This window comes from Moschus berezovskii, chromosome 26 (assembly GCF_049115385.1).
Source record: "Moschus berezovskii isolate FMDL1 chromosome 26, NW_MosBer_1.0, whole genome shotgun sequence".
Classification (NCBI taxonomy): Eukaryota; Metazoa; Chordata; class Mammalia; order Artiodactyla; family Moschidae; genus Moschus; species Moschus berezovskii.
In genome coordinates, this window is record NC_142485.1 from 26,105,309 (window position 1) to 26,177,397 (window position 72,089).

The following is a 72,089-nucleotide window of genomic DNA, read 5'->3' on the forward strand; positions in this document are numbered from 1 at the left end:
AGAGAAAATGACATCGTCTTAAGACAGGCTGAGGTAAACTGCAGGGGACATGGGACTTCATGAAAAATTCATGACATTTTCTATTAAAAAATTATAAAATGTGTAAATTACAGAGGATTTTTAAAAATCAAATCCTGTTTTTAACACACAACCTCTTGTAATTCTCCTTGCTTCACTAAGGTAATGCTAGCATCACTGCAGTTTGGTGGAAGCACCTCCTGTGTCGGGGGAGAAGCTGCCTTTGGACACCTACACGCTAGCCTGATAACCAATGAATTACAATGAGTCATGTAAGACTGTGATCACTTAGTCATAAGTTCAATAACCCACTTACATAACCCTATAATGTTAATTCAAATATACTCAGCTTGGATTTCTCCATAGCCGCCACCCTCAAACCAACACATACATACACACTCAATCAGCATACATGACTGCTGACTGACACTTCTTGCAGTGACTACTGAATGTCACGAAGATAGCTGACATACAGAAATGAAGTGGCTACAGTCTTGCCCAGCTGGCATACATTTCAAAATTGATTGTGAAAATATGAAAGGTTAACAAGCTCTTAAAAAAAAAAAAAAAGCTCTGTTAGCACTTATAAATAGATTTCTGTAAAACATTTTTAGTAATTTACATTTAAAAATATACATACTGAGCACAAGGACAAACTAAAACATGGGTTCAGTGATACTTACAAAGAGTTAAGTAACAGTTCATCTCCTATTTTCCATCTGTCTTTGACCTGCTTATTTACTATTGATTCACAGAACCTGGAACTGTTTTTGAAATTTAGTAACTTTCTGGGGTTAGCTGGAGGCTAATTATGAAAAGGGAAGCATCTCAGTTCTGAGTATGAAAGCCTGCCTTGCATACTGGTTACTTTAAGAACCCCAAAAGGTACGACTTGTGCGTGCCAAATAAGTCTGTTCAGTTGTGAATGGCTCTGTGACCCTATGGACCATAACCCTCCAGGCTCCTCTGTCCATGGGATTCTCCAGGCAGGAATACTGGAATGGGTTGCCATGCCCTCCTTCAGGGGACCTTCCCGACCCAGTGATTGAACCCGCATCTCAATGTCTCCTGCATTGGCAGGTGGGTTCTTTACTACTAGTGCCACCTTCTATTCAGAATCACTGTGATGTTCTTGAAGAGAAACACAGCTGAATGCCTTTCTCATCCCCATCCCATCAAAATTAGTGAAATACAGCTGTCACAACAGAGACAATAGGTGTATTGACTTTAATAGTGAGAGCCAGGAGGAAAAGACAAAAACATACAACAAATATGTAGATAAAAGTGAAAAACTGAGTAATGGGGGCTATTTAACTTACATGGAGGTACAGGATTCAGTGCTCACAGAGAATCTTGGCTTTATTCCATGGAGGAGGCTCCCACCACAGTTTTAGTTGCCTATCCCCGCCCCCAAATGTCAGACCAAAATGAATCACAGTAAACTCTGGATGACTGCTGTACTTCATCTGTTACACAGCATCACCTACATTATGGCAAAAACAGCCTGTGAACTATAAACATACTCAGCAGGACAAGCTCACGCCTCAAAGAGAAACTGCCCTGAGTCTCTGGAAGGAGATCGGACGGCCACTCCACTCAGTCCCACGTGAGCTCCTGTCCTGACGTCATAGAGGGCGCGTCCGGTAGGCCAGGTGTGTGCTCACCACCCTATGCAGGGGTCTGGGCAGTCCCGTAGGTACGTCTCAAATTGACCTTTGGTAACATCTATCAAGACTGTGTATACCGTCAGCTGAAAGAAAAGTCAACTTTTACTTTAAGGATGTTTTAAGTTCTAAGATGACCCTAACTTGTATTAGCATTTTTTATGGAACTGCTTATGAAGTTTCTTAACATTAAATTTGTTGTTGCCCAATCGCTGAGTTGTGTCCGACTCTGCAACCCCATGGACTGCAGCACGCCAGGCTTCTCATAGTGGATTATATATATGTGTGTGTATGTAAAGACACAAAACAAAAGATCCACATAATAAGTCAATAATAATGAAAACAACTGGCTTCAATAGAACCATTACCACATCATAAACAGGTGTGGGAGAGAATGTCCAGTTCTTTACAAGGTCTTAATTCTGTGCAGTATACTGCTTCACAAACAATGCCTTAAAAGGCTCACTTAATGCTCCTTAATGCATACTTTGCAAAGACCAGTGGTGTACTGTGGAGAATAAAAAGCATAGCTTTGGCTTTCCTTATCCTGGAAGCATTTCTCATGCAGTGAGGGAAACTATGTAGACATGCAGGTTAGAAGGTACACACCCAACTCACACAAGAATCTGTAAGAAACCCAACTGTGAACTCAACCAAAGATGGCATGGGCAAAATGAGATGTTAGGGTCAGTGGGCAGAGGGAAAGCTTCCCTCAGAAGCCAGGTTCTCATTAAAATGCTAATGGGCAGAACACATGTAGGCACACTGATCTTAGGGTTAAGCAAAAGAAGGCAAGGAACAAATCGGAAAAATCAGAGAAATCAGAAGCACACAAGAGGGGGGCCATTAGCAAAGTGGATGATCAGAAGACTTTTGCATATTTTAGCTAAAGAGTAGGGAAAAGGCTATAATAACATTTAAGAAAAAAACCGAATCCACTAAGACAGAAAGCTGTCTGAAAATATAGACTTCAGGCTTCGTTTTGTCTAGTATTAGGTGTTAGTTGCAGCATATAGCATTCAATTCCTCATGGACGGAGAAGTCACTAATAACATGCTAAATTCAATCCAAATGCCATGTAAGTAAAGCTGGGAATAATACTCTGACCAAACTGGATATCAAGCTGCAGTGACCAGCTTCTTAGTCACACCCCAAGAGTTATGGTTTTGGTCACACAAAAACATTTTTAAAAGCAGCCTTAAGCTGAACATGACTTGGAATTCTAGCTCTGATTGATCCAAGACAAAGGGGAAAGATAAAACATGGGATCAAAATCTTTTCCTAAAATAAAAATATACACACACACACATATGTGCATATATTAAAAAAAATACCTTGTTGAGGACAGGTTTTGTTGACAAGACATCATATATGGTTGCAAATGAGATATTCTAAAACACAAAAATAGTTATTTTCAGTACATTAAATGCAGATGTTGGCAGCTTTATCCACACAAATGGGTCATTAGACCAAGATATTCTTCAATCAACCTCCCCTAACCCCCATAAAAGAATTTCCCTCAGGTCACTGTTCAGGTGATGATTCTAATATAGCATGCTTTCTTTCTCTTCCTCCCCTCTTGAATTCCTGACATTCAACTCCACAGAGTGGTGTCCACCATTAACAAAAGTATACCGCAAAATTTTGCTCTTTATGTTAAAAACAAAAATTCAGTGGAAACTGTCCAGACACAATGACTGTTAGGAGGTTTATAAATTCTTTAAAGGCCAATGAAAGATGTTAGAATGGAGATAATCTTTAGTAGTCACCATTTCTCTCTATGTATGATGCTGGGAACGTACCTCTTGGGTTGTCCGGTTCAGACACATCTTCGCAGGTGTTCTGCGATCATCAAGGAAGAAGGGATTTTTCCATCGGTCATAATTTGTTTGCACCACATACCACCTGCCCTGCTTGGGGTCGAGTCTAGATACAAAGAGAGATTTCTCCCAGGCTTCAGACCTCAAACCCACACATACGTCTGTCTGTGCTTTAGTTTCTGCTTGTTCTGCTTGAGCAAATGTACTTACTCATATACATCCAGAGACTGTTTTCTGTCTCGTGTAATCACACAACCCTCCCCAGACTGGTTGCCTCCCAGGATAAAGTATGCTGGGGCCAATATCTTGGTTTTGGTCAATATATTCTTTGTTTCTTCATAACTACAAAGAAATATTTAGAACAAAGGAAACACTTTTAGTTGACCTGAAATGGAAATTTTTAGCTGTGGAAACTGAGGGAAAACATCTGAGGAACATGTTTTTCTAAAAAGAATAGTAAACAGTGGCTCAGGGAGAAACAGTCCCTCGCTCCTCATAGTGAAACAGTGAGATCTGAAATGTTCCCTCAAACGTGAAGGACAAACGAAATAATCATCATCTACCCTTACAGTCTATATACCTTCCACTCAACAACAGAACTAGGGAAAATAATGTAAATTATTTTATTACTTGCAAATCAGAGCTATCAAAAATGGAAATGGATTTTCAAAGAAGACTGCTAAATTGTATGCCCTGGAAATCATTAAAAATAGGACTAATGCCCATTTATTCTCGGTCATTTGGATAGTAGTACTGGCTAAAGGCAGTTTTGCTTCTACCAGACTTCTGTAACAGCACAGAATATAACTTCTAGGTTAACAGGTATTATGATTTAAATGAAGATTTTGTTACACAAAATTCTTTTTTGTATGGGTGGGGGATTGTTTGCATACCAAGAAAACTTCACAGATGCCCTTCACAGATACACTATCCCTGCTGCTGCTAAGTCACTTCAGTCGTGTCCGACTCTGTGTGACCCCATAGACGGCAGTCCATCAGGCTCCCCCGTCCCTGGGATTCTCCAGGCAAGAACACTGGAGTGGGTTGCCATTTCCTTCTCCAATGTGTGAAAGTGAAAAGGGAAAGTGAAGTCGCTCAGTCATGTCTGACTCGCAGCGACCCCATGGACTGCAGCCTACCAGGCTCCTCCGTCCATGGGATTTTCTAGGCAAGAGTACTGGAGTGGCTTGCCATTGCCTTCTCCGACACTATCCCTAGCACATTTTAAATAAGTAATTTTCTTGCTGTAAACACACACACACACAAACATGCAGAATTCCATGTTAGTGTCAAAGGTTCACCTAAGAAATTCTGAAATAGTTTCTCAATGTAAGATAAAGCTCAGAAGTATTTTAATATTAGTAATTTAAAAGAAACTACTTTAAAAGGTTCATGTACCATGATGCAAAGATGGTTTCAACATACACAAACTGATCAATTTGATACACCCATTAAACGATGAAGGACAGATGAATGGATGAAGAAGTTGTGGTACATGTATACAATGGAATACTTTTCAGCCATGCAAAAGAATGAATCTGAGTCAGTTATAGTGAGGTGGATGAACCTAGAGCCTGTTATACAGAGTGAAGTAGGTCAGAAAGAGAAAAACAAATATTGTATATTAACACATATTTGTGGAATCCAAGATGGCACTGATGAACCCATCTGCAGGGAGGGAAGGGAGACACAGAGACAGAGAATGAACCTGTGGACACAGTGAGAGAAGGAGAGAGTGGGACAGATGGAGAAAACAGCATGACACATACACACCACCACCTGTAAAGCAGAAGCTGGTGAGAAGCTGCTGTGTAACAGCGGGCCCAGGGTGGTGCTCTGCGATGACTTAGGTGGGGGCAGGGGAGGGAGGTTCAGGAGGGAGATGATGTATGTATAATTAAGGCTGAACTGCATTGTTGTACGGCAGAAAACAACACACTATAATGCAATTCCAATTGAATAAAAAAAGGATAAAAATATGATCTTAACAGATGCATTTGACAAAATTCAGCATCTCAAAAAGGTGTGTGCAGAAGCAACATACCCTAACATAATTAAAGGCCATATAAGAGAAGCCCACCGTTAACATTATACTCAATAGTGAAAAGTTAAAAGTTTTTCCTCTAAGATTAGGAACAAGACAAACTTGTCCACTCTCACCATTTTTATTCAATATAGTATTGGCAGTATTATCCAGAATAATAAGGCAAGAAAAAGAAATAAAAGGTATCCAAATTAGGAAGAAGTGAAATTGTCATTATCTGCAGATGACATAATACTATAATAAAGACTGTCCACCAAAAAGAACTTTTAGGAATAATAAATTCAGTAAACTTTCAGGACATGACATCAGTGTACAACTAAGTGTTGTGGTTACATACACTAGTAACATGATCAGAAAGAGAAACTAAGGAAATAGTCCCATTTACAATCACATACAAAAGAATAAAATATATGGGAATAAATTTAACCAGAGGTGAAAGACCTATACGCTGAAAACTATAAGACACTGATGAAGGAGCAGAAGACGCAAATAAAGATATTCCATGGCCATGGGTTGGAAGAATTAATGTTAAAATGTCCATACTACCCCAAAGAAACCTACACAGATTCACTGCAACCTCTATCAAAATTCTAAAGGCATTCTTCACAGAAATAGAACAAATAATCCTAAAATCTGTACGGAATAACAAAGGCCGTGAAGAGCCAAAGCAATCTTGAAAAAGAAGAACATCTATATTTCACACTATCACAAAGCTACCGTAATGGAAACCATGCTGCTGGCATAAAAACTCGTTCATCAGTGAAAGAGAATAAACAGCCCATAATTAATTTATGAAAAAGGAACCAAGAATACACACTGGGGAACAATCTCTTCCAAAGATGGTGTTTGGGAAAATGGACAGCTGCATGCAAAAGGATGAAACCAAACCACTATCTCACACCATACACAAAAATCAAAACATATTAAAGATTTAAACGTGAGACCTGAAATCATAAAACTCTTAAAGAAAAACAGGTAATACGCTCCTTGACACGACTTGGCAATAAGTTTTAGATCTGACACCGAGAAAAGGTAACAAAGACAAACAAGTAGGACAATGTCAAACTAAAAAACTTCTAAACAACAAATAAAACCTTCAACAAAATGAAAAGGCAACCTACTGAACTGGATAAAATATCTGTAAATCATACATCTGATAAGGATTTAATATCCAAAATATATATAGAACTGACACAACTCAATAACAAAAAACAGATAATCTTATTAAAAAATGGACAGAGGATCTGAACAGACATTTTTCCAAAGATGAGATACAAGTGGCTAACAGGTGCATGAGAAGGTGGGAAATGCAAACCACAGCAATGATAAGGATCATCTCACACCTGTCAGACTGGCTATTATCAAAAAGACATGAGATAAGTGTTGGCCAAGATGTGGAGAAAAGGGAACCCTGTGGAATTTGGTGGAATGTAAACTGGTGCAGTCACTACGGAACCACCAGTATGGAGGTTCCTCAAAATACTAAAACTACCACACGACCCACCAATCCCACTTCTAAGTAATGATCTGAGGACATGAAAACACTAACTCAAAAAGATACTCGCACCCCCACATTAACTGCAGCATTATTTACAACAAGCCAAGTTATGGAAACGAGTATCTAAGGATGAATGAATAAAGAAAATGCAGTATATATACAATAGAATATTATTTAACCATAAAAAAGAATGAAATCTTGCCATTTGTGACAACATGGATGGGCCACGAGAGCATTTTGCTAAATTAAATAAAAAAGACAAACACCATGTGATCACACTTAGAAGTAGAATCTACAGACAAAACATAAAAAAATTCACAGGCACAGAGAACAAACTGGTGGCTGACAGAGGTGGGGGCAGGGTGGTGATAGGTGGGTGAAACGGGTGAAGGGGGTCAAAAGGTACAAAATTCCAGTCATAAAATAAGTCCTGAGGATGTCATGTACATCACAGCGACTATAGTTAATAATACTGAACTGAATATTTGAAAGTTTCATAGAGAATAAATCTTAAAAGTTCTCAGCACAAGGAAAAAAATCGTTAACTGTGTGGTGACAGATATTAACTAGACTTATTATGATCATTATGCCATATATACAAATACCTAAACATTCTGTAGTATGCTTCTTATACTAATATGTCAATTATCCCTCAAGGAAAAATTAAAAAAATAAAAAAATCTGATAATAAAGCAACCAAACGGATTACCTTGTGCTATTTTCTAGAACTGATCTAATGATAAACCCTATCCACTGGGCATCTTTCTTTCCCAGAATCCATTCCATGACACCTGGAAGAGATAAAACACACACAGTGTCACAGGACCTAGAAGAGATTAAACTATTAATCAGAAAGCACAGCCTAGCCTTCTTAAAACAGCTATGAAATTCCCATTTAAGAACTCTACTTACCCATAAAACCACCATCTATACTGAAGCGTTCATTGAGCGTAACACTAAACAGTCCCTGAAAAGAAAACAGAATAGTGAGGTCAGAAACCTCCACCATCCTGTTTAAGGCCCTCTCACTGTGCTCTTTTTTATACTGTTATATCAGGGCCTAGATCGGGGACTTCGGGGTGTGGAGGGAGAGAAAAAAAAATCAAGGCATGATACTGCTTTTTAGAAGTTCAAAGCATTTTTCACATCTAGCGTGTGAGTTGAGTAGATGGCTGTTATTGGCCACACTTTTCCAACAAGGAAATTGAAGTGCAGGGACTTAATGACTAACTTGCCTGAGGGCCAGAGCCATGGCCAGATTCCAAGGTTTACACTCAGAGCCCTAGAGACCCACCATGGGCTTTATCTCCAAAAAAGGCTCAGAAATCTTCACTTCCTCCTACTCTTCTCTATCTTATGAGCTAAGGGTAACAAGAAGTACAATGGGACAAACGGGGGCTTCATATTCTTCCAGGTTCTCATTTCCTTAGACTCCATCATTCACACAGAGCTGCCTGTAAAACCTGGTAACAACAGATTCCTTACTGGTTTGAATCCTGTTAACATGCCCACGTAGCCAGCAAAAGTTGTTGCCTTGAAAAGAGTTTTATTGTTCCTTTGGAAGTCCAAATTCACTGTTAAAGGTTTTAGTTCCTCAGTTATGACCCAAGTATCATTATTTATATTCCACCTACAAAACACAAATTTCAGTGACATTTAATAATAGTGACAGTAAGGATGAGTATGATGAAGATGGTCAGGCACTATGCTGTGCTTTGTGCTGTGTTTAGTCGCGCAGTCGTATCTGACTCTGTGACCCCATGGACTGTAGCCCACCAGGCTCCTCTGTCCAGGGGAATTCTCCAGGCAAGAATACTGGAGTGGACTGCCATGCCCCTTCCAGCGGATCTTCCCAATCCAGGGATCGAACCCAGGTCTCCCACATTGCAGGTAGATTCTTTACTATCTGAGCCACCAGGGAAGCCTGGTCAGATATTATAGCAGGTGCTTTATCGACCTAATCCCCAATGATCAATATTCATAAGGATTTTCCAATATAGGTAAGTTTTATCTTCCATTGTCCAAAAGATAAAACTGAGGATCAGAGAAGTAACTCCCTTAACATGGCACAGCCTATAAATAGCAAATCTCAGATAATATTTAGGTCTCCAATTACAAAGCACTGTCATATTTCTTTTCAGGAAGGTAAACAAGAAACATGAAATAGAATGTTATTCTTTTACTCTCAACTGAATAGAAGCATGCTTAATCTGGTCTCAAAACTAAAGAATCTAGGGTCTTCCTTTCTGATCATATTCTGGGAATGACTTGGTACTTAACTTTTTAATCAATGTAATACTACCTACTCTTCTTAGGGATTGAGACATTCCACATTTTTTTTCACTTACCCAAGAAATACTCCAAAGTCCATGTTTCGCCCATGTAGCAGATGACCTAAATTGAAAGCAATCAGAAGAGACATGCAACAGCAATTATGACAGGACGACTGATTCTAAACAAAAGCTCGACACTTAATTTTGGTTAAGTGATATTCTTCACTATTCAGTTCAACAGTAAGAATTAAGTAGTACCTACCATCACAAGCTTTAACAAGATGAAAAAGCTGTCCCTGTCACACTGGCCAGATACCCCCTCAGCAGCTGAGAGCACAGGGCTCCAGAGAAGATTAGAAGATGGGGAAAAGATCAGCGGCCATGTTTTTTGGTTCATCGTGACAGGGTCCTCCTCAGACAAAGCTATCTCGGCCTCACCTAATATGACTTACTGACAGGCTTCTCTTCAGGGATTGTCACCTAGAGCTATACCCAGAGTATAGGTCAAAAAATAACAGTGAATCAGGCTGCATCACCCTGGGCCTTGTAATCTAACGACTTTCAAGAAAAATATGGAAAACTGGAGCTGGTCTACACAGGGTCCCTTGGCCGGAAAATGATGGGAGAAACTCTGTTCTGCCTCTGTAAGTACTTAGATCAAATCACATATAGGGGTATAAGTAGCCTATGAGGGAAAGTAAGAATGTTTCAGTCCTGAAACAATTCATGCAAAAGGTCTGCATGCCTAAATTAAACTTTAATAGCCGTTACAGTGATTTTAAAATAAGAACAGTTTTCAATTCACTTTCCAAAACTTAATCAAGATCTATAAAACCCTATGCAACATACACATATATGCATAGCAAGTCTGTATTTTACAAGTTCTGATTTCATTTATTTCAAGATTTTTCTTCTATTTTGTGCTCTGCACCACCCACCCTTCCCCAGCGCACATTCATTTACCTTCTTTGTCTTCTGTAATTATTGAAGTACAAATGGTAAAAAATTCATAGAAAATATTGAATAAAATAATCTCTCCTATGAGAAGAAAAAGAGGACATTTTCTGGTCAATATGCAGAACCATGACATTGTCAGGAAAATTATTTTCTATGAAAAGGTGTAACTATCGTCATCATGTCAGGTTTTGCTTGGGCAAATGTTAACTGTCTGCAGATAATCTGAGTGAGCCTGCATGACTGGTGGGGTAGGGGTCTCTCCCTCTGTCAAAGGCACTATAGGAATTCACCGAGGAAAGGATAGCCTTTTTAGTAAACAGTATTGTCAACTGGAAAGAACTTGAACTTTGATCCCTAACCCATACCATATGCAAGTTAATTCAAGACATACCATGGGCCTATATGTAAAAAGTAAACAAAAGTCATACACACAAGAATTATGTTTTGGGGGTAGGCAAAGATCACTTATGTTACTTGCTCAGTCATGTCTGACTCTGCGACCCAATGGACTAGAGCCAGCCAAACTCCTCCGTCTATGGAATTCTCCAGGCAAGAATACTGGAGTGGGTAGCTTATCCCTTCTCCAGGGGATCTTCCCAACCCAGGGATCAAACCCAGGTCTCCCGCATTGCAGGCAGATTCTTAACCAGCTGAGCCACAAGGGAAGCCCAAGAATACTGGAGTGGGTAGCCCATTCCTTCTCCAGCAGATCTTCCCAACCTAGGAATTGAACCAACTAGAGTCTCCTGCATTGCAGGCGGATTCTTTACCAACTGAAACACTGTGGCTCATCTGGTAAAGAATCAACCTGCAATGTGGGAGACCTGAGTTCGATCTCTGGGTTGGGAAGATCCCCTGGAGAAGGGAAAGGCTACCCACTCCAGAATTCCAGCCTAGAGAATTTCGTGGACTGTACAGTCCATGGGGTTGCAAAGAGACACGACTGAGCAACTTTCATTTTCTTTACCAACTGAGCTATCTGGGAAGCCCCAATTAAACCATAATGAGTGAATATAACACACTCAACAAAATGCCCAAATAAAAGCGAGTTACACTATCACATGGAGAATCAGCAAGTGGAAAAAAGTCTTGTATTAATACTATGCCATTTGTCAATGGTTACAATCACCTTGAAAAATTGGTTGGCAGAGACTCCAAGACTAAATATTCAGCTACCCTATAACTCAGGTCATATCCCAGAGAAATGAGTGTACAATGCCCATCAAAAAAAAATGAACAGGAATGTTCATAACTCAAATGTGGAAATGACAAATATCCTAGTCATACAATAGCCTACTACCTATAATGGTATGTGCAAGAAACCGAACAGTTCATATTGTTTGGCTCTATTTGTACGACGTTTAAGAAGCAAAACTAACCTAAGGTAAAGTCCAAATAGTGGTTACCAAGAGGTTCAGAATTGTGCAGAATGGAGCAGGCTGGATTGCTGTAATTTGTTTCTGTTATCTTGTTCTGAGTTGTGATTAAATGCACGTATGCATGGGGAGTTCCAGGTGGTGCAGTGGTAAAGAATCTGCCTGGCAGTGCGGGAGATATGGGTTTGATCTCTGGGTTAGGAAGCTCCCCTGGAGTAGGAAATGGCAACCCACTCCAGTATTCTTGCCTGGAAAATGCCATGGACAGAGGAGCCTGGCAGGCCACAGTCCATGGGGTCACAAAGAGTTGGACATGACTGAGACACAACACACTCCTGAATTTTAAAAATTCTATTGATCTGTATTCCTAAGATCTGTGTACTTCACTGTATGCATTACCATACCCCAATAAAAAACTGGGGGTACTTTATTAAATTTTGTAAAACTGCAAAGTGAACTTTACCTAAAGGGATTTCAGTAACAGCTGCAATCCCCTTCATTTCCTCCTCGAAAGGGCCAGGGAAGTTGCCAAGCAGACCAGGCTGAAAAACAAACACATTAACAATCATTCAACCTCAAGTGTGGCTTTGAAATATGGTTCTTTTACATATACTCTGTACTAGCCACTGTTGCCACAATAGGTGATCAAAGCTTTTTTTTTTTTTGCCTAACGGGTTAAAAGCCCTGTGTTTTTAAAAATTAATTGATTAATTAATTTTTGGCTTTGCTGGGTCTTCCTTGCTGTGCTCGGGCTTTTCTCTAGTTGCGGCAAGCAGGGCTACTCTCTAGGTGTCGTGCAAGGGTTTCTCCTTGCGGGGGCTTCTCTTGTTGCGGAGCATGGACTCTGGGTGCGAAGGCAAGAGTAGTAGCTGGAGTAGCAGATGGAGCAGCAGTTGGAGCAGTAGCTGGAGTATCAGTTGGAGTAGTAGATGGAGTAGTAGATGGAGTAGCAGTTGGAGTAGCAGATAGAGTAGCAGTTGGGAGTAGCAGGTGGAACAGTAAGTGGAGCAGCAGGTGGAACAGTAGATGGAGAACTAGCTGGAGTAGCAGATGGAGTAGTAGATGGAGTAGCAGCTGGAGTAGTAGATGGAGTAGCAGTTGGAGTAGCAGGTGGAACAGTAGGTGGAGCAGTAGGTGGAGCAGCAGGTGGAGCAGCGGATGGAACAGTGGATGGAGTAGTAGCTGGAGTAGTAGCTGGAGCAGCAGGTGGAGTAGCAGGTGCAGCAGCAGGTGGAGCAGCAGATGGAACAGTAGATGGAGTAGTAGTTGGAGTAGTTATGGCCTGTAGGCTTAGTTGCCCCATGGCATATTCATTCACAAACCATGTCTTTTATAAATACATTAAAGAACAACTAACTGCCGAAATTTACCATGCTATTTTATGTCTTGTAATATTACCAAGCACTGGAATTTTAAGTCCCTCTGAGGTTTTAACAGTATTCTGAAATAAAAGCAAATTTGTCCAAGTTCCTTAGAAGAGGCTGTCAAATTATGCCTTTAAATAAGTACAGAGCCTTTGCTGAAATGTGTGTATATTCGGCCGTGTGTCTTTAACATTTATTGCAGGAAATAATATTTCTTACCAACTTTTGATCCACTAACTGTACAATTTTTCCACTTGGTACAAATGCATTTATTATATTCTTCATGGAATTCACTATAACTTTCAGCTGAAAAATAAATTTAAAAATTGATGAGACATAAGGAAGTGTTGACATTTAACGTTAATCTTTATATAGAAAAGTATTTGAAGACCATTTCAGAACAGGCTTGTAATTAATGTACATCCATGTTTACTAAATGATTAGCCCTGTGTTGTAAATCACAGTAATCATAATTGTCATTATGTCACACTGATCTGTATACCTAAGATCTGTGCACTTTACTGTATATATACCATACCCCAATAAAAATTTTCTGAAAGTCTATAATCTGTATTTTAATCAAGAATCACACAATGAATTACAGAAGGTTTTATTTCTACTATGTGTGCAATGAATATATATATTAATGAAAAAACTGAATGCCTTTTAACTGTTAAAAAGATTTTGGTGTAACACCAAAAAAGGATATAGACTTTTGACTTATCTATATGTAGCTAAATGAAAGAGTACTATTTAAAAACATTTGTAAACAAGACATATCTTTAACATGACACACGATTAACTTTAGATGGTAATATATGATATGAGATGAAACAAAGGCAGAAGCTAGTAAAAATCGAGAAGCTACAGAGAAATGACATCTTCTTTTCTCTACTATCATTTATTATAAATGGCAGAGAACCATGGAAAGCAGATTCTTAAAATATGTGGTACATAGTATCATGATGTGTTCTTTTAAATACAATTATATTCAGTCAAGTCAGAAATAAAACATTTAAGAATCACACCCTACCGCTGGTGCTTTGACCACCATCAATTCATGCCATCGTTTGTATGGTGGTAGATCGAGATTTATGGTGTACCACGGAACCGGACCCCTGTAACTGCAATGAGAGGTTTATCATCTTGAAATGTTTAAAAGCAGTTTCTTGATGATGGTTAGATAGTTACATCATTATAGGTATGTTAGAGACATATTCTTAATAACAACAGAGAAGTTGGTACTCAAACCAAAATTTGCAAGAAAGCTCATTTTCCACTCAGCGCTTCTGTCCTGGGTCATTTATACAATGCCATTTTAGAAATCCTAAAATGGAATTACAGCATTATAGGAAGGCTAATGCATAATGGTGATAGGTGAAATAATCAATTTTGGCTCAATAGCTGTATGTAACCTGAATATCACCGCTAGAAAATATATGCCTTTTTTTTTCCATCTTAAATCTCTATGAAGATTTAGTCTAGGCTCTTGTCACTTCTCCAATTGGTTTCCCAGTCTCAGAATTCCCTCTTAGACAGTCTCAACACTGTTGTCAAATCATTGACTCTAGAGCTGGCTTCAGTAAGGTCACTTTTAAGCCCCCAGAATGGCAACATCGTCTATGAACTTCCCACCATTGACTTCAAGAACCGACACTACTGCCTCAGCCATGCTACTCTTCCTACCATACTTCCTCTCTTCTCCGTCTTTTTTTTTTTTTTTCTATGCTGTGCGGCATATGGGATCTTAATTCCCCAACCAGGGATCAAACCCAGACCCCTTGCATGAGAGCAAAGAGTCTTATCACTGGACTACCAGGGAAGACCCCACATTCTCTCTCCTCATTCTTCTTAGTAAAACCGAGCCAAGTCACTGTTTGATCACATCCATTCCCCGAAGTCCTACTCTACAATTTACACATAGCCATTTCTACTGTGAGGATAGTAGCAACATCCACTACCTGATCAGTGGAGCCAGGGCTGAAATCCTGATGGATGCACTCTGCAACTATTCTCTGTCGCCACAGAAACATTACCTTCTGGCACCTGTTACTGAACTGAAAGAGCCTCTTAAGGGTGTGCCATTCGGTGACTGATAAGTTTAAAGCTGCCTAAAAGTAGCCAGCATTTGCTCCTTTACTGCCTTGCTCCAGAGAAGCAAAAGATGCACTCTGGTGGGTGCTACAATGTTACCAGGCTCTTAAATATAGACATAAATCCAGACTGACTCCTATAGTGGGGGATGGTTAAGAGGGGCCGTGTCAGTTCCTACAAGTCACAGAATTGGGGTCCTATTTATACTTCTGTAGTCACCAAGAAGAATAATTCTTTGGTTAAAGCTGTATGCATTCTGTCTTCCTTTCTCTGCAGCAGGCTACTTTCAGTGCAAGGGAAAAGCAGGGAGAAAATGGTGACCGTTCCAGACACCTCTCCTTCTTTTTCACATTCTGTACCCTCCTGGGTGGTGAGCCATTCTTAGGTCTTTCCCTGTTTAGCCACGTAGGATTTGAAAAGGCCAAAACCCTAAACTAAAAACATCAATGTTCAACACACTAAAACATGATATTGGCTCTTCCTATGTTTTCCAATCCTGTTTTGGCCTCAAGAGTTTTGATGATCATGGGCAGGGTTTATTTTTTTGAATGTTTCATGTGAGATTCTGCACTCTTGTTTCAGCATGATGGGGTGGTTTATACTCAGGCATCACAGAAAATCACAGGTGACCTCTGCATTTGTCAGCATGAGAAAAATACTTAGGGGTAGATAGAAGAATTTAGTGGAGAATGCTGATCCTTTTTTTCTCCCCCTCGTTTTGATGGGCTCGAAATGGGACGTTTCATCATGGGGTATTTTCACATGTGTTCAAAGTCTTAGCCAAATGCATACCACACAAACCTGAGGGAAACAAAATCATCTCAGGATAGAAGACATGACTTAAGGTTTTATTCAACGTAGTTACTTCTATGAAATCATATTTAACGTGGAGAGAAATCTCCACGAAAGTCAGAGTGAATCCTGCTCATCTGAGGTTTACTCACGTGGGCCCAGAAGGAGGATAGGTTGATTTTTTGCAGTCTTCGGTCCACTAAAAAAACAAAGACAAAAGTTTCAGAAAAACAGAGTAGGCAATCTGCAAAGACAGCTGGTGAAAACAAAATCAAGTATGATTTGTCATTTTAGACCATTTGAATGCCTCTTAAAACTCTTTTCCTCCCATGAAAACTTCTAAAATCTCAAACTCAAGTGTGTTTTCAGTCTCTTCAATTTGCACTATTTGCCAGGTATTCTAATTTGGCTTTTCAACTGCAAATATATTGAATTAAGAGGAAATGCAAGAATATAGATGGGGACTTCCTTGGTGGTCCAGCAGTTAAGACTCTACACTTCCAATGCGGGGGAGGCGGGTTCAATCCCTGGTCGGGGAACTAAGATCCCACATAAATGGATGTAGAGCTGAGTCACTCTGCTGTACATCTGAAACTAACACAGCATTGTAAATCAATCATATTTCAATTTTTTAAAAATTAAAAAAAATGCAGACAGAGGGAGTTCCCTGGCGGCCCAGTGGTTAAGATTTCGGGCTTTCAGTGCTGTGGCCCAGATTCAATCCCTGGTGGGGGAACTGAGATCCCAAACGCCCCGTGATGCAGCCAAAGGAAGAAGAAACTGTAGAAAAACGTTTATGACAACTAGGTTGATTTATCACTTGCCAGGAGCTGATATTACTTATAATTATGAGGTAACTCTACTGCAAGAAATCTGCATCCTAAACCAGACTTTCAGGGCACCGGGCCGGGCCCCTTCATACTCTGGCCCTTCATCACCCCAGCCTCCGTGTGCAGCCACATGCAACCACACGCTGTACTCTCTCACCGTTCATGCCTGTGCAAGCACTCGCTTTGCTGTCTGCCTACAAGGCCCGCTCTCTACCTTGTAAACTTTTGGCTCCAACTTCTAAGATCCAGCTCAGATGTCTTTTTGGTGATGTCTTCATCTACTTGCCCTGGGAGAATAGCTGCCCTCTCCTCCCTACTCCCACAGCACACACACACATTCCCCTTGCTACCCTTCTGATGTGCACTGTAAGCCTCTGTGCGTCTCTTCATGACCAGACTGTGTTCCTGAGGCGTGTGCAGAGCCCCCGCGCGGAGGCCCCCGCTGAGATAACGAAGGAACAAGACTGTTTTTAGGGAACACGGTTTAGTCTTAGCAGTAAAACAGAAATAGTTCTCAGTACAAAATGATTTTAAAAAATCCACACTGATTTATCATTCTTTTATTACTACTCTCAAAATTCCAAGATGCATTCATCTTATTTTTGCTGGAGACCCAATATTGCAAGAGAAAAAAGAAATTGTTTTAGAGAAGCATAAATTCACAGTAAAAGGAACGTGAAGTAGGAAAGGACTAGCACTGTAGTTTGACCTCAGAAAATATATCTGCAGCAAATCTGTGTGGGAATGGAGATCTCACATCCTGTTTTAATTTTTGATTGCCTGGGAAGTGCATATGGTAGTTTGACGTTACCTGATATTCAAACATTAATTGTCAAAATACCACAGTACGTTTCTCATATAAGTACCATTTTGTTTCTCATTTTTCATTGAACTCATTAAAAAACAGCACTAAGTGTAAACTTAAATCTTCAAAGGCTATCATTAGAACTTAAGTTCCATTTCACATGATTGGAATATAAAATATTAGATATTAAATAGTATCGATTTGACAGTTCAGGATCAAATTAGCACAAGCTAATTTTCAAAGCCAGTCAGTGTTCAATAAGACTGACTAAGGGTGGTTCTTCTTATTCAGAAAAATTTAAGTCTCAGTCCTGAGTTCAGAAGTTGTAGTAAAACTGCACTGCTGCCATCAGGGGTAGGGACAGTCAGGATACACAGCAGCTATTTCTTATAAAATTCACACGAGTGAAAAATCTGTGAGAGCAAAAGAAGTTCATGGTTGAATAACAACATGATAGATTTAAGTATGTTCCACAAGGTACCTGCCAATGAACAATAAAATTAATAACCACAAGCTTTAAACATCTGGTATTTTCAGAAATTTTGTACATTTGTCTAACTAAGCCTTTTTTTTTCTGCTCCACCACTATTAATTGTTACATATCACAGCAGACTCCACTTCAGGTTTTAGTGAACTACTAAATTCTCAAGTTCTCTGAAAACACCCTTGGCCTGCTGTTGCTTTATGCAGACTATTCATAAAGACTAATTCTTTAGTCTCAAAGTTGGCATGGGATGCTGTAATAAATACTGATAAGCGATCAGTGTCAAGAGTCAAGAAGATAACTGGGAATCATTTGCCTTGTTCTCTAGTTGATCTTGACGCTGCTGTCGAAGCGTCAGGCAGCAGCAGTCTCGGCTGAAGGCTAAAATAGTGTGAAACAAATTTTCTCAGGACACATTTCTTCTACTTCTGCCATCAAATGTGATTTCATCAACTCACCTTTAGTAAATGGCTTTCCTTGCTTTGCTTATAAATAAGCTACCTGGAGACTTACTTTGGTTGTAGCTTCATTTTACTTTTTAAAATTTGCCAATAAATTCTGCATTGATGAGATACTCTACATGTTGTTTTCTGATCACTTTTTCCCTAGGAATTGGGAACACTGTGATGTCTGCGTGGCCTTGCAATATCAACATACACTGTATTCTTTGGATACAACTCCAGCATCACTGTGTAATAAACTCTATGCTCTGCCAGCTAATTATCAAGAAAATCCCTACTCTGCTTGGCCTCAAGAGCACATCTGAAGTCCATTTTCCTCGTTATGATGTGATAGGCTTAGCCTCGTAATTTTCTTAAAGATTAAAATAATGTGATGCGTCAATTCATGTGACACTTAAATGCAGTCGAGTTGTAACTGCATTAAGTGCCATTCGAAACACAGGCAACAGCACTGAAAGCCAGGAGCCCACCGCACTCAGGTTCTTAAGGAACAAGCCAACTTCTCCTGTGCTGAAGCAGCCACAGCCAAAACACAAACAAGAGCACCTGTGGGCCAATACAGCTCAGTTTACGGACCCTGACGTGCAAACTTCATGTAATTTTGACACGGCATGAAATATTAATCTTATTTTGATTCCCCCAACTTTTTTTCCATTTGTACACTCTTAAATTTTATTTTGTTTTTTAACTTATTTTATATTGGAGTACAGTCGATGGACAACATTGCGATAGTTTCAGGTGGACCACAAAGGGACTCATCCATACATATACGTGTGTCCATTCTCCCCTAGAGCTTCCCTGGTGGCTCAGATGGTGAAAAAAATCTGCTGGCAATGTAGGAGACCTGGGTTCAATCCCTGGGTCAGCAAGATCCCCTGGAGAAGGGAATGGCTATCCACTCCAGTATTCTTGCCTGTAGAAACCTATGGACAGAGGAGCCTGGTGGACTACAGTCTATGGGATTGCAAAGAGTCGGACATGACTGAGCGACTAACACTTTCACTTTCACCCTCCCCTTAGCTTCTGAAGGACATAAAAACTATCCCCAGTTCGCAGACCTTACAAAAACAGGTGCCAGACCACCACTCAGGGTACTGACATCCAAACAAGCTGCTCTTGGCAGACGATTTCTTCAGCTTCTGTCAAGGTAAACCCTCTGAGGTGTTATGAAAGTGAAAGTATTAGTTGCTCAGTTACGTCTGGCTCTTTGCAACCCCGTGGACTGTAGCTCTCCAGGCTCATCTGTCCATGGAATTCTTCAGGCAAGAATACTGGAGTGGGTTGCCAGCCCTTCTCCAGGGGATCTTTCAGACCCAATGATCAAACCTGGGTCTCCCCCATTGCAGGCTGATGCTTCACCGTCTGAGCCACCAGGGAAGGTGGCATGTATGTGTGAAAAAGAGACAGAAGAGGGAGGGACAGTGCATGGGTTTAGTGTTTGCTCAGCTGCAGTGCCATATGCAAGTCTGGATGCCGAGGTTGGGATGGGGGTTGTCGTCTGTTTCCTGGCCCCTCAACTGAACTCTCCTTTCCTCTTCATTATTCTTATTCTCTAGAGTAAATGCTACTCTGAGCCAGGAACCTCTCTGGGATCTCCTTTCCTCAAAACACCTTTGTCCACTTTTTTCATCAGTCAAAACTCCTGCAAGGGTTTTCCTTGGTATATATACAGAATGGAATACCTACTCAGCCATGAGAATAAACTAGTGGTTACCAGTGGGGAGGGAGGGAAGGCGGGAGGGCAATATAGGGGTAGGAGATTAAGAGTTACAAACTATCAGGCATAAAATAAGCCATGATGATATACTATACAATATGAGGCAAATAACACTTTATAATAACTATAAGTGGAGTATAACCTTTAAAAACTGTAAGTCATAATATTCAGTTCAGTTCAGTCGCTCAGTCGTGTCCGACTCTCCGCGACCCCGTGAATCACAACACACCAGGCCTCCCTGTCCATCACCAACTCCCGGAGTACACTCAAACTCATGTCCACAAAGTCGGTGATGCCATCCAGCCATCTCATTCTCTGTCGTCCCCTTCTCCTCCCGCCCCCATATTACACACCTGTAACTTAAATAATATTGTACATCAACTATACTTCAATAAAATCATAACTGCGGAAATAAAAAGGATAAGAAAATAAGGTGGGAAACTTTCTCCCAGAATAGAGAGAAAAAAATATATAGAAAACACAGGAGGGGAAAAAAAAAAGAGATTTAGATAATCAATGCATGGAGTCCAACATCTGATTAACCGGATTTCCAGAAAGAAAGCAGAGATAATAAAGAGAAAGTAATGAAAGAGATAATGTAAGAAAAATGTCTACAGCTGAAAGGAGATGAGTCCTAAAAATGAAAAGGCCTACTGATTATATGAGATAATGACAATACAAGGGCCTTCAGTGAGACACATTCAAAAGGTAAAGGATATTAGGACTTCCCTGGTGATCCAATGGTTAAGAATCCACCTTGCAATGCTGGGGACATGGGTTCCATCCTGGTTGGGGTTCCATCCTAGTTGGGGGGCCTGTGACCCCACAGGCCACAACTACTGAGCCTCCAAGCCACAACTAGAGAGTCTGTGCACGGCAATGAAAGATCCCACAGAAGTGTTGGCTTCTGAGATGGAAATTCTAATTCAAAAAGATATATGTGCCTTAAGGTTGACAGCAGCACATTTACAACAGGCAAGACGTGGAAGCGACCTAAGTGTCCATTAATAGGACAATGGATAAAGAAGATAAGATATGGAATATTACTCAGCTATAAAAAGGAATGAACTTACTTCCATTTGCAGCAACACTGATGGACCCAGAAATAATCATACTATGTGAAGTAAGTCAGAAAGACAAAGACAAATATCATGGTATCACATATGTAGAATATAAAAAATAATACAAATGAATCTACTTACAAAACAGAAACAGACTCATAGACATAGAAAACAAATTATAGTTACAAAAGGGAAAAGAGAGGGGTGTAGGGAAGGATAAGTTAAGACCACAGGATTAACAGACACAGGCTACTATACATAAAATAGATAAGCAACAAGGATTTATTATATAATATAGAGAATTATATTCAATATCTTATAATAACCTATAATGGAAAATAATCTAAAAAAAACATGTATAACTGAATCACTTTGCTGTACACCTAAAAACATAATACTGTAAATCAATTATACTTCAAATAACCAGAAAACCCAACAACAAAAAGAGTTTGTTTCCAGAGAAGAGGGATGGGGCAGAAGGAAAGAGCCAGAGATGGCTGCTTTTCATCATAAAGCTCTCTGTATTATTCTATTTCCTTTAACTATGTACACTCTGATACACATTTTAAAATATCAAATTAAAAACCTGCATGATTTCAGCTACATTATGTGGAGGATTTTCAGAGACTGAGTCCCTGACATGATTTTAAGTATTTTTAACTGTCATTATCTAAAATTATTTTAAAATAGTGGTGACTGTAATGGATGGCAGGGTACTCTAAATCCTTGCTTAGTGAAATGTTTAGTGTCCTTGAAAACGGACACCGAAAAGTAGCACTCAAAATACTCAAAATACAAATTTTCCAAACACATCACTTAAAAAGAAGGGCAGGTATTAAATTTAGAAATGCAACTCTTACCTCATCCTAACCTACTCATAAGATTCTTCTAAATATCAGACCTTCAAGTGAGTAAAAAATGTGATCTGATTCACAGAAATCAAATGTATGGCCCTTTTACTACATTTCAAGTTTTCAGAAACTTTAGGGACATGTGCTGGATGTAATGCCCAGCTCGGTCAGGGACTAACCGAGTCCCAGTGACAGTCCCAGCCCAGGCTTCCCCGGTTTACTCTCCTAGCTTCCCACAGAGGTAAGAATAAAGCCTCAATTTATTTCCTAATAGGGAACAATCTGTATTTCCTTCAGGGCTTTTTCAACTCAGTGACTAAATAAAACATAAGGAGGCTCATCTTTCCTAGTAAATATATCTGCATGACCTGGGTTCCAAAGCCAACAAACGAGAAGGCAATGGTTCTCTGTCAAATATTATGAAAGAGTTCAACCTGCCCCAGAAGTAAGACAGTAAGTAACCCAGTCATCACACATGCAGGAACCTGATGCTGATAAGCCACTATACCATGATAACCCTGGTAGTGATAAATAAACACTGAAATATACAGACATGAAATCTGCATGGAATTTGGCTGTTAAGAGTAAAGGGTAAATGTGATTGTAATTTTTAAAGGTAACAGACACCAAATCAGGGTATTTCAGGTGGACATCAAGTGCTGTCACCAAAGTCATTTTTAAATTTTTAATTAATTTTTTTATTGAAGTAGAGTTGATTTTACATTATTAGTTTCAGGTATACAGCATAATGATTCAAATTTTTATCGATTATATTCCATTTAAAGTTATTATAAAATATTCACTTTATTCCTTGAACTGTACACTACGTCCCTGTAGCTTATTTAATTTACATATAGTACTTTGTATCTCTTAATCTCCTACCTCCAATTTGCCCACCTCTTTCTTTCTCTCCACTGGCAACCACTAGTTTGCTCTATCTGTGAGCCTGTTTCTGTTTTGCCATATTCATTTATTTATTTTTTAGATTCTTCGTGTAAGCAATAATCTATGGTATTTCTCTCTCTCTGACTTATTTCACTAAGCATAATACTCACTAACAACAGTCATTTTATTTATTTATTTTTAAATTTTATTTTTATTTTTACTTAACAAATGGCAAAATCTGTAACTCTGTTCAAAGTTTTAAAAAAAACAGTCATTTTAAACAAAAAAATTAGATTTGGGGTGAAGACAGTTTAGAATGAAGACAGTTGCATTCTCACTGTCAAGGGAAACTTCTACAAAGAAAGACGGCTTCAAAATCTATGTGTAGACTTGAAATAAAATTACAGTGAGCTCATTTGTTATTTACAGATTCTTACTATCTCCAAAGTTAACTATACAAGATTTTAATAACAGACAAGTTTATTAAGGTAGGCAAAAACTTAAATAGATGATAGGTAAAGAGCGTAACTAGATGATAGGGAGTGACATTAGGTAGTCTGTGAGGCATACTGTGTTACTTTGTCAAAGGGTTAAAAACACAACTAATTTAAAACCTGTCTCTCTCATCTGTGTGCTCTCTCTCTCCCAGTTTTGCTTCCTAAAGCTAAAGAAAGTGGTGAATATGTCTGTAAAATGTTTTGAAAATATTTCCTGGGTCAGCAAATTCTCTAATTATTCTGGTTATTTGATAAGAATTTGAGGCTCTTTGAAATTCCTCAGTCATAATGTCCTCCCCACTCACTAAAAAAAAAAACAAAAACAATTAACTATAGAGCTACTTACATAACTATATTTAGGAAAATCACATATAAACGGAAAATTCTTCCATTAGTAACCCGACTGCCCCATGCCTAAAAGAAATGACACCTTGTCCAGCTCCCTAAAATACGAGACCTGCCAGATGAGAACCTCAATGAAATGCGTGCTTCTAAGATTGTACTAAAGAATCCAGAAAGCCCTGAAGTGCTTGTCTTATTCACATAATCAGAAAAATGTAATGAAAGAAATTATACAGCGCACACCAGAGTTCTTAACCTTAGGAAAAGACGCTGAACAATTCCCGCAAGACAATTTCAATTCTTTAATTCACCAACAACTATTTTCTAAATAAGAATTGTCTCTTAAGATGTTCTCTACGTACGATAGCACAGACACATTCAAGTCATTCTTGAACAAGAAAAGGCCTGTTTCTTGCATATATAACAAACTCAAATGAGCATGCAAAATTTTTCACTTGTTTTCTGACCTTTGATGGGATGGTACCTTATTAAACTGTGGATATTTAAACAAAAAGAACGTGAACAAACTCTTCATAAGGGCAGAGACTTCCAGTGTCCGGAACACAAACTTGCACAGAGTAGGTGTGTAGTATCTGCTGACTAAGCAAACAGATGGTACCTGTGTATTTTTTCCTTTAAAGTACTGGGGTAAAGGTAAATGCAGTACAACAGAGCTGGCCGGACCAGAGGGGGTTTATGTGACTTGGGGAGACTCTGCAAATCAATGCTAAGAACTGATACAGTGGCTAACATTCACAATATTTATTACTCACTTCAGAAGCTGACGCATAAAAGCAAGCTCGATTCAGCAATTCACTACGGAGCCAGTGTGGTTAATTTTCACACAGTTTTAGGAATCTGCTTAGATTTATTAGTGAGACCCCATCTGCCAACGCAGGAGGCCTGAGACAAGGGATTCAATCCCTGGGTCGGGAAGATCCCCTGGAGGAGGGCATGGCAACCCACACTCCAGTATCCCTGCCTGGAGAATCCCATGGAGAGGAGCCTGGCGGGCTACAGTCCATGGGGTCGCAGGGTTGGACCAACTGAGGTGACTCAGCACACACGCACGGTCTGATTCCTTTCCTTCCCATTATTCCATAGGCTACCGCAATCTATGTTCGGCTCCCAACACTGCTCCGGCCAAGGTGACCAACGACCTCTCAGCGCCAAGCACAATGGACACTAGACATCTTCCTGGCCTTCCACACAGGTGGTCTGTCCTGCTCGCTCCCCTAAAACTTGCTCTTCAGTCTGGCTGCTGCTCTCACTTTGCCTGTTCTTCTCTACCTGACATATACACGTCCCTGGGCCTCTTCTTTTCTTCTCTCCTATCTGCTCAATGTTCACTTGCTTCAGTGGGTTTCAAATAATATGCCTAGGACTCCCAACACCCCCTCCTGAGCTCCAGTCCCAAATGCCTGCTGGAAAGTTCAGTGTCATCTGAAATTCAACGGAACCAGAGTGAAAATGATCTTCATTCTTCCCTTCCCCTGTTCCCTGCTAGCGATGCCATCGTTCACCCAGCTGAGCACCGGGAAGGTGCCTGTCCCTCACCCCATCTGACCCTTCCTGCTGCTCATTCTACCCCCGAAATTTTCTCTGGAACCATTCACTTCTTTCTTTTTCCACTGGCACAGCCCTCCTGCAAGTCACTCGGTTTTCTCCCTTAGTCTCCTCATAGCTACCCTACTTACTCCCTTCCAATCCAAGCTGACCTTTCGAAAGTGAGAAACGTATCACATCTTGTTTAAAACTAGTCAACAGCTTCCTGTGCTTTTTAGGATAAATTCCAAAATCCTTAGAAAGGTCTACAAAGCACTGATGATTTCATCTCCATCTCCCCCTCTAGACTTTTCGTGCACCATTTCTGTCACCAGTATCTCTTTTTAAATTATTTTTGAAAAATATTTAGAGATAATATTGGTCCATAAAATTATGTAAGTTACCAGTGTATAACATTATTTCTGAATGTTGCTGATGTTGAGTCATTAAGTCGTGTCTCTTTGTGACCTCGTGGACTGTAGCCCACCAGGCTCCTCTGTCCATGGAATTTCCCAGGCAAGAATCCTGGAGTGGACTGCCATTTCCTCTTCCAGGGGATCTTCCTGACCCAGGGATCGAACCCATGTCTCTGGCACTGGCAGGCAGATTCTTTACCACTGGGCCACCAGGGAAGCCCCTACTTCTGTATATATCACAAAAATGTGTTTCAATCCATCACCATAGGGTTGATCCCCTTTATCCAGTTCTCCTTCCCTTTGCCCTTTTCCCCCTCTGGCAACCACTACTCGGTTCTCTGCATCTACGTGCTTGTTTTTGTTTGGTTTGTTCATTTATTTTGTTTGTTTTTATATCCCATATGTGAATTAATCATATGGTATCTGTCCTCTGATTTTTCATTCAGCATAATACCTTCAAGATTGATACACATTACCACACATGGCAAGATTTCATCTTTTTGTGGCTAAGTAGTATTCCACTGCATGTGTGTGAGCGTTCACAAGTGTGTGTGTGTGTCTGTGTGTGTGTGAGAGAGAGAGAGAGAGAGATTTTTATCCATTCATCCATTAATGGGCACTTAGGTTGTTTCTGTATCTTGGCTATTGTAAATAATGCGTCAACGGACATGAGAGTGCAGTTATCTTTTTGAATTAGTGTTTTCATTTTCTTTGGATAAATACCCATAGATGGGATAGCCTGTCACCATCAGCTTTTTTTTTTTTAACTTTTTGTGACTGTGTTCCTTTTTTTCTTTATTTTTAATTGAAGGATAATTGCAATATTCTGGTTTCTGCCATACATCAACATGGATCAGCCACAGGCACACATATGTCCCCTTCTTCTTGAGCCTCCCTCCCATCTCCCACCCCGTCCCACCCCTCTAGGTTGTCACAGAGCCCAGGTTTGAGTTCCCTGAGTCATATAGCAAATTCTCACTGGCTATGTATTTGTGTATGTTTCCATGCTACTCTCTCCACTCGTCCCACCCTCTCCTTTCTACTCACACCTGCCACGTCCATAATCTGTTCTCTATGTCAGTATCTCCACTGCTGCCCTGCAAATAGGCTCATAGTACCATCTTTCCAGATTCCTTATACATGTGTTAACATACAATATTTGTTTTTCTCTCTCCGACTTCCTTCACTCTGTATAATAGGTTCTAGGTTAACTCACCTCATTAGCACTAACTCAAGTGTGTTCCTTTTTATGGGTGAGTAATATTTCATTGTATATATGCACTGCAGCTTTATTTATTCATCTGTCAATGGACATCTAGGTTGCTTCCATGTCCTAGCTATTGTAAATAGTGCTGCAGTAAACACTGGGGTACATGTGTCTTTTTCTGTTATGGTTTTCTCAGGTTATAAGCCTGGTACTGGGACTGTTGTATCATATGGTAGCTTTATTTCTAGTTTTTAAATGAATCTCCATACTGTCTTCTATGGTGGCTGTATCAATTTCCATTCCCATCAACAGTGTAAGACAGTTCCCTTTTCTCCACACCCTCTCCAGCATTAATCATTTGCAGAATTTTTTATGATGGCCATTCTGACTGTTGTGAAGTGATATTTCGTTGTAGTTTTGATTTGTATTTCTCTAATAAGGAGTGAGTTTTGATTTGCATTTCTCTAATAATGGTTTTTCCCTTGGACTGCAAGGAGATCCAACCAGTCCATTCTAAAGGAGATCAATCCTGGGTGTTCATTGGAAGGACTGATGCTAAAGCTGAAACTCCAATACTTTGGCCACCTCATGCGACGAGTTGACTCACTAGAAAAGACTCTGATGCTGGGAGGGATTGGGGGCAGGAGGAGAAGGGGACGACAGAGAATGAGATGGCTGAATGGCATCACCGACATGATGGACATGAGTTTGAGTGAACTCCGGGAGTTGGTGTTGGACAGGGAGGCCTGGTGTGCTGTGATTCATTGGGTTGCAAAGAGTCGGACACGACTGAGCGACTAAACTGAACTGAACTGAATAATGGTTTTTCTAGTAGTCCTGTATGGATGTGAGAGTTGGACCATAATTAATTAGTGATGCTGAGCATCTTTTCATGTGTTTATTGGACATCTAAATGTCTTCTTTGGAGAAATGTCTGTTTAGGTCTTTTGCCCACCTTTGGTTTGGGTTGTTTATTTTTTTGTTACTGAGATGCATAAGCTGCTTGTATATTTTGGAAGTTAATCCTTTGTCAGTTGTTTCATTTGCTATTATTTTCTCCATTCTGAGGGTTGTCTTTTCACCTTGTTTATAGTTTCCTTTGCTGTGCAAAAGCTTTTACGTTTAATTAGGTCCCACTTATTTTTGTTTTTATTTCCATTATTCTAGGAGGTGGGTCACAGACGATCTCACTGTGATTTATGTCATACAGTGTTCTGCTTATGTTTTCCTCTACCATTATCTCTTAATAGAATCAAAGAATAACTCAAGAAGACCTTAAAATACACCATACTCTGAAAAGCCTCAAAAGAACAGAACAAAATCCACAGATGTTCCAAATCCAATGATTTCTGTTTTGGCTTGTAGTTCCCACTATCATATTTATCAAAAGCAGTTCTGAGATATATTTTGTAACTCTGTGGCAACAGATTATCACAGAGTCATTCAAAAAGAAAACCTGTTTATTCTTGTCAAAAGATGAGTCACTGAACTTTTGTGAAGTTTCCCAAATCCTCTCAGCCAGTGGCTCCCAGATTTTCGAGATCAGTTAAGAAACTGAGAGGGGCCCAGCACAGGGGAGTCCCAATTTTTTCTGCAAAGTGAAAATATTTAAACAAACCAAAAAAATTCACACACATAGAAGAAAGAACATTTTAACAACAAAAATTGAACACCTGCAATCAGAATAAAAGCTAACATTCTAATTTAATAACTTATGGCCTATTTTTTCTCATTTCATTAAAGATTTGTGAAAGCAGTTTCCCAAACTGACACCAGAGGCTGGACTAGACTTTGATAACCACTGTTTCAGATAAAAACTACTAAGTTCATGGAGCATGTGTGTGTGCTCAAACATGTCCGACTCTTCGTGACACCCCACCAACTGTAGCCTGCCAGGCTCCTCTGTCCATGGGATTTTCCATGAAAGAATACTGGAGTGAGTTGCTATTTCCTTCTCCAGGGGATCTTCCCAACCCAGGGATCAAATCCACATCTCCTGCATTGGCAGCTGAATTCTTTACTAGTGAGTGACCTGGGAAGCCCAGATTCATGGAGGGGCTACTGATTTTCTTGTTCTAAAAATACCTTTTAAAGTAATTTTGCTTAAGTACTGAGAAAGAAAATAAAAGGCATTCTCTGACATTTGAAACTGTTCTGAGGTCCTCAACTAGACCTCTCAGTATTAGCACTTGCTGATCTGACACTCAAAAGCCAGGCCATTTCTGTTCTCCTGTTAGACATAATAGACCTCAGCGAAGGTTAATCTGAGGCACGATAAAACCATATAAAGCAAGACCACTTCGTGACTGTCTAACCTCAGACAAAAAAAAAACAAGGGTACCTTGCAACTCACAAAACAGGAAAGACCCTCTTCTACTGCTAAACAAATGACCTTCTTCACTCAATCACAGTGGCGCCTCACTTTCTAAAAGCACCTGATCTACAGAAAACCCCTGATTCCTTAGACCTGATCCTGAAACCCATGAAGTCCAAATTATAAAACAGATTTCTCCTAACGCCCTTTTTCTGAGGGGCCCCAGAGAATGGCGAGCATTCTCATTCACCGCGGAATCACAAAACCAAGGTTTTTCAACTATAGGCGTGTTTCCTGGGGTCTCTGGCTGAAAGCATTGACAGTATCAAACTATAAAATTCTTTTAAAATTCTCATAATCCCCACCATTTTAAAGCAAATGATTCCCTACCCACATTAAAGCAGACTAATTTTGTTTTTCCTTATATCCTTCCAACCCATACCCACTGTGTATTTTTCTCTTACTGAAATCACTGTGCACACCATTTTGTTTTCTATTTTTACTTGCTTTATCTTGTGTCACTTTTGAATGGCTGAATACCACGTCACTATGACTTTATTCTTAAAGCACTTCTCCGTAGAGAAATAAAAGAATAAACGAGGCGAACGCACACCTTGCTTGCAATACTAATATTCTACTTAAGCCGTCAAGAGCAGCCTTATCTAGTCAGAAGTCACATGCACCCAAGTTCCTATTTATCCGATCTGTCGACAAAGAAAAATGCAGTCTTACGGTTTTTCGAGAAGAGAATTATACAAAAGCACCAGACTGGGTGTCCAGAGGCTTGAGTTGTAACGCACCCAAAAACAACAGTGTGACCTCTGGCTAGTCACTGACTCACTCGACAACTACTTCCTCCCTTGCAAAGAATGAAACTGGTCCCACATTTGCTCTTGCAGTTATCAAGTCTCTGTTCCTGCTACTTCCCTGAGGGGGAAAGAGCCACAGGTCTGGTGGTCACTTGACTCGGGTTGGCCTGGACTACTCCCACCGCCCTAACCGGGGATGCCTCGTCCTTTCCGAGGGCCCTTCAGATCCTCAGTTTCTACCTCTCCTTCAGCACCTCGTCACAAGGCAAAGAAAGTCAAAGTCCTCAAGGAGCTCGTAACTTAATTCTGTACACAGATCAACTGGAACTCTCCCTCCAGTAGTTCTATAGACGCGTGGGAAAAGTGCACTCAGTCAAATCTGAGGGTGTGCAAACACAACCGCCAGTCTGCAGAGATGAGGATTTCCCCTCAAAGTTTCTTTGTTCCAGCTTGCACCGAATCGACCCGGGGGTGAGGCTCGCCAGCCCGCTCTGCACCCAAGCCTCCGCTCAGAGAAACACGGATCCGGGTAAAGATGCTGCCAGGGGTCGATCAAGCCCCGCCTACTCCGCACCTGCGCGTCCCCCCCACCACGGTCCGGCGCGCCCCTCTCCGCCTCCTCGGCTCCAGCTCACCCACCGGTGGCACCTGCTGCGCCACCAAGCAGGTGACGGTCCCGCTCAGCAAGATGAAGGTTAAACGACTCCAGTCTAGCATCCTTCCAGCCACCAACGTGCTGCAAAGGACTCCGGAGGAGGCCGCTCAAGGCACCACCTGAGCGCCGAGCAGGCCACGCCCCCGCTGCCACGTGACCTGACAGCCGGACCGCGCCACTCGAGGTGTGGGCGGGGGGAGACGGGCACCGGGGTGAGGGCGGCAAGGAGAGGACGTGGCCTTTCACTGACGCGGCGGGACGAGGGAGCCTTCCGAGAGGAAGAACAAACCCCCCAGGATGGAGGGTGAGCGCTCGAGTGAGGACCGTAGTGTTCGTCCCACCCCCCGCACCGCGGGCAGTGGTTGTGCCCAGGCCGAGCGCCAGCCCTAAGCCCCGCCCCGGCGGGTGCGGCTGTGGAACTTTCCTCCCGGCTAGGTCCCTCACCAAGGGCCGCGCCCTCCTCAGAGCCCGGGGGTGGGGACCACCTCCCCTCTCCCTCGCGCCGCGCACCGTTCCCGTGTGGCCCAGGGCGAGGTCTGCGCGCGGGCTGCTCGGTACCAAATGTCCATGAGACGGGCACAAGTCACGAGAGTCTCAAAACGCGGCGCAGCCCGCGACAGCGACCGGTCTCCGCCCTCTGAGGAGAGCAGGGCCCGAAGTGAGTGAGGTTATTGGTCGCGACCGTGGGGTCACCCGACGGCTGTCAGGGGCCAGGAGCGGGGCATAGATAATTCTCACGGATGCCCCAGGCTGTTAAGTTACCCATTTGGGCTTTTGCCTCCGAACTGACAAGCCGCAGAATTTAGGCTTCGGTGTACTCGCGCTGAGACATGCCAGTGCGAGTGGCATTCCGCTGAGGTGGAATGCCCAGGTAGGACCGAGAACCTTCCTTCCGTGGAGTGAAGCACCTGTGTGCCTTCACCTGCTGCAGTGAGAGGACGCAGGTTGGCAAAGCCCAGGTGAAGCTGGGAGGAGGGTGGGCGGGCAGTCTGTTTTAGCCTGCACCTGGAAAACAACTTTAGGTGTATTTGCTTGGCATGTCTGCGGTGTTTGGACACTGTCGCCCTAGTCGGATGAAGTGTGTTAGTCGCTCAGTCGTGTCCGACTCTTTGCGACCCGGTGGACTATAGTCTGCGAGGCTCCTCTGTCGGTGGGATTTTCCAGGCAAGAATACTGGAGTGGGTTGCATGCCCTCCAAGGGATCTTCCCAACCCAGGGATGGAACCCAGGTCTCCCCCATTGCAGGCGGAGTCTTTACCATCTTAGCCACATAAGTCAATAGGAAATCCTGAGCTCTCGGTTCCACTTTCTGATTGAACCTTTTTGACTTCCAACTGGCATTTTTTTTTAATCCTTCAAAAATAAAAATAGTGTCACTAAAATTTTCATTTTTTTTTTCTTCTGTAAGTTTGAAATTGCAGTTTTACCCATTTGTATTACTTTGTTAGAAAAAAAATCAATGTTTTTGCTGGAGATTGGGAAATGAGAATTTTGATATGTGGGAACGTTTGTTCAGTTTTTTCTTTTCTTTTTGTGGTAGATGACAGGATTCCTCTTTCTGATGAGGGAAGTTTGACTTTTGAAACATATCACATGATTAAAGTAGTTCCTGATTCAGCAGTGAGCAAGAAGATCATAGAAATGTTCATTAATTCAAACAATATTTACTGTCCACCTGCAGTGTGTCATTCATTTCTCCAGACACTGGGGATAAGCTGAGAACAAAAAAGACATAAGGCTCCTCCCTCATAAGGCTTATATTCTACATAAGAAATGGTCAATAAACATCAAACCGATAGGATGTTGTTTTTGTTCAGTTGCCAAGTCATGTCTGACTCTGCAACCATCTGGCATTATAACCCATCGGGCTCCTCTGACCATGAAATTTTCCAGGCAAGAATACTGGAGTGGGTTGCCATTTCCTTCTCCAGGGGATCTTCCTGACCCAGGGACTGAACTCACCTCTCCTGCATTGGCAGATGGATTCTTTACTACTGAGCCACCTGGGAAGCCCCTACATAGAATGTTAGAGGGCAATGAATGTTACAGAGAAAAAGCAGAGTGGTGGAGAGGGAGTTGGTTGAGAGTAGGAAGAGTCACAATTTAAGTAGAATGGACACGACAGGAGCTTCCCAGGTGGTGTTAGTGGTAAAGAATCCACCTGTCGATGCAGGAGACCTTAAGAGACACAGGTTTGATCCCTGGGTTAGGAAGCTGTCTTGGAGTAGGAAATGGCAACTGATGCCAGTATTCTGGCCTGGAAAATTCCCTGGACATAGGAGTCTGGTGGTCTACAGTCCATAGGGTTGCACAAAGTCTCACAGGACTGAAGTGAGTTAGCATACAGGGACAAGAAAAGCATTTTTGAGAAAGTGCTATTTGAGCAGAGATTTGAAGGAGTTGAGTTAGTTTTGTGGATGGCAAGGGAAGAGTATTTCAGGCAGAGGGAGCAGCTGGAGCAAAGGGTTAACAGAATGTGCCTGGTATGTTTGGCTACAGCAAGGAAGTCTGTGTGGGTGGAGCAGAAGGAAGAGGGGTTAAAAAAGTGGGTGAAGTCTGAGAGGTCTCCGGCGGGTAGGGCAGATTTTATAGGTCATAAGGAGCTAATGTGAAGACCTGGGCTTCACTCTGTGCAAATATGTAAATAGGCTGATTTATCTTGGACCTTAGAATAAGTCTATAAAAAAAGAAAAAAAGTTGAGGATTCCCATCTTTTATATAAATGGCTATTTGATTTGAAATAATTTTTTTTGCATTTTATGCAAAAATTCAGGTTTTATTTGTACTTATTCTTGGTGGGAGCTGATGTCAGGAACTGAAAGGCAAGCAGTAGTAACTTTTGTTTTCTATCTCCTAGTGGAATAATAATACACATAATGTGGCATTTTCATTAGGCAAGACTTTTTACATTTCACATTAGAATACATTACTCTTTTCTTGAATAAAATGACCCAGTTACTAAAGAAACCATCTTTGGAGGACGTGTTTAATAAGCATATTTTATTTAAATCAGGGGCTTACCTCATGGCTCAGTCGGTAAGGAATCTGCCTGTACTGCAGGAGACCTGGGTTCAATTCCTGGGTCGGGAAGATCCTCTGGAGAAGGAAATGGCAACCCACACATGTATTCTCACCTGGAGAATCCCATGGACAGAGGAGCCTGGCAGCCTACAGTCCATGGGGTCGCAAGAGTCGGACACGACTTAGTGACTAAACCACTATTTAAATAAATCCTCCAGTAGGAAATGGAGAATTCATTGCCTTTACTTAGAAGAAGGCTGTGTAAGTAGTTTCATGTCACGTTTATTTGTGCCGCTCACCAGCATTTCCTTATTAGAAACATTTTATTTCCACATCACAGTTCCCAAAAAGACATTCAGGTTTCAGAATTCTGTATCTCCTTTGGCTTACTTCTCTCTTGATTCCACCCAGGCTTTATTAATGGTTCGCTTCATATCATCTCCATCTTTGTAAATTTTCTTTAGAACATTCATTAATTCCTTACTAGGATCTGTTTCAATGTCATAGGAGGTCTAATCTTCCTCTGCGTTTTTTTCAACCTGTCAGGTAGTTCCACTGTGTGTTTTCTGCTTTCTTTATGTAGATAAGAACTATCTGTCTTGACCTTTTTTGAACTGCCTTCCACAGAGATGGGTTTCAAGAGATTGTTCATAATCATGGAGTAACTCTTCCCATTTAAATTCTTTACCAAAAGATCAAATGACCTCTCTGTGAAATGTACCTGCACGTTCTCAGTGGGCACTTGATGAACTCCAGTGAAGTTAATGTAGATTTTCATACATTTGTCTGACTGATCCCATCCATAATCACTGAATTTCACTGTATGTGCTGTTTTAATAAGAGCAACCACAGCAGCTAACTTTTCGTTTTCTAAAAGTTTTGCTTTCCTCTGTGATTTCTGCTGCATCTTGTTTTTGATTTCTGTCTTAATCTTGGATTTCTCAGCTGTGAGGGGATCAGATACTCTTTTTCTGGTAGCTTTTTCCAGCAGCACTTTCAGCTCTTTTAGATCTTTCTGTAGCTCTTCCTAATTGAAGCCATGGTTGGGCTGCGGCAGGCAAGGCCCTGGCTGCAGTGGCACAGGGGCAAGAACAGAAAATGCCACCCTGAACATGCTCACCCTGAGTGCAGACTACACTAGCATTGATCATTCATCTTTTTAAAAAATTTTTATCAAATAAAAGATTCTTTAAATTCGGTGGTGCTGTATAATTTTCAAAAATTACACACACATGATTTCATATAATTGCATTATTGCCCCTCCCCTTTCACGTCTCCCCAACTGGTAACCACTAGTTTGTTTTCACTATCTTTGAGTCTACTACTTTTTTTTTTATTAACTAGTTGGTTTTATTTTTCAGATCCCACAGTATGAGTGATAGCATACAGTATTTTGTATTTCTCTATATTATTTCACTAAGCATTATGCTTTCCAAGTCCATCCATTTTACTACAAATGGCAAAATTTCCTTCTTTTATATGGCTGAGTAGTATTCCATTGTATATATTTATATACCACTACTTCTTTATCCGTTCATCCTGATAGACACTTCGGTTTCTTCCATACCTTGGTCATTATAAATGATGATGCTATAAAGATAGGAGTGCATGTATCTTTTCCATTACTGTTTTTTGGATGTATACCCAGAAGTGGAATTTCTAGGTCATATCAGTTCAGTTCAGTTGCTTAATTGTGTCTGAATCTTTGCGACCCCATAGACTGCAGCATGCCAGGCCTCCCTGTCCATTGCCAACTCCCCAGCGTCTACTCAGACTCATGTCCATTGAGTCATTGATGCCACCCAACCATCTCATCCTCTGTTGTCCACTTCTCCTCCTGCCTTCAATCTTTCCCAGCATCAGGGTCTTTTCAAATGAGTCAGTTCTTCCCATCAGGTGGCCAAAGTATTGCAGTATCAGCTTCAACATCAGTCCTTCCAATAAATATTCAGGACTAATTTCCTTTAGGATGGACTGGTTGGATCTCCTTGCAGTCCAAGGGTCTCTTTAAGAGTCTTCTCCAACATCACAGTTCAAAAGGATCAATTCTGAGCCACTCAGCTTTCTTTATAGTCCAGCTCTCACATCCATACATGACTACTGGAAAAACCATAGCTTTGATGAGACTGACCTTTGTTGGCAAAATAATGTCTCTGCTTTTTAATATGCTGTCTAGGTTGGTTGCAGCTTTTTTTTTCCAAGGAGCAAGTGTCTTTTAATTTCATGGCTACAGTCACCATCTGCAGTGATTTTGGAGCCTGAGAATATAAAGTCTGTCACTGTTTTCTCATCTATTTGCCATGAAGTGATGGGACCAGAAGCCATGATCTTAGTTTTCGGAATGTTGACTTTTAAACCAACTTTTTCACTTTCCTCTTTCACTTTCTTCAAGAGGCTGTTTAAAACTAGGTCATAGAGTAGTGACCTAAAAATAGAACTACTCTATTTTTAGTTTTTGGAGAAACTGCCATACTGTTTTCCACAGTGGCTTAAACAGTTTACATCCCCACGAACAGTGTACGAGGGTTTCCTTTTCTCCACATCCTTCAAAATCATTTATCTTAAATACTACTGAGAGCACTTTAAACATGTTACCAGGGACTTCTCTGTGGTCCAGTACTTAAGAATCTGCCCTGTAATGTGGGGAACTAAGATCCCACATGCCCGGAAGCAACTAAGACTGTGTGACAATGAAAGATCTCACATGATGTGACCAAGACCCAGCACAGCCAAATAAATACATATTTAAAAAACACATCACCAAACACATTTCTTTTTTCCTTATAAGAGGATGTTAATTGCTCATTAGATGGTGTGGCAAAATCAGAATCTTTACGCAGAAAAGATTCAATTGGCATAATATTCTTAGACACAATTTTCATATAACTTTGTGTTTAACTTTCAATACTCTATTATATACCTTTGATTCTGTTTTCAGAAAAAATTTAAATCAAGTTCCCTAAAATTATGCCGTTTTATGCATTTTTAAAAATTATACCTACATCTTTTTTATTAACCTACTCGATTTTTCGGTACTAGATATGTACAAAAGGAAGACCAAGGCAAATTGTGCAGCCATGTGAAACTTCACTGTACTTTATGGGACACTGACATATTCATTGAAATGGTATTTAATTGTTCAAATGATTATGTTGGAAAGGGTGGTTCAAATATTATCTACACAGCAAGCATCAAGAATAAGACTTGGATAACCTGTTTAGTATGAAGAATCAGCATCAGTAATCAAATTGCTTATCAGAATAGCTGAAGTTCTTGGCAAGCTGTGGACTTTTTCTAATCTCCTACCTAACATCCCTGGGTTCCTGAGGTGGAGACTTGATTTAAAATCATTGCAGCTTAACCACCCAATCCTGAATGAAATCTATTGCACATAACATATTACCCAGAACAGGTATAACTTGATTTAATAAAGCTGAATATTCAAAGGTTTGCACTAAAAAAGCAAGAAATATGGAAATAACGTTCCATTAAAAAAAGCAAAAACATTTTACCAGAAGTATTTACTAATGAGTTGCTTAATTAAAAAAAAGACAGTATATCTAAAATGTAATCTGAGTTTCAAAGCTTTGATTTTTGTCCATATTTTCAGGAAGAAATCTAAAGAAAAATGAAACAGATGGAAATCAGAAGTCTTGCAAAACTGTTACATGATTCCTTCCCTCCAGCAGTTTTCTTTATCACACTAAATAAGATTACTTGCTTTATATGTTTTATTTTTATATAGAAAAACATGTCAAATTATTACCTTTTACTCAAAGGTATAATGATATTTTATTCTATTACAAAACTATAAGTGCTCCTATTTAATTGTCCCCACATATAATGTCAAAGTCAAAGAGTTATCTTAATTATCCCTCACTTTGCACTTACCTTTCTGTTTCTTTGTGAAACATTTTTGATATCTTGTTGAGCCCCTGACACCACAGGCACGTGAGAATCTGAAGAGTCACTTTACAAAAAAGTCCTTCTGTCTCCTTCTTTGATAAGACATATGGTTCTGACCTGAGAATTACTATTAACATTTTTAGTTATTTATTTGGCTGTGTCGCGTCTTAGATGTGTCACGTGGGATCCTCTAGTTGCAACTTGCATGCTCTGGACCCCACTGGCTCAGTATTTATGGCTTGTGAGTGTAGTTGCCCTGAGGCATGCAGGATCTTTGCTCCCAGATCACGGATCCAACCTGCATCCCCTGCACTGGAAGGCGGATTCTTACACCAGGAAAGTCCTTCTGACCTGAAAATTGTCAATTCAATTCAAACCAATAATCCCTAAATATGTCTTTTGTTGTTGTTCTGACTTCATATTCCTGCATAGTTCCATTTTACATCAGTTCAGTTCAGTCTCTCAGTTATGTCTGACTCTTTGCCACCCCATGGACTGCAGCTGTTCCACTCCCTGTTCATCACCAACTCCCGAAGTTTACTCAAACTCATGTCTGTTGAGTCAGTGATGCCATCCAACCATCTCATCCTCTGTCATCCCTTCTCCTCCTGTCTTCAATCTTTCCAGCATCAGGGTTTTTTCAAATGAGTCAGTTCTTCACATCAGGTGGCCAAAGTAAACCATTCTAATTTCCTATTCAATGCTTCCAACCAGTTTCTCAAATTTGTGGTAAATTCATTTATTCTCTCAATAAACACTAAGCACTTACTCTGCATGCTGGATGACTAGCAAAAAATGATTCCTGCCCTGTCTTATGGGAGAGGAATTCAGTCTTCAGTTCAGTTCATTTGCTCAGTCGGGTCCAACTCTTTGCGACCCCATGAATCACAGCACGCCAGGCCTCCATGTCCATCACCAACTCCCGGAGTTCACTCAAACTCATGTCCATCGAGTTGGGGATGCCATCCAGCCATCTCATTCTCTGTTGTCCCCGTCTCCTCCTGCCCCCAGTCCCTCCCAGCATCAGAGTCTTTTCCAGTGAGTCAACTTATCACATGAGGTGGCCAAAGTATTGGAGTTTCAGCTTTAGCATCAGTCCTTCCAATGAACACCCAGGACTGATCTCCTTTAGAATGGACTGGTTGGATCTCCTTGCAGTCCAAGGGACTCTCAAGAGTCTTCTCCAGCACCACAGTTCAAAAGCATCAATTCTTCGGCGCTCAGCTTTCTTCACAGTCCAACTCTCACATCCATACATGACCACTGGAAAAACCATAGCTTTGACTAGACGGACCTTGGTTGGCAAAGTAATGTCCCTGCTTTTTAATATGGTATCTAGGTTGGTCATAATTTTCCTTCCAAGGAGTAAGCGTCTTTTAATTTCATGGCTGCAATCAGCATCCGCAGTGATTTTGGAGCCCCCAAAAATAAAGTCTGAATATAAAATAAAGTCTGAATAAAATAAAGTCTAAAAATAAAGTTGTTTCCACTGTTTCCCCATCTATTTCCCATGGGAGAGGAAAAATGAAGATGGAAGGGAAAAGTTAAACCAAGTGACTGTCTTGTAAAACAACAATGCTGCTGCTGCTGTTAAGTCACTTCAGTCGTGTCCGACTCTGTGTGACCCCACAGACGGAAGGCCACCAGGGTCCCCCGTCCCTGGGATTCTCCAGGCAAGAACACTGGAGTGGGTTGCCATTTGCTTATTCCGTGCTCTACCCTCTGCTTGAATATTGTGGCTGTTTCACCAACCTCAGTTCCACTCCTCCATTATGCAGCAGCCATGTGGCTTGGATGAGTCATAGCCTCGTCCTTAGTCCCATCTCGAGGTAGGCCCTTGTTGGCCTGATGTTTTAAGGTTATCGTAGTCCTCTTGCCCCTGTGCTTGGTTTTGGCCTGAGTCACTCGGACTCCTGAATTCAATAGGCCATGGTTTGAATCTCAGGGTTTTTGCTCTATGATTGAGGCAATTGTCTTTTTTCTTCTAACAGGAAAGAGTAAGCTGTTAGTCTCCACTGTTACTGGCATTCATGCTCTAAACTTGAAGTGAGCCATTTACAAACGAATAGATACTGTGGACAGCAGAGGAGAGATGAAAAGAAACTGGGTCATTATGACATTGTTAAGCGACTAGATCAACCAACCACAGAGCCTGTCCAACGACTGGACTCTTTGTTACTATGAGCCACTACTCTTGTTTATCATTTAAGCCAGTTTAGGTTGTTTTGCTTACAAGTTGAATTGTTGTACCTGATAGTATCTTAACTGTTGTACACATAGAAATAGGTTTGTCTACCTTCTCAAGAGCAGAGGAGAATTTATGAAGCTATATATTTACAAAGCTATAACACTTAGGTTTCAAGGTCTGCACTTGCTCAGGCATCTTCCAAACTATCTATCTAATTTTACACTTGTAATTTTGGATATGTTTCCTTAAAGAGGACCATCCAAATTGTATAAGCGTTAGGCCTTACAAAACCATTAAATGTTTTGGAAGAGAAAATTTTCACCTTTCTCCCCCGTCCTTTAACATGTTTCCCTAGGGGAAGGGTAACTTACATAACTGGTAGATAACTGGATGGGTCACTGCATGTGTGTGGCCTGACTTCTCTAGCTCTCTCATTCAGATCTGTCTGCCTGTAGTGGTCAGCCCTGCTGACAAGAGCAGAAGGGAAAGAAGTTGCTGCCTTTGACTATGTCTTCCAAAATTGGCACCTATTCAACAAATTTTTAAAAGTATAGTGTTGACACAATGGCTGTGAAGACACTGAAGAAAGCATCATGAAAGCGTGGCTCTGGGAGACACTGAGAGAAAGTAATTTAAAAATGGAGGCTTTTGTACATACTTGCATCTTCCACCCCCGAATCTAGCCTACCCTGCCCTTGGTTTACTCCCTGTCATGTTAGAAATTGTGCCCCTGGGAAGCAGTTTGCATTTGTCAAATGACCGACTGGATAAATTCATTCCAGAGGAGAAGGCGTTGGTGCCCCATCTTGGCCTCAGGTTCCAGCTGTTTTGTCTTTTCCAGGTTAATCAGTAGTAAAGCTGATGTTGATTCTCACTTGATGCCTATGTGTATTTCTCAATCATTTCCCAACCAGGAAAGGTGAGGAGAATGATTCTCACCCTGAAATGACAACATAAGTCAGCAGTAGCAATTATAGTAACATATGTATTCAGTTCAGTTCAGTTCAGTCGCTCAGTTGTGTCCGACTCTGCGACCCCATGAATCACAGCACGCCAGGCCTCCCTATCCATCACCAACTCCCGGAGTTCACTCAAACTCATGTCCATCGAGTCGGTGATGCCATCCAGCCATCTCATTCTCTGTCGTCCCCGTCTCCTCCCGCCCCCAATCCTTCCCAGGATCAGAGTCTTTTCCAGTGAGTCAGCTCGTCGCATGAGGTGGCCAAAGTATTGGAGTTTCAGCTTAAGCATCAGTCCTTCCAATGAACACCCAGGATTGATCTCCTTTAGAATGGACTGGTTGGATCTCCTTGCAGTCCAAGGGACTCTCAAGAGTCTTCTCCAGCACCACAGTTCAAAAGCATCAATTCTTCGGCGCTCAGCTTTCTTCACAGTCCAACTCTCACATCCATACATGACCACGGGAAAAACCATAGCCTTGACTAGACAGACCTTGGTTGGCAAAGTAATGTCTCTTACTATTATAAGAAGTACTAAATGACCTACTAAAAGTACCAAGCAGATCCGTATGAGTTGTTAAAGATATACATGTGTGCAGGGCAGAAATAGAGGCATAGATGTAGAGAATGGACTTGTGGACAGAGGTTGGGGGAAAGAGAGGGTGGGATGAATTGAGAGAGTAGCATCGAAATATATGCATTACCATGTGTAAAGTAGATACCTAGTGGGAAGTTGCTATATGATACAGGGAGCTCAGCCCAGTTCTCTAGGTCAGGGATGGGATGGAGATTGGGGGTGGGAGAGAGGCTCAAGAGGGAAGGTGATATATGTATATTTATGGCTGATTCACGTTGTTGTATGGCAGAAACCAACACAATAATGTAAAGGAATTATCCTTCAATTAAAAGAAAAAAGATACACGTGCAGTAAAATAGGAATTCCTAATCAAAGGTAGTTCACAACTGAAAAAGAAAATACTACTAACATAAATAGCTACCATCTTATGAGGTCAACCACAATTCACATATATATTCTACCATGTATATTATATATATTCAGTTATATTGAATTGAATCATATGAAATTGCAGAACTGGCAATTTTATATGGGCTTCCCTGGTGGCTCAGTTAGTAAAGAATCTGCCTGCAATGTTTGTAGGTTAATGAGCAGTTGACTGTCAACACTTTTATATGGTCAACCTCGTATTACTGATGCCCAAAACATTCACAATTATTTGACTTGACTTGGAAGCTGGGGACATCACTCAAGATCATCTGTAGACCCTGATGGCTTCTGCTTTCCCTCACCCTTTGAAGATTTTCCACATCTGGCTCACTATCACTCTTTTAAACATGATTCCTGTCAATATTCTTACTGATTGCAATGTCCGCAAAAACAATTTTTCCAATATTCTGGTTTTTCATGTTTTTTGACCTCTTCTCTTGCAATGACCTCTTCTCTTTTTTTTACCTCAAATGCCCAATTCCATTGTCATGTCTTCAACATTGGAGCACTTCATTTTATTTCTGGAATACCACTCTTTTTTGGTTCTTATATTCCTCGCTGTACAAGTATATTCAATATCCTCTGTTGGTTTCTATTTCTCAACTGACCTCTATCTGTGGGGTGCCCCAGAACCTGGTCTTTAGATTTCTTTTTTTCTTTACCTATGCTCTCACTTCCCTGCTTAGTATCTTCAGTGATTTCCCATTATTCCTACAGTCAAGTCCAGAATTCTCAACTGTCTCTCAGAAGGCTTTGCTTAGAAACCAGATTGCTTCTGATTTTTTCTCTGGAAGGCATTATTGCTTATCACACCTCCTCAATCATTCCCTTTAAAGAAGTTCCTCCAAAATGCCACACTTTTTTTGCCTCAGTGTTCCTATTCACTGGCTTCCTATACATGAAACATTCTTTCTCATGCTTGTCCTTGCATATGTAACTCCTGAGAGTTCAGCTTAACTTATGCCCTCTTTAAAGAAGCCTTCCCTGACTTACAACTGTCTAAACCAAGTTTGGTCCCTGTTATTCAGTTCTCAGCTATCCTGTACTTTTCCTTGTTTGTACATATAATTATTCAGTTATTTATTATTTGTTTGAAGTCTGCCTTCCCTAATCTATAAATCCTCTCAATGAGGGCAGGGGTCATGTATATGTTGTAATTATTGTATCTGCAATATCTGGTGCAATGCCTGACATAATTATGGTATATAATAAATATATGATGATTAAGTGAGTGATTATTTACAGAGCTCAGGATCCCAACTTCTCTAAGTAATGAAACTTTGTGCGGAGCACACACTTCTGAGTCTACAAGCCTGTCCTTTTCTCCTGTTCTGTCAACCAGACTTCTTTCACTCTTTCTCTCTGTGGTATTTGTGGTCTCCAACCTTCTTGTAGAAAGTCTGCAGTTTGTGATGGGCATTGGAAGAAGTGTGAATTCTTGAAGCAAGACTGGATCAAGGACCTGGGGAGATACACCTCGGGTATTGGGCATTTATCTCAGAATATCTCTGAAATAAGCTTTCTTTCTGTTCTCCAGACTCTAAAATAAAATTTTAGGGATCGTCTCATTGTCATTGTCCTATTAAAGATACAAGATGCACAACCAACCGCAATTCTATACTTCATTTTATCAGGATCATGTAGGAAAAGATGGGATCTATTCCTGGATGTTAATATTGCACCTGTGTCTCAAATCTGAAGGAGTGGTATCTGTGAATTGTAGGATATGCATCTATTCAGTCAAAGTGATTAAAACATATAAGGAGACATGGATTCAATCCCTGGGTAGGGAATGTTCCCTGGAGGAGGAAATGACAACCTACTCAGTATTCTTGCCTGGAAAATTCCATAGACAGAAGAGCCTGGCAGGCTACACAGTCAATGGGGTTGCAAAGAGTTGGACATGACTGAGCACACATGCACGCACATGCAAGAAATAAAACACTACTTAAATCTAATAATAACAGAGAGGGCTTGGAACTGAGAAGGTATATTTCAAAATGTCTAAAAATGAGACGTGTTCTTGTTAAAAGAATGAGTGGTAATGCTCCTGAAGGGTCATTCAATGTTAGAGATAAGGATTTCCAATCTAGGAAGAAGGTAGCGGAAGCACAATGCTTAACCTCGCTGGCCTGCAGTTAATTTAAGGTGGTGCGAAAGATCAACTGAGCTTTAAGGCAGCTTTAACTTAGTTAAGCTAAGCTTTAACTGCTTTAAGGGAGTTCATTGAATGGTCAAGATACTGTCAATACTGAAGTTGATGAAACCGAGGATGGGAGGCTCCGTGAAGATAAAGACTTGAGAGCTAGGTTCCTGGAGGGTTGAGGATGCTGAAGAGCAGTGTGGTACTGCAGAAGTAATGGGTGTGGATGGCATGTGCTTCAAGGGCTGAGCTGATGGGTGGGGATAATGAGAAGCTTCAAAACTGGTACTTGGGCTGTGGTGCAGGATTCTCTGACTCTGGGTGCACAGGCATGCAAGCCAAATTCAGCTTGAGAAGAGTCAGGAGGGGCATTTTCATGGGAGAGTCAAGAGGAAATTTGTCTATTAGAAATTTTTGTTTATACTTCTACTAAATGATTAAGTCTTTTGTCCATTTTTTTCTGTATTATGGAAAGAGCACACCAGTGAGGAATGAAAAAGGCAGTAAAAGGCACATGGAAAAAGAAAAGTTGGTAATCATAGGTTGGCAGGTGGGAGGGGTTGAAAAGTCTGTGATGGACATATAGAAGGTCTCCCAGAGAGCAGTTTTGGACTAAAAATGAAAAACACAGGGGCATACATTGGGGAATAAATTATTTTCCCAAACATTAGAAAGAAGTGATACACATGCATAATACCTGCTGCTCTGCTTTAAAGGTGACCTATATGGGCTTCCCTGGTGGCTCAGAGGTTAAAGCGTCTGCCTCCAATGCGGGAGACCCGGGTTCGATCCCTGGGTCGGGAAGATCCCCTGGAGAAGGAAACGGTAACCCACTCCAGTATTCTTGCCTGGAGAATCCCATGGACGGAGAAGCCTGGTAGGCTACAGTCCATGGGGTCGCAAAGAGTCGGACACGACTGAGCGACGGAACGGAACGGATACTAGGAAATGGCAGCTTTCTCCATTATTCTTGCCTGGGAAATCCCATGGATAGAGGAGCCTGGTGGGCTACAGTCCATGGGGTCATAAAGAGTCAGACACGACTGAAGCGACTGAGCATGCACATGTACAACTTAAATTTCCAGGTGGTACAGTTAGTTAGGGAACTAAGGTTAGAAACCATGACTTGATTCCTTACCTTGGAGTCTACTTTTAAGTTTCCACCTTTTTAAAGGAGTAAAGAGACATGCTTTATTTTCTGTATTCTCTCCCTTACAATTCCACTTAGTATCTGAGGACCAGGATTAAGAAATAGCAGGATGGAAAAATAAACACTAATTAGTAGTGCTACACTCTTTTTTTTCTCTGCAGCACTCAGAACAGGATTGCAAAACCTCATCAGGTTTGCAGAACACTGTGAGAACACCTACAGATTTTAATTTACAAGTCCTCGCTGTACACTCTGAAAAGAAAACCTAGGGATTTTATTTTATGCAAAACAAAGGCAGGGTTGAAACACGAGGCCAAATGGAAAGAACGCTTATTGTTTCTCCATCATGGAAAATAAGCCTCAGTAATGATTAAGAGAAGTAGCCCAGTGGCAAAATATTAAATAGAAATAGATCAAATAGTGCCAAAGATTTTCCTCGGGGTGAAGTATTAATACATAGGAAATGTCATAAAATAAAACCTGCCTTAACACCATTTCCCTTAATGAAATATGCATAAAAACACCTGTATAAAATGTTAATATTAGGGGATCTGTAGTGAAGAGTATAAAGTAAATCTGTACTATTATTGGAAATTTTCTGTAAATCTAAAATTATTCAAAGATTTTCTCCACCTCTCTGTAATGAGAACACAGCAAGAAGATGTCCAGCAAACCATGAAGAGACTCTCACCAGGAACTGAACCAGCCAGCACCTTGTTCTTGGACTTCCCAGTCTCTGGAACTGTGATAAATAAATGTCTCTTGTTGAAGTAAAAAAGTAAAATCAAAACAAAATAAAAACCAAAACAACACCCACACAAACTCACTGTAAACTAATAGCTGGATGAGGAAAAAGAAAAAGTAAAGGCATGAAATTATTCTTTTTCTCATTTATTACTAATGTTTTAATTGAATGAAATGGATTTCAAGATGAGTGAGTCTGAAAAAATTATCACAGAGGTTACCTGCATTAAACCCCTTTGGCTAATATTGATAATAATAATATCATAGAAGAACAATATCTTGAAAAGTAATTTTGATGTTTTTCACCTGTTATGAAAGATATCATGCCATAATTTAGTTAATAAAATATGATGTTAAGCTAGCATATTTTAATAATTCTTCTGTGTCATAAGAGTTTGGAGCAATTGAGTAAATATAATTCCTGCATGCTTTTGAACTGTGGTGTTGGAGAAGACTCTTGAGAGTCCCTTGGACTGCAAGGAGATCCAACCAGTCTATTCTAAAGGAGATCAATCCTGGGTGTTCATTGGAAGGACTGATGCTAAAGCTGAAGCTCCAATACTTTGGCCACTTCATGCGAAGAGTTGACTCACTGGAAAAGAGTCTGATGCTGGGAGGGATTGGGGGCAGGAGGAGAAGGGGATGACCGAGAATGAGATGGCTGGATGGCATCACCGACTCTATGGACATGAGTTTGAGTGAACTCCGGGAGTTGGTGATGGACAGGCAGGCCTGGCGTGCTGTGATTCATGGGGTTGCAGAGTCGGACCCGACTGAGCGACTGACCTGAACTGAACTGAATTCCTGCAAAAAAGAGTTGAAGCTATGGATTGATTAGTGTCTACACTAGAGTTGACCCAGGAACTCCACAGCATTCAGGTGGGCATTGGGCCATCTGGTATGCTGAGTCCATTTTAGGACTTCAGTCCTATTTTAAGATATTTGAATATTTTAACTATACTTTCTGTAAGATGTTGAGTTTTGTATCTGTATCTAGGGAAGTCTGTAAGATGTTGAGTTTTGTATCTGTATCTAGGGAAGTCCAGGCAGTTCCTTAATTTGGGGAAGAGTGGGCAGAGAGTAAGAGTTTGAGTAAGTCATGGTGGAGCAGCTTGACTAGACTAACCCTCTCACATGACAGAAATTAAACTTTAGACAAAATAGTAAAAATTATCTAAAGGTAATGGAGAGTGACCAAAAGTATGTAGAAACTTGAGGGGAGTTAATTCTAATAAGAAGGAAATCACATTCTCAACATTTTTTTTCAACTTAGGGCAGGCCCCAGGCAGTGCCACTAAGAGTCATTAATACTCATACAGAAACCTTGCTGTTACTAAAACTTAAATCTTACATGAGGAATCTGAGGACAGAGTTCAGAGCAACTAAATAGTCTAGACACGAGGCGGAAATCCTGAAAAAAGGAGAAAGTTACAGAGGGTAGCCACACAGCCCAAATCTCTGACTAATCTCAGAACTCCACATCCTTGGGGCAGACCTCAAGCAGCCCAGCTAAAACTAAAAGAATGGAAGGGAGATTTCAGTTGTGGCCCACTGTGGGGAGACAGAATTTGGAGCTTGAGATCAACCAAATTAAACAATATCAACAAACAATCAACTGCTAAATAATATCAACAAAAATTTTTCAGAGGGACAAAACAGAATCCACAGTTTCTACAATGTATTATTCACAACATCCAGGATACAGTCTAATTAAATCAGACAAATGAAGAACATACTAAAAAGGAAAGGCAAGCAGTAGTGACTGACCCAGATGTTGGAATTAGTAGACAAGGATTTTTAAGGGAGCTATTATAACTCTGCCTAAAAACAAAAACACCAAAAAAGACTTAATGAATGGATAGGAAATTTCAGCAGATAAAAAGAAATTTTAACAACAAAGCAAAAATCAAAGGAGGATCAAATGGATTCTAGAAGTGAAGAATAGTGTCTGAGATGAAAAAGTGATGGGTTTAACAGCAGTTTGGAGATGATAAAAGAGTGAGTCTGTGAACATGGAGATAGAAAAATCTTCAAGATGATTTAATCTGAAAATATGTGAGCAGTCAAAATCGGGTGTGAGGAGCTTTTTATTTGTACTTTTATTGTATATAGCCTACCTTTTCATAAGTTTACTAGACTAGTAAGTCGGGAATGTTTCATCAGAATGCATCTTTAAAAAATTTCTATTTATTTTTGTCTGCACTGGGTCTTCATTGCTGTGTGGACTTTCCTCTAGTTGTGGCAGGCAGGGGCTATTCTAGTTGCCATGCACTGGCTTCTCATTGTGGTGGCTTTTCTTGTCACAGAGCACAGGCTCTAGGGCACGTGGACTCAGTAGTTGCAACTCCCAGGGTCTAGAACACAGGCTCAGCAGTTGTAGTGCAGGGGCTTAGTTGCTCTGCCGCACGTGGGATCTTCCCAGGTGAGATTTAACCTGTGTCTCCTGCATTGGCAGGTGGATTCTTTACCACTGAGCTACCAGGGAAGCCCAGAACATATCTTGATTTTGACAGTGCTTTAAACAAAATTTCTCATGATATGCTTACGTCCAAGACGGAAAAATGTGGACCACGTGGCTCTGTACATTCATCCTTGATCTCTGCCACTCTCCTAGACTGACTTCAGTGCTATAATGGGGGCTGTATAAAACGCAATGCTCGAAACAGGGAAGGAACACTCACCTGTTACCTGCGCTTTTTTACTGACTTGTTATCTTCCTTCACTAGTATATAAACTCCATGAAGGCAGGAAATGCCTATCTGTATCCCCTTAGTTGCCAAGACCTGATATTAGTCCTGCTCTCTTGAACAGGGGCAGAAACTGGGTTGACATGAAGATGAGCATGGTGACAAGAAACCCAGGAATGTACTACATTCAGAAATTCAGGTTAACAGAATGTTTGTTTCAGGAAAATCAGTCAGCTGGCAGCGGGTCCCTGGTGCCAAACTACTGTTGGAAATAAGACTTAAGTCTCTTGTGTGCTTAGTTGCTTAGTCATGTCCAACTCTTTGTGACCCCACGGACTGAAGCCCAATAGGCTCCTCTGTCCATGGGGATTCTCCAGGCAAGAACACTGGCATGGGTTACCATGCTCTCCTCCAGGGCATTTTCCCAACCCAGGGATTGAACCTAGGTCTTCCGCATTGCAGTGGATTCTTTACCAGCTGAGCCACCAGGGAATCTCAGTCTCTCGAGGGTAGTGTTTCTCCAAGTGTCATTCAGAGGCCTGCTTCAGAATTACCTGGAGTGCTTGTTAAAAACTGGGGGACTAATCTTAGATTTGTTAAGCCTGCATCTCTAAGGATGGGTCTTGGAAATCTACAGGTATCCCAGACAATTCTTATGTATATACATTTATTTTTAGGGGTTGGGGAGCTGACAAAGCAAGGAATGGACTACTTTCTAGGGCAAGTTTCACAATCTTGGCACCACTGGCAATTTGATTGGATAATTATTCGTTATTCTGGGGGGGGGTGCTGTCCTGTGTATTGGAGGATGTTTAGCAGTATCCCTAGTTTCTAATCCTCTAGATCTCAGATTACCCTCTCCTTTCCCAGTTGTGACAACCAAAAATGTCTCCAGACATTCCAAAATGTCCACTGTGGGCAAAATTGGCCCTGCTTGAGAACCACTGCTTTGGGGGATCAGAAGGAGGAGAAAGCAACACTGGAGAATGTCCAGCTATTGGAACTAGGATGCCACGTTAGGGTGAGAGCGATAACAAGAGTTACTCTACAAGGCGTGTCGTGTTGGTGGCTTAGCAACCTTTTTGTAGAGGGGCCATGCGAATCGAGAGTTGGTGACAGATGGAATATAGAGGCTGAGAACTAGACAGCGTGTCACACCAGGTCTTGGTCACGGCTGAGCACTGGAATCAACGTGGAATTGTAAAAACATAAAAATGCATCAACCAGCCTTAGCTCTACTGAAGTGGAATTTCCAGTGAAGTCTAGTACTTGGTACACAACCTGGATTCAGGAACACTCACAGGGTTAGATGACATCCTGAGTACTGTGTTCAGGAACTCAGAAGGAGACAGTTCAGTTCAGTTGTGTCCGATCTTTGCAACCCCATCGACTGTAGCATGCCAGGCCTCCCTGTCCATCACCAACTCCCGGAGTTTACCCAAACTCATGTCCATTGAGTTGGTGATGCCATCCAACCATCTCATCCTCTGTTGTCCCCTTCTCCGCCCGCCTTCAATCTTTCCCAGCATCAGGGTCTTTTCAAATGAGTCGGTTCTTCGCATCAGGTGGCCAAATTACTGGAGTTTCAGCTTCAACATCAGTCCTTCCAATGAATATTCAGGACTGATTTCCTTTAGGGTGGACTGGTTGGACCTCCTTGCAGTCTGAGGGACTCAAGAGTCTTCTCCAACACCACAGTTCAAAAGCATCAGTTCTTTGGCACTCAGCTTTCTTTATAGTCCAACCCTCATGTCCATACATGACTACTGGAAAAACCAGAGCTTTGACCTTTGTTGGCAAAGTAATGTCTCTTCTTTTTAATACGCTGTCTAGATTGGTCATAGCTTTTCTTCCAAGGAGTAATTCACAGCTGCAGTCACCATCTGTAGTAATTTTGGAGCCCCCAAAAAGTCTGTCACTGTTTCCACTGTTTCCCCGTCTATTTGCCATGACGTGATAGGACCAGATACCATGATCTTGGTTTTCTGAATGTTGAACTTTAAGCCAACTTTTTCACTCTCCTCTTTCATTTCCATCAAGAGGCTCTTTAGTTCTTCTTTGCTTTCTGCCATAAGGGTAGTGTCATCTTCATATCTGAGGTTATTGATATTTCTCCTGGCAATCTTGATTCCAGCTTGTGCTTCATCCAGCCCAGCGTTTCAGCCCAGAAGGAGACAGACTGGGAATAAAACTGCCTGGGCAAAGCAGACCTCAGCAATGCTTAGTGTCTGAACTTCTTTAATAGCTCCCTTTCCATCCCACAAGTGAGGATGAAAGCATTATATACGCATCTGTTATGGCTAGATGATCCTAAGTATGGAATTTCCCCAATTTTACTCTCAGCCTCTGTTCTGAAGCTACTCGCTCTTCTGTTTCCCGTTTTCACCCCACTGCCTAATACAATTTCTTTCTCTCTGTCCAGCCCCCTCGTCCTGTTATTTGCTTGGCTTGTGTATGATCTGGGCAGTTTCAGAGGTAGAATCAAAGCCTTGCTGATGGACTGTGAGTTTCTAACTTCCTTTTAAAGGTACTGATCAGACACCTATTGTATTAAGAAATGGAAAGTAAGACTGTAAAGCAGTAAGACAGCTTCCACAAACTGTACAAGAAACAGTAGTTTCATACAGTAGAACTTCATCCTTTTGACAGGAAATCCAGAAAAGAAAAAAAAAAATTCTGTGCCAATTTCCAAGTACCTCCATGGAGAAGCTCAATTAAACTTGATTAATCTTAGTTAAATCTAGCTATTGGTTCAGTAATAATTACAAAACAACCCAATAATTCTGTAAAAACACTGGTTTTATTATTAAAAAAAAAAACAAAAGAAGAAGACAGAAACAAAAGTCCTGGTCATTTGCAGTATCTATCAGCTTTCAATTTGGCTCTCCTGTTTAAAACAAAAACAAATAATAAAAAAATTAATCTATGTGAAAACATGTCATATAATGGTCACCTGCTACTAAAATCATAAACTTGTGTTCAGCAATTGTGCCCTCAGTTTCAGCTATTATCTTACCACACTGCTTATGTTAAAATATTTTAATTAAAATGTTTACTTCTCAATTTTATGTTTCATAATACATGAGATTTTATTCTTACAAAAACACTTTTCCTAATCTTTAACTCATGTTGCCTAAGGGCTTTTAAAATCCACAACAGCAATTTTAATTGCCTCTGAATTTAAGCATGGCCTAAACTTCTATTTAATAAGGTGGGAATGTTGTATTTTCATAAGTGATAAAGGTTACAGGACACAGAGCTTATTCTGTTTCTTTCAATTCCATATCCTGATTACTTTTATTGCCTATTCTTGATTTCCCAGATATAGGTACATTAATATACTCCGCTGGAAATAATCATTACATCATTTGCTGTCTTCAGGTAGTCACTTGATCAACTAGTTAACAGGAAACACCTGACAAAGCACTGTTGTTATCAAGTAACCTAAAGAAATATCTTAAAGCTAACTTTGCAACATAAGACTTGAAAAGTGGCAGATTACCAAATTCTCTTCTGGTCTGGTGCTTACTTGATTTGTATTTATAAGCTCACAGCTAAGCTAATGTTGGAAATCCAGGACACTACTTTCTTAAGTAGGAATACTAATAAACAAATACTAATAATGTGCTATGTTGAATATCCTGTACATATATGAATTCAACTTAACAAAGTGGTTCAATTTTATACTTAGAAATTTTTAAACTGATTTTTATCTCATTTTTGGAAACCTGTAGTACTTTTAACAGAACCCACTGAATTTTAAAATTAGTCAAACTACTTCTCTCTAGCCCTGGTTTTAACAGTTACAAAAAAGTCTATGGTAAGTGAATTTATGAAGTAGTTTCAGTCAAACCTGAATTGCTTGTAACAAAATATATAAGCACTTGGAATCTGGCTATTTCCAAATATTTTTTCTTGGTGATCTTTCCCAGACTTACAATGTCCCTTTTAAGGTAATACTACCACATTCAAAACTTAGAAATAAAGACAAATTTTTTAAATTACAGTAATTAAGAAAAGAACATGTGTTTATACACCACTTCTATTGGACATTGAAAATAGTTGGAAATGAATAAAAGTTTACTTACCTGTCCAGAAGTGTTTCATGCAAGAATCCATCTTTCCGGGCCTTTTTCAGAATTTTACTGTCTTCTTTACTTATTTTAAGCTTGTGGTCTTGGAAGCTCTGGAATTTTTTTCTGTTAAGAAAATGCCTTTCTTGAAAAATGTCTCAAACTTTGATTATACATGTTTAGTAACAAGCTTACTAATATTTAAATTTTTCATTTACTAAAAAAAACTGTTTTTCTCAAATAATTTACAACTTTTCAACAACAAAAATGACCTTTCTACCCCATCATCAAGAAGGCAGTTGTCTGGGTAGCTCTACAAACTTAATTAACACTTGGGAGTGTTGGCTGGAGTCTCCTGTGTCCTGGAAACGTTTGACAGGCTTTATGTGCTGACAGTGACAGCCACTCTACAGAGCAGGACTGTTGTTTAGTCGCTAAGTTGCATCTGACTCTTTGTGACCCCATGGATGGGAGCCTGCCAGGCTACTCTGTCCATGGGATTCTCCAGGCAAGAATACTGGAGTGGGTTGTCATGCCCTCCTCCAGGGGATCTTCCCGACCCAGGGACTGAACCTGCATCTCCTGCTTGGCAGGCGGATTCTTTACCACTGAGCCACTGGGGAAGCCTTCAGCAGGGACAACAGACCAATCCAGGCGATGGGAATGTTGAAACCTGAACCCTTACGAGAGGCATTCAGCTCGGGGCCCTGTCCTAGAGTCTACATTATGTTGATTTTCTCGTCTTTCATGTCTTTTATTTTAGGTGCCTTGAGAAGCATGTCACTGCCAAACCTATAGTTCTAAAAGAAAAAAAATAAACCTACACGTAATTGATTTCACACTGTTTGACATTTCCTTTGTCTTCTTCTGGAATATCATCTTTTTTCTTGGTTTCTCTTTCGGCGCAGGATCTGATCTATATATTGGAGATGAGAACACAGAGGTTACACATTTATCTTCCCCTGCCCCACCTTACTTATTACAAAAGAACGTTCTATATGATTTCTTATACAAAAGAAGAAAACAACTTGGCCAGTTAGATTCAGGAAAAAACAAGTTCTAGATATGTTCATATGTAACTTACATAAATAATTGCTATTATATGTTTCCTTAGAGCTCTTACATGAGAAAAAATAAAGAGAAAATTACTTGAAAAGCCTTTTACAGATCAGGTATCACTACGCCAATTAGGCAATAATTTAACTAGTTTAATTTTGGCTCCAAAAGTAAATACAGTAGAATCAAATTATCCTGCTATTTAGTGTACACTTTATAATACTGAAAGTTTAAGACAGTAGCTGTTTTACTATGCACAGGCTTTTACCAAATGCTTCAAAGCTTTTAACATAACACAATTTGTTTTTACCTAATTGGAATTTATCCCTTTTAAATCCTTTTACCTTCATAAGTTTTGACAGATACTATCACCTGCAATAGATTAACTGACACAGATATGACAATTAAGATCAACTAAGTAGGGCAAAGGGCTTCCTTGGTGGCTTAGATGGAAAAGACTGCCTGCAGTGCAGGAGCTTGCGGTTCGATCCCTGGGTGGGGAAGATCCCCTGGAGAAGGGAATGGCTACCCCCTCCAGTATTCTTGCCTGGAGAATGGAATGGGGCAGGAAAGGGATAGAATTCAGGGCCAAGGAACTGGTTGCAATCTGCAACCCAAAGGACTGATATCTTGAAAGTGATCTCTGTGGCTTAGAGCACGTTCCAAGATTGCTTCGAAAGTTGTAGTCAATAATAAGGCATGTGCAATTAATATCTGTGCAACCACTCTGGCTGGAGGAGTCCTCAAAGAACTATGGAAATTCTGGGCCAGGCCTGTGACACTATACTGCCCTTGGCAGGAAGGGATGTGTTCTGGTATATAAAGCCAGTCTATGAAGGTGGACGCTGACACAGACAAGCAGAACCTGCAATGTGGAAGGGAGGGTGGACCGAGTCCTTGATTATCGCTGCTCAGAGGTTCCAGGTACCTGCCCAACCAAACAGACCCAGGGAAACCTGACAGGTACTTCATATAAAAACAGCTGCAACTGTTGATAAATACAGCATAATTTTTTTTTCCTTCTGCTCATATTTGCACTATTTGTCTTCAATAATCATATTTTTATAATGTAATCCAAATAAACAAGTTAAACATGATACAAAAAATTAAATATAATTAAAAATGAAATAAATAGGTGAATGGGATCTTAGTTCCCTGACCAGGGATAGAACCCATGCCCCTGCAGTAGAAGCTTGGAATCTTAACCACCGGACCACCAGAGAATGCCTCGCCAGCATTTTTCTAGTGACTTGCTTTCAGAGAAACAATGTGCTGTGGAATGTACTTCTAGAGTCAGTTGGGCCTGTGTACACATTCTGTCTCCACTTTAGCTGTGTGACTTCGTGCAGTGACTGATCAAAACAGTGAGGATTTAAACAGGGTTAGAGGCTGTTCCTCCCATGGACAGTTAAAAGATAATAGTAACTATCTTATGGGAACACTAAAGACAATCATGCATGTGCCTGGAGCTATTTGCTTTAGTTTTATGTATTGAATAATTGAAAAATATTATGACTAACACTTTTAAAAATTACAACAAAAGAAAATCTAGGTTTTAGATTTAAATTTTTTTTTTGGTTTGGATATTTTTAGCAGTGAAAATGGCTTTTGAGAAAACTATGGAAGGTATACTAAATCTTCTGATTCCTGAGCTGTCTAGAATGGTATTTCTTTCTCCATCAATCAACTCCAAATGATGAAATGAAGTTACTGGTATTAACATTCTTGTTTCAAAAGATTTAGAGATATTTTTTGAGGTTAAAAAGAATACTGTAAGACTGTAAAACTGAAGATTATGAAAACTGAGAATATTTAAAAAGTAAAATCAAATATATGACACAGAATTTAAAGCAAAAGGTATACACATACTTGATAGATGCATTTAAGTTATGCTGATAGTAGAGAAAATGTAACATGGATTTTTATGCTTTATTTATAAGGATTCAGTTCAGTTCAGTTCAGTTCAGTCACTCAGTCATGTCCGACTCTCTGTGACCCCATGAATCACAGCACGCCAGGCCTCCCTGTCCATCACCAACTCCCGGAGTTCACTCAAACTCATGTCCACAGAGTCGGTGATGCCATCCAGCCATCTCATTCTCGGTCGTCCCCTTCTCCTCCTGCCCCCAACCTTTCCCAGCATCAGAGTCTTTTCCAGTGAGTCAACTCGTTGCATGAGGATTAGGCTGCTTTTAAAAAAGGCTTTTTTCCCTCATTTCTTTCTGCCTTCCACCATGGCCTCACTAATGCATTACACACAGTGAGTGTGGATCAGATTGCAACATTTTAAAGAGACGTAGTCACATCATATATGTGACGTGCATTAGTCTATAGAAAACTTTCATGATTACCTTTATCATTTCTTCTTCTCCTGCCGTTTTACTTTTTGCTTCTATATCACCTGCTTCATTGCATCTAATAAAACAGCTATTGGAGGCCAGTAAAGCCATTTTCCCCTAAACGAAACAAAATAATAAGAAGTAAGTTATAAGAGTATCTGCAAAAGGATTCTTAAGTCTTGAGATTAAACTGATTCCTTCCCAAATCTAAAAGGAATCAGGAACAAGAATGTGAAGAAAACCTAGAAAATAAAAAAACATAGAAAAGCAAATCAGAATCATTTATAATCTTACTACTCAAAGATAATCACATTAAATACTTTTAATATATTCTATTAGTAGATTTAGTAGGACTAAATTCTAACTATATGGAATAGAATTATTTCCTTTGGTCTCAAAGATTTACTGGGATATAATTGATTTAGTCAGATTTTTTTTTAAATTAGCTTTAAAGAAAACAAATATATAATGTATTTTATTCAAACAGTAATATTTTAAGATTTTACTCCATAATTAGAAAATATAAAAAAAACGTAGTTGAAGTATAATCAACTATACTTCAATAACATTAAAAAAAAAAAGAAATGCAGAAAAAAAATAGAAAAGCTAGGCTTCGATGCCTTTGAATTTATTGCTGAGAACTTTTAAGAATCAATGTGTGAGGGACTTTTGGGTGTAGGAAGAATTTAATCATCTATCATATCCAGTGACCAAAGTGCTAATAACATGAGTTTGATTTAATTTCTTATTTGAGGGAGTGAGGGCTGAGTTTTCTGTCATCTGCATGACTCTTGGTGAGCTGGGATGTGGCTGTGATTTAGTCCAAGGTGATTTAAATCTGTGCTGCTGATTTTTCCGCTGAGTCCCCTTTCTGTGTTAAAGTTTTACTTGTTACACCAGGGACTTTTAAATCTTTCTTTAAAATTTTAAAACTTAGTGTCTTCCCCCAAAATAAAGTGAAATGAAAATCCCTAAAGTTCTGTATGACTGGTAGTATCTGACTCATCATATTACCTTATGATATGCTGGCCTCTTCTGCTGATATAATGAGAAATAGCTATTCAGTTTCTTTGCCAATTAAAAAAAAAGTTGTTTTTGTTTTTGCTATTGAATGTTTTTTTTTTTTTAAATTCTGAGCTCAGATCAAGTGTAGAAACCTTCACAGTTATAAAGGTCCATAGTAATAAAACCTTCTCATCATTGCTCAGAACTGATCAGCCTTTCATACACACACACACTCAGCCACCAATAAAGTCCTCAGTTATCTACTGTCCACCTTTACACACACACACACACACACACGTTGCTCAGAATTGATCAGCCTTTCATACACACACACACTCAGCCGCCAATAAAGTCCTCAGTTATCTATTGTCCACCTTTACACACACAAACACTTTAAATTCTTTAGCTTGTCAGAACTACAGAGATCGTGTATCAGGTAAAATAAAAGGTCTTCTGATGCTCAGATTTGGCTATTTTCATCACTGATCCACTTCAGTAACAGCAGATCTCAGAGGAGTTTCTTATATATTTTGTACATTAACCCTTTAACAGATATCTAGCTTGTAAGTACTTTCCCCCAATCCACCGCATGTCTTTTCACTCTGTTGACTGTTTTTTTTTTTCTGTATTGCACTATTTTTTGAGATCTTTTGAAGGTTATGAATTCATATTAGTTTGTAAAAATTTAATGCATTATATTATTGCACTCTTTTTTGAGATCTTTTGAAGGTTATGAATTCATATTAGTTTGTAAAAATTTAATGCATTATATTATTGCACTCTTTTTTGTTTTTCCTGAATATATATGCTCTCGTTGACTGTTAGAGACTTTCTCCTACACTGAGAAGGAGCTTGTAAAAAAAAAAATAATAATAGTACTTACATCTTGAAAGACGGGTTCCCACTGCTCTCTAGGTCCAATTGCATCTGAACGCCCAACAACAAGTCCGTCTGAATTTATACCAAGGTATTTTCCATAGCCAGATTTCAGGGCGATTCTTCAGATTAATGAAATAGTTAAATGTTAAAAACTGAGAGAAAATTAAATGTGTATAAAATTCAGATTAACCACAGTTCCAATGTTCCAAAGCCACGTGTGGCAAGTGGCTATCATACTGGACAATGTGGTTCTGTCTATACAGTTTAATATTCTACTTTTTAAGTACAAGTACTATATAATTGGAGAAGGAAATGGCAACCCACTCCAGTATTCTTGCCTGGAGAATCCCAGGGACAGAGGAGCCTGTTGGGCTGCCATCTATGGGGTCACACAGAGTCGGACACGACTGAAGTGACTTAGCAGCAGTAGCAACACTATATAATACCTTATATTATGCAGCAAACATTTTCCCAATTTCATTATTCTTCAAAAACACCACTTTTAATGGATATATCCTATTATAATGTATCATGATAGTTCAACTCAAGCTTACCTGGAATCAGACAATTTGACAGCTGTAAACTGCTCTGGAGGACTAGGGCCCTCATCAACTACAAGAGAAAACATTTCGAAGTAAATATGACATTTCTTATAAATATACATGTAAAAATACTCTTTAGCTTAAAAATAGCTCTTTTTCTTTTAAAACCAAATGTAAGAATATTATATTATGTAATTATAATACAGTATATGGCCTTCGCTGGTGGTTCAGACAGTGAAGAACCCACCTGCCAACACAGCAGACGTGGGTTCAATCCCTGGGTTGGGAAGATGCCTTGGAGTAGGAAAAGGCAACCCACTCTAGAATTATTGCCTGCAGAATCCCATGGACAGAGGAGCCTGGTGGGCTACAGTCCACAGGGTCACAAAGAGTCAGACATGACTGAGCAACTTAACACACGACATAGTATTCATAGTATCAAGAGTTACTTTATCTTCAAATGCAGCTCTGTTAACATCCTGATTCTAGATCATCAAGACTCACTTTGGACTTCTGACCTCTACAATTGTGTGATAATAATAAATTTGTGTTATTTTAAGCCCCGCCCGGAAAAAGAGAATACTTTATCTTCTATATGTAAAACTAAACTTTAGTTTACTTAGAAAGTCTCTAACAGTCAATGAGAGCATATGTTAAAAACAAACAAACAAACAAGTTTTACATATCTAATGAGATAGGTCAGTATAATGCTATTCAGTTACTTCCAAGATACTATCTCTTTGTGTTTTAAAATGCAGTCAGCACATAGACAAATAAGCACTTAATGTTGAAAAAACTAAAAGGCTTTAATTTATTCAAGGGATGACCATTTGGACAAAAAGCTCTTTGTAATTTTCTAATTACTTGGTGTCTCATTAGTGCTTCTTCCCATGAGCTAAAAGGAAAGAGAAAACTTCAGATTAACAGTGCCGGGGGTTAGCTGTGGCAAAAGGAATTCAAACTTTTGATTCATCTAGGTTTTCTTTTTCTTTCCTTTTATTATTTCAATTATTCACATTAGTTTTGATTGCCATGGATACCCTTTTGGAACTACACAGAATGTTTTCAAATGCTTACACTGGAAAGAGGGAGTTGCCAATAATGTAAACAGTGAGGAAGGAAAAAAGTGGAAGAGTCAAATCAATGGATTCACCCCTTTGGCATATATTTGCGATTAGTTAGAATTTAGTCTATGTGAATGAACGCCATAGAATATTAACTTCAAGTGGTCTTTTCCAGCCCATCGCCTCTATTAGACACAAACCTTCTTTATGTGGAGCTCCCAGTGTAAAAAGTCCATTGTCAAGTGCATGGATGTAGGTTCCTTTATCCATTTCAATTGCTATGGTTCCTGAAATCTCACCAAAGTTCGTTACTGTCCACCAGATTCCTAAAAGATAAAATCAGTCATCTAAATTTACATTTTGTATTTGTGACAGAAGGTTCTTACTTGCTGCTGTTGACATTATAACATTAACTTTTTTTTTTTAATTTTGCAGTTCTAGAGTAGTTGAATTCAGAGAGATAAAAAACAGGATGGTGGTTGCTAGGGACTAGGGGAGAGTGAGGTATGGGTATTTATAGTTTAATGGGTGTAAAGTTTCAGTTTTGCAAGATGAAAAAAAATTCATCTTGAATTGAAGATGGATGGTGGTGATGGCTGCAGAGCAGTGGGAATGCACTTAATGACACTGATTTGTACACTTAAAAATGGCTAAAGTGATGGATTTTATGTTAGGTATATTTTACTACGATTTAGATAATTTAGTGAGAGGTTTCCATGATAATTTAAGCTATTTCTGACTTATAATTGTTTTCAGTAAAAAAAAAAAAAAAAAGCTTTACTCAGAATCATTATCAACATCCTATGATCATTCATTCTTTCTTGAAAATGTAGTAGTGATATAAAATTATTCGTATTTTACATGTTCTGTGCTATACTGACCAAGTACACTTCATGCTGATTCTCCCCAAATGACCAGATTCTAGATTCAACACAGTTCTCCCAGAAAATCCAACAGGATTTATTGTAGAAAGTAATACATTTATTGTAAAATTTATATGGAAATACAAAGGATCTACAAGAGTATAAAGAAGTACAGAAGTATAAAGCCGGCAGAGTCACACCACCTGATTTTAAGACTTTATGAAATGACAGTAATCAAGACAAATATATCAACAGAACAATAGACAAACCACTGGATCAGAGTCCAGAAACAGACTAACACATATAAAGTCAACTGATTTTTGACAAAGACACCAAAACACTTTAATGAGAAAGAAAGTCTATTTATCAATAGTGCTGGGACAACTGGATAGCAATATGATAAAAAGAGACAAAATAATTTGTAAAATACATTTGGTTAAATCATATTTATATGTATTAGGCCTTTAAAATGATATATCAGAATCTCTGGGCTATTAAGTAGTCTAACAATGGCACCTATTAAGTCAGAACCCTCTGTTTCTTCTCTCCTGTGCTTTGTTCTGATGATGAAGAAAAAACATCAGATAACGACTGTGCTAGAACATAAAAGCAACCTATAACTCTAATATTTGAGCACTTCAAGACAAATGTGAGTTGGCCATAAATTCCTTCTACTTTCTTTTTACTAAGTATCCCTACTAGGAAAATATTTTTAAGGGGATCTCGACCAATGCTAACTTTTCTCAGAATGAAGTAACAGAAGATTGACTCACCAACAATATCAAGCTGAGTTTCTTCATCTTCTTCTCTTTTTCTCTTCTTCTCTTTGCTCTTTTTCTTCTTACTACAGGAGATTATTTATATAGATGAGTTTAGATATATTGATTTGCATACTAAATGTAAGATGGAATCTTAGAACACTCTTCTAAGATGTACACTAATATATAAATTACTGATCTACAACAATATACCTTGATATACCCTCTTACTTCTAATACAGAGAAGTTACTTCTGATCCTGTTAATATTGTGTTACAGTTAAAGAGAACAGACTCTGGAGCCAGACTGCCTTTTAGAATTGTGATTCTGCCATTTCTTAGCTCTGTGATTTTTTGGAGAATTTACTTAATCTGTCAATTTCCCCACCTATACAAATGAGGATAACAATTTAACCCAACTCTTACTTTGAGGATTAGGAGTTAAGGCATAATCTTCATACATTACTTGTGAAAATGTAAAATGGTGCAACCAGAAGAGTTTGGACTTCTTGAAAAGTTAAACATGGAATTAGGTTTATGGAAACCACAGGATCTAACGATTCTCCTCCTACGTTAACACCCAAGAGAAATGAAAACATAGGTCTGCACAGAAACTTGCATAAGAATATTCATTGCAGCATTATTCGTGAGAGTCCCCAAAAGGGAAACCCAAATGTCCATCAACTGATGAATGGATAAACAAAAGGTGTTATATCCATGCAATGGAGCACTGGTGGTAGTTTAGCCACTTACGTGTGTCTATGTGCAACCCCATGGACTGTGGCCCACCAAGCTACTCTGTCCATGGGATTTCCCAGGCAAGAATACTGGAGTGGGCTGCCATTTCCTTCTCCAGGGGATCTTCCTCACGCAAGGATCAAATCTGCGTCTCCTGCATTGGCAGGTGGATTTTTTACCACTGAGCCACCTTCAGTTCAGTTCAGTTCAGTCACTCAGTTGTGTCTGACTCTTTGTGACCCCATGAACCGCAGCACGCCAGGCCTCCCTGTCCATCACCAACTCCCGGAATTTACCCAAACTCATGTCCATTGAGTTGGTGGTGCCATCTAGCCATCTCCTCCTCTGTTGACCCCTCTCCTCCTGCCCTCAATCCCTCCCAGCATCAGGGTCTTTTCAAGTGAGTCAGTTCTTTGCATCAGGTGGCCAAAGGATTGGAGTTTCAGCTTCAACATCAGTCCTTCCAATGAATACCCAGGATTGATCTCCCTTAGGATGGACTGGCTGGATCTCCTTGAAGTCCAAGGGACTCTCAAGAGTCTTCTCCAACACCATAGTTCAAAAGCATCAATTCTTCAGTGCTCAGCTTTCTTTATAGTCCAACTCTCACATCCATACATGACCACTGGAAAAACCATAGCCTTGACTAGATGGACCTTTGTTGACAAAGTAATGTCTCTGCTTTTTAATATGCTGTCTAGGTTGGTCATAACTTTCCTTTCAAGAAGTAAGCGTCTTTTAATTTCATGGGTGCAGTCAGCATCTGCAGTGATTTTGGAGCCCTCCAAAATAAAGTCAACCACTGTCTCCACTGTTTCCCCATCTATTTGCCTTGAAGTGATGGGACCGGGTGACTTGATCTTAGTTTTCTGAATGTTGAGCTTTAAGCCAACTTTTTCACTCTCCTCTTTCACTTTCATCAAGAGGCTTTTTAGTTCCTCTTCACTTTCTGCCATAAGGGTGGTGTCATCTGCATATCTGAGGTTATTGATATTTCTCCCGGCTGTCTTGATTCTAGCTTGTGCTTCATCCAGCCCAGCATTTCTCATGATGTAGTCTGCATATAAGTTAAATAAACAGGGTGACAATATACAGCCTTGATGTACTCCTTTTCCTATCTGGAACCAGTCTGTTGTTCCATGTCCAGTTCTAACTCTTGCTTCCTGACCTGCATACAGGTTTCTCAAGAGGCAGTTCAGATGGTCTGGTATTCCCATCTCTTTCAGAATTTTCCACAGTTTATTGTGATCCACACAGTCAAAGGCTTTGGCATAGTCAATAAAGCAGAAATAGATGTTCTTTCTGGAACTCTCTTGCTTTTTCGATGATCCAGCGGATATTGGCAATTTGATCTCTAGTTCCTCTGCCTTTTCTAAAACCAGCTTGAACATCTGGAAGTTCATGGTTCACGTATTGCTGAAGCCTAGCTTGGAGAATTTTGAGCATTACTTTACTAGCGTGTGAGATGAGTGCAATTGTGTGGTAGTTTGAACATTCTTTGGCACTGCCTTTTTTTGGGATTGGAATGAAAACTGACCTTTTCCAGTCCTGTGGCCACTGATGAGTTTTCCAAATTTGCTGACGTACTGAGTGTGGCCCTTTCACAGCATCATCTTTTAGGATTTGAAACAGCTCAACTGCAATTCTATCACTCCCACTAGCTTTGTTTGTAGTGATGCTTCCTAAGGCCCACTTGACTTCACATTTCAGGATGTCCGGTTCTGATTATCTGGGTTGTGAAGTTCCTTTTTGTACAGTTCTTCTGTGTATTCTTGCCACCTCTTCTTAATATCTTCTGCTTCTGTTAGGTCCCTACCATTTTTGTCCTTTATTGAGCCCATCTTTGCATGAAATTTTCCCTTGGTATCTCTAATTTTCTTGAAGAGATCTCTAGTCTTTCCCGACCTGGGAGCCCTTAATGGAATATTATTCAGCCATAAAAGGAATGAGTACTGATACAACATAGATGAATCTTGAGAATGTTATCCTAAGGAAAAGAAGCCAGATGCAAAAGGCTGCATATTGTATTCTTCAGTCGTTTGGTTGTGTCCGACCCTGCATATTGTATGAATCCATTTATATGGAATGTTTATGAGGCAAACTGACCCAGACAAAAGGTGGATTAGTGGTTGCCAGGGATTAGGGGATGAGCAGAACATGCAGTGACTGCTAGTGATGGTGGGGCTTCCTTCTGAGAGGATGAGAATGTCCAGCAACTCAACAGTGCTGAGTCTTGTGAATATGCTAAAAACCACTGAATTCTACTTTAAAAGGGTGAATTTTATAGTATATGTAGTATATCTCAACAATAAAAAGCCCAAGAGTGACTTCTAAAAAAGTTAATAGGTATTGCTTAGAACAGTTCTTCGGAGAAGGCAATGGCAAGCCACTCCAGTACTCTTGCCTAGAAAATCCCATGGACGGAGGAGCCTGGTGGGTTGTAGCCCATGGGGTTGCTACGAGTCAGACATGACTGAGCGACTTCACTTTCACACATTGGAGAAGGAGGTGGCAACCCACTTCGGTGTTCTTGCCTGGAGAATCCCAGGGACGGGGGAGCCTGGTGGGCTGCCGTCTATGGGGTCACACAAAGTCGGACATGACTGAGGTGACTTAGCAGCAGCAGCAGAACAGTTCTTGGCACATATGAAATGCTACATGTATGTTAATTATATTGACAGTTATAATGATTATAAGACACACTTGTTTGCATTTTCATCACAAAATAAGCTTTCAGAAGCTAACTCTCTTCTCCCTCCTATGGATTCAGACAGTAACAGTTTCACATGTATTCAGGATAAATTCTTAATCCAAGACTCCTAGGCAGAGTTCTTAAGAGCAGTGGCTTTAGTTTGCTTCTTGACACTTTCTTTCCATCCCATCTAAAAGTACCTAAGACCTGGAGGGAGGATATGGGGAAGAGGGAGGTGGGAGGGGGGTTCAAGAAAGGGTACACATGTACACCCGGGGCGGATTCGTGTCAATGTATGGCAAAACCAACCAATATATTAATGTAAGGTAATTTGCCTTCAATAAAATTAAAAAAAAAAAAAAAGTACCTAAAACTCCTATCACTGAGACCAGGATGAAATACTCAGCATTTGCGTAAATAATCAACCCCGAGCAAATCTACCAGTTAAAAAAAAGGTGTAGGTATGAGTGGCCAGATATCTTTTCCTCAAAAATCTCATAAATCACCAGGGTAACTTCTTCCTTGCATTTGGCTCTACTTATCTACTGTACACGTCACCTCGTTTAATCCTCAAAACAACCCTTTTGGAGTATCACTAATCCCCTCCCAAGAGGAAGCTCAAAGATACTAACGAACCTGCCACGAGATTAGTAATTGGTGGAGTCCAGATTCGAACCCACAGCCTTTTCAAAATCCGTATCTGCATATTGCATTAAAATTATTTTTTTAAAAAGGTGGCAGGCCCAAGGACCGGGCGCCTGAATGCCAGCTGCCAGCGGCCCAGGACCGTCGCCGCAGGCAGGGGAAGGCCGAGGGGCGTCGAGAGGGCGAGACTCTCCCACCAAACCCGCGTCCTTACGTCTTGGCCTTGGTTCCCTTGAGCACGAGCTTGGTGGACTTCACATAGGAGTATTCGGCCATGGTCGAGGCAAAGCACGGGCACCGGAGCAGGAGCGGGCGACGGAGGCACACAAGTGGAGACGGGGCCCGACTCCCCGGGAACGTACGCGCCACCGGTCTGCCCCCGGTCCCCGGCCTTTTTTCACCCCAACGTCAATCCCAATAGAGCTCCACTTCCTGTTTACAGCCTGGGTACGGCATCCGCAGAGGGCCGAAATAGGCCCTGAGAACGGGCCTTTCCTAATGCGGAAGCCGGGGAGGCGCGCCCTCTGGTGGACGCAGCGGGTCTCGCAGCCGAGCTGGGCGACTGGAGCCGCTCCGGAGAGTCAGCCTGCGAGGTCTGGGGAGGAGGCGGTAATTAGCTCGGGGATGCGATGGCTCAATCAACCCTCCAGAAGCCGCTCGGTGCACTGGTCCTGACTGCGCGCCGCAGCCAAGGGCTGGGCCCGCGTGTGCGGCGGGGCGGCGGGGGCGTCGAGTAACATAGGGCGCATTGTTTGGCCTTGGGCGACTTCACAAGCCGTCTCAATTCCGAAAACGTTTATTGTACTGTTCGTACTTATGGAGACTCGAGTAATGCAGAGTAAACAAACAGGGAATAAAATCAAAGACAATTAAGTGCCAACGTTTGGGCGGAAGATTTCACTAGTGCTGCAGGATTTTGGGTGGAGATGGGCAGGCGGGTGACAAGGAAAGCTAATGCATTCAGAGAGGTCTCTCTCTGTACTGGGTGGGTCTTAAGAGGCTTCCACAGCTTCAGTCCCTGCTCCCATCTCTTCAACAGTTTTGTAATCTACTTTCCTGATTCCATCGTCTCTCCCTTCCAAACCATCTACTGTAGTGATCTACTACTGCCGAGTGATCTCTAAAGAAACAGCTGATCATTATCCCACTTGTTTTTGTTGTTGAGTTTCTAAGTCCCATCCCACTCTGTGACCCCATGTACTGTGGCACCCCAGGCTCCTCTGTCCACTATCTCCCGGAGTTTGCTCAAATTTATGTCCATTGAGTCGTTAATGCTGTATAACCATCCATCCTCTGTCATCCCCTTTTCCTCTTGGCCTCAAACTTTTCCAGCGTCAGGGTCTTTTCTAATGAGTCGGCTCTTTGCATCAGGTAGCCAAAGTGTTGAGGCTTCAGCTTCAGCAACAGTCCTTCCAATGAATATCCAGGGTTGATTTCCTTTAGGATTGACTGGTTTGATCTTGCAGTCCAAGGGACTCTCAACACCGTGAGAGTCTTCTCCAACACCGTGGTTTGAAAGCATCAGTTCTTCAGTGTTCAGCCTTCTTTATGGTCCAAATCTCACATCCGTGCATGGCTATTGGAAAAACCACAGCTTTGACTATGCAGACATTTGTCAGCAAAGTGATATCTCTGCTTTTTTAATACGCTGTCTAGGTTTGTCATAGCTTTTCTTCCAAGGAGCAAGGGGCTTGTAATTTCGTGGCTGCAGTCACCATTTGTAGTGACTTTGGAGCCCAAGAAAATAAAATCTGTCATTGCTTCCCCCTTTCCCCCCTTCTATTTTGCACTGGGGAAGGAAATGGCAACCCACTCTGGTATTCTTACCGGGAGAACCCCATGGACAGTATGAAAAGTCATTATCCCTACAGTCTCTTAAAGGGAGGCCTACTGGTTTCAGGAGGGAGAGTCCTCATGCACTGAGTGAACTGATGACCTTGGCCTCTTTCCCTCCACAGAACCCATGCTGCCTGAATCCCAGCCACACAGACTGATCAGAAATGCTTGAAAGCTCTGCCTTTACTTGTCCTGCCTCGAAAGCTGGTCTAGCTGCTTACCCACCCTCTTCGTGTGGGCCCCGCCCCCTCCTTTTCAGCCTTTAAAACAAATTCAGGCTTATTTCCTCCAAAAGGCCATCTTTGAATAACTTCCTGTGTTTCCCCAAAGAGCCTTCATTTCTCATCCTGAAGCTTAACTGTGTGTTTTTTAAAGCGCAGGAGCCGCATCCAGTGCCTGCTTCACAATAGACCTTGCCTGAATGTCAGTTAAAATATTAAGATTCCAAAGCCTGGTGTGTGATAATGAAGGGAGTGGAACCGAGTGTGACTTGAAGGTTGGGTTGTGATAGAAAAACAGAAGCAGACATGTTGGATGGGTAAGCAATAGCAGACCTTTGGATACCAGTTCCTTATTTATTTACCAGCTGTGTCTGCAACTTGGTATCTCCTATACCACTTAGTGGTAGGAAAATAGAAAAGATGTTTTGACTCAGGGCCTAATCTTACAGGCCTTTATCTAAGTAAATGATGTGCAGCGAGAGGTGGTATAACATATAATTAACAGTACAGGGCTTCCCTGGTGGCTCAGTGGTAAAGAATCGACCTGCCAATGCAGGAGACACGGGTTCGATCTCTGGTCTGGGAGAATCCCACATCTGCATGCGGAGCAGCTAAGCCATGTGCTACAACTACTGAGCCTGTGCTCTAGAACCTGTTTTTGCAACGAGAGAAGCCACCATGATGAGAAGCCCGTAAACTGCAATGAAGAGGAGCTGCCACTCGCTACAACTAGGGAAAGCCTGTGTGCAGCAAGAAAGACCCAGCACAGCCCTCCCCCCCCAAAAAAAAGACTGACTCACTGGAAAAGACTCTGATGCTGGGAAAGGTTGGGGGCGGGAGGAGAAGGGGACGACCGAGAATGAGATGGCTTGATGGCATCACCGACTCTGTGGACATGAGTTTGAGTGAACTCCGGGAGTTGGTGATGGACAGGGAGGCCTGGCGTGCTGTGATTCATGGGGTCACGGAGAGTCGGACACGACTGAGCGACTGAACTGAACTGAACTGAGCTGCTGCAGACAGACTGCTGCCGCAGACAAACCTTGCTGTCTTTCTGAGTTTGATGACTTTGTAAAGTTATGTGTGTGTGTGTGTGTGTGAAAGTCAGTCATGCCCAAGTCTTTGCGACCCCATGGACTGTAGCCCTTCAGGTTCCTCTGTCCTTGGAATTCTCCAGGCAAGAATACTGGAGTGGGTTGCCATGCCCTTCTCCAGGGGATCTTCTCTACCCAGGGATCGAACCCATATCTCCCTCATTGGTAAGTTATATAACCTCCACATAACTGTGTTTCTTCAGCTGTAAAATGGGATATCTCCTAGGGTAATGATGAATGTTGAGAGTTAATATAGGAAATGACTTTTAAAATTTCTGATAAATTGTGCATTGTAAATGTTTGGGATTATTATTAGCTATCAAAGTGCCCTGAGAAAGATATAAGCGCAATGTTGTAGCAAGCTATTATCTCTTGTCTTCCAGGTCTGAGGTGCTATTTCTTGATTTGCATTTCCCTAATAATTACTGACATTGAGTGTCTGTTCATGTACCTGTTGACTTTTGGAAAGACATCTATTCAGTTCGTCCATTTTAAATAGCTTTTTCTATTGAATTTCTTATATATTTTGGATATTAATCCCTTATCAGATGTATGATTTGCAAATATTTTCTCCATTTCTGTAGACTTATTTTTGATTGCTTCTTTTGCTGTGAGCAATGTGTTAGTTTGTTGTAGTCGCAGCCATCAGCACCATCTTGTGGACAAATAAGAAAATGGCTACATTTTGCTCAAGTAGCATCAGTTCCGGAGAAGGCAATGGCAAGCCACTCCAGTACTCTTGCCTAGAAAATCGCATGGACAGAGGAGCCTGGTGGGCTGCAGTCCATGGGGTCGCTACTAGTCAAAGACGACTGAGCAATTTCACTTTCACTTTTCACTTTCACACATTGGAGAAGGAAATGGCAACCCACTCCAGCGTTCTTGCCTGGAGAATCCCAGGGACAGCGGAGCCTGGTCGGCTGCCGTCTATGGGGTTGCACAGAGTCGGACACGACTGAAGCGACTTAGCAGCAGCAGCAGCAGCATCAGTTCATTCAGTCACTCGATCCTGTCTGACTCTTTGCGACCCCATGGACTGCAGCTCGCCAGGCTTCCCTGACCATCACCAACTCTCGGAGCTTACTCAAACTCATGTCCATTGACTTGGTGATGCCATCCAACCATTTCATCTTCTGTCAGGCAGCATCAGTTCAGTTCAGTTCAATCGCTCAGTTGTTTCCGACTCTTTGCGACCCCATGAATCACAGCACGCCAGGCCTCCCTGTCCATCACCAACTCCCGGAGTTCACTCAAACTCATGTCCATCGAGTCGGTGATGTCATCCAGCCATCTCATTCTCTGTCGTCCCCGTCTCCTCCCACCCCCAATCCTTCCTAGCATCAGACTCTTTTCCAGTGAGTCAACTCGTCGCATGAGGTGGCCAAAGTACTGGAGTTTCAGCTTCAGCATCAGTCCTTCCAATGAACACCCAGGATTGATCTCCTTTAGAATGGACTGGTTGGATCTCCTTGCAGTCTAAGGGACTCTCAAGAGTCTTCTCCAGCACCACAGTTCAAAAGCATAAATTCTTTGGTGATCAGCTTTCTTCACAGTCCAACTCTCACATCCATTCATGACCATGGGAAAAACCATAGCTTTGACTAGACGGACCTTTGTTGACAAAGTAATGTCTCTGCTTTTTAATATGCTATCTAGGTACCAACCTTTCATAACTTTCCTTCCAAGGAGTAAGCATCTTTTAATTTCCTGGCTGCAATCAGCATCTGCAGTGATTTTGGAGCCCAAAAAAATAAAGTCTGACACTGTTTCCACTGTTTCCCCATCTATTTGCCATGAAGTGATGGGACCAGATGCCATGATCTTTGTTTTCTGAATGTTGAGCTTCAAGCCAACCTTTTCACTCTCCTCTTTCACTTTCATCAAGAGGCTCTTTAGTTCCTCTTCACTCTCTGCCATAAGGGTGGTGTCATCTGCATATCTGAGGTTATTGATATTTCTCCCGGCAATCTTGATTCCAGCTTGTGCTTCTTCCAGCCCAGCATTCCTCATGATGTACTCTGCATATAAGTTAAATAAGCAGGGTGACAATATACAACCTTGACGTACTCCTTTTCCTATTTGGAACCAGTCTGTTGTTCCATGTCCAGTTCTAACAGTTGCTTCCTGACCTGCATACAGGTTTCTCAAGAGGCAGGTCAGGTGGTCTGGGATTCCCATCTCTTTCAGAATGTTCCACAGTTTATTGTGATCGGCCTCAGGTTATGTTAAAAATATCCAGTTTTGAGCTATCAGGAAAGCTTAGTTCCAACCGACAGCACCACCTTGTGGACAACTAAGAAAATGGCTGCATTTTGCTCAAGTAGCTTCTGGTTGTGTTAAAAGTTCAGTTCAGTTCAGGTCAGTCGCTCAGTCGTGTCCGACTCTTTGCTACCCCATGAATCACAGCACGCCAGGCCTCCCTGTCCATCACCAATTCCTGGAGTTCACTCAAACCCACCTCCATCGAGTCGGTGATGCCATCCAGCCATCTCATTCTCTGTCGTCCCCTTCTCCTCCTGCCCCCAATCCCTCCCAGCATCAGAGTCTTTTCCAGTGAGTCAACTCTTCGCAAAGGTGGCCAAAGTATTGGAGCTTCAGCTTTAGCATCAGTCCTTCCAATGAACACCCAGGACTGATCTCCTTTAGAATGGACTGGTTGGATCTCCTTGCAGTCCAAGGGACTCTCAAGAGTCTTCTCCAGCACACCCATACCCAAATGAACTTACTTGCAAAACAGAAAGATAGTCACAGACTTAGAGAAGAAACTTGTGGTTGCTGGAGGAAAGGGATAGTTAGGGAGTTGGGGATGGACATGTACACACCCCTGTGTTTAAAATGGATAACCAGCAAGGACCTACTGTATAGCACATAGAACTGTGCTCAATGTTACGTGGAGGCCTGGATGGGAGAGGAGTCTGGGGGAGAACGGGTGTGTGTATGTGTGTGGCAGAGTCCCTTCACAGTTCACCTGGGACTGCCACAACATTGTTTGTTGATCGACTATACCCCAATGCAAAATAAAAAGTGTAAAAAAATGATAATAGATGTGAAAGTACTTTGATATTTACTAAATTTGAAGAAGGAAATGGCAACACACTCCAGTATTCTTGCCTGGACAATCCCAGGGACAGAGGAGCCCGGTGGGCTGCTGTCTATGGGGTCGCACAGGGTTGGACATGACTGAAGTGACTTAGCAGCTGCAGCAGCAAATTCAGTAGAAGCCTAAACGATTTTTACTACAAAAGGCAGGCATGTGTTGAGCAAATGTGTAATAAAGTTATATATATATATATATATATATGAAGTCGCTCAGTTGTGTCCGACTATTTGTGACCCCATGGACTGTAGCCCACCAGGCTCCTCTGTCCATGGGATTCTCCAGGCAAGAATACTGGAGTGGGTTGCCATTTCCTTCTCCAGTAATAAAGTTAAGTATTGCTTAAAAAAAGTACCCATAACCAAATTTGGAATTTAGAAAGCATCCTTGAAGCTGTATTTAGAGGATGTGTTTCCCCAAATACACTTTAAGATCACTTATAAATTTATATCAGCAATACTATGCTGTCCTTTAAATACAAATATAACACTATTCATGTAGAAAGTGCTACAGAAACTGAAAAGAACTGGTGTTTTTTTTCTTAACACCATCTGACGCTACTTGAGCAAAATGTAGCCATTTTCTTATTTGTCCACAAGGTGGTG

The 72,089-nt window shown here is 40.8% G+C and overlaps 2 protein-coding genes, 2 non-coding genes and 1 pseudogene across 5 annotated transcripts; all 5 read right to left on the reverse strand.

The window, feature by feature from the left end:
- Nucleotides 1-1,230: 1,230 nt before the first annotated feature.
- ASAH1 (N-acylsphingosine amidohydrolase 1) lies at nucleotides 1,231-30,922 on the reverse strand. Of its 2 annotated transcripts, none has more exons than XM_088832793.1 (14): nucleotides 30,764-30,922; nucleotides 16,053-16,099; nucleotides 14,048-14,138; nucleotides 13,234-13,320; nucleotides 12,114-12,192; nucleotides 10,281-10,355; nucleotides 9,393-9,438; nucleotides 8,530-8,674; nucleotides 7,957-8,011; nucleotides 7,754-7,835; nucleotides 3,713-3,844; nucleotides 3,485-3,524; nucleotides 3,017-3,073; nucleotides 1,231-1,768 (listed from the first exon to the last, which is right to left on the reverse strand). In XM_088832793.1, the coding sequence occupies exons 1-14, from the start codon at nucleotides 30,839-30,841 to the stop codon at nucleotides 1,679-1,681; spliced, it is 1,104 nt and encodes a 367-aa protein (XP_088688919.1). In that variant the 5' UTR covers nucleotides 30,842-30,922; the 3' UTR covers nucleotides 1,231-1,678. The 2 variants fall into 2 exon arrangements, with proteins under 2 accessions (XP_088688919.1, XP_055272437.2); XM_055416462.2 differs by having other exon boundaries at nucleotides 3,485-3,608; nucleotides 30,764-30,921.
- Nucleotides 30,923-34,162: 3,240 nt separating this feature from the next.
- Nucleotides 34,163-36,879, reverse strand: LOC129549337 (calcyclin-binding protein-like; annotated as a pseudogene).
- A 14,485-nt stretch (nucleotides 36,880-51,364) lies between these two features.
- On the reverse strand, nucleotides 51,365-65,683 carry FRG1 (FSHD region gene 1). Its single transcript, XM_055416463.2, has 9 exons — nucleotides 65,451-65,683; nucleotides 61,178-61,248; nucleotides 59,742-59,867; nucleotides 58,490-58,547; nucleotides 57,940-58,054; nucleotides 56,064-56,168; nucleotides 53,481-53,572; nucleotides 52,672-52,782; nucleotides 51,365-51,470 (listed from the first exon to the last, which is right to left on the reverse strand). Exons 1-9 carry the CDS (start codon nucleotides 65,510-65,512, stop codon nucleotides 51,434-51,436), a joined length of 777 nt encoding a protein of 258 aa, XP_055272438.1. The 5' UTR covers nucleotides 65,513-65,683; the 3' UTR covers nucleotides 51,365-51,433.
- Nucleotides 57,185-57,257, reverse strand: LOC129549490 (small nucleolar RNA U2-30). The gene has a single exon (XR_008684586.1). It is a non-coding gene; the product is annotated as a small nucleolar RNA U2-30 (small nucleolar RNA).
- LOC129549491 (small nucleolar RNA U2-19) lies at nucleotides 57,465-57,544 on the reverse strand. The gene has a single exon (XR_008684587.2). It is a non-coding gene; the product is annotated as a small nucleolar RNA U2-19 (small nucleolar RNA).
- Nucleotides 65,684-72,089: the final 6,406 nt, after the last annotated feature.

Coding starts and splice junctions, on each gene's coding strand:
- ASAH1 (XM_055416462.2), bottom strand. CDS start 30,841: ATGCTAGACTGGAGTCGTTTAACCTTCATCTTGCTGAGCGGGACCGTC. Junction 13,321..14,047: donor TGGTGGTCAAAGCACCAGCG/GTAGGGTGTGAT, acceptor TTTATTTTTCAG/CTGAAAGTTATAGTGAATTC. Junction 8,675..9,392: donor GACTTTGGAGTATTTCTTGG/GTAAGTGAAAAA, acceptor TGTGTTTTGTAG/GTGGAATATAAATAATGATA.
- FRG1 (XM_055416463.2), bottom strand. CDS start 65,512: ATGGCCGAATACTCCTATGTGAAGTCCACCAAGCTCGTGCTCAAGGGA. Junction 58,055..58,489: donor GTCAAATTGTCTGATTCCAG/GTAAGCTTGAGT, acceptor ATTAATCTGAAG/AATCGCCCTGAAATCTGGCT. Junction 53,573..56,063: donor GAGAAGAAGAAATGATAAAG/GTAATCATGAAA, acceptor TCCAATATATAG/ATCAGATCCTGCGCCGAAAG.